The sequence below is a fragment of the Archocentrus centrarchus genome, chromosome 11, assembly GCF_007364275.1.
Source record: "Archocentrus centrarchus isolate MPI-CPG fArcCen1 chromosome 11, fArcCen1, whole genome shotgun sequence".
NCBI classification, from domain to species: Eukaryota; Metazoa; Chordata; class Actinopteri; order Cichliformes; family Cichlidae; genus Archocentrus; species Archocentrus centrarchus.
Genome location: NC_044356.1, coordinates 27,178,966 through 27,251,054, shown reverse-complemented (window position 1 = coordinate 27,251,054; position 72,089 = coordinate 27,178,966). Strand labels below are relative to the sequence as shown.

Genomic DNA, 72,089 nt, shown 5'->3' with positions numbered 1-72,089 from the left:
GTCCTTTGAATCCACACCAGGCCATTCCCTCTGGAGACACTAAAGGCTGTTTTTTGTTTTTTGTACCATATGAAGTAGTCCTAAGCCCACCAAACAGACTGTTTTTTTGAATTAGTGGAGCTCCCCTGTAATGAGTTACCAAAAAGGAGCTCTTCAAAGGCCTGTTTGAGGGTTAAGACTTGGTTTTAAAAGTTAGAATTAGATTTATGTTTGGGTTTGACACTGTTTAGGGGGTTGGAGGCTTGGGAAAGGATTAATGTCGATTACTGCCCTCACAAAGATAGCCGAACATTGACTGTGTGTGTGTAGCCCCTCCACCTGCACAGCATGGAGCAGCAGCAGCCATTCTAGGGCATCATCTACCTCTTGGCAATAAAGCCTTTTTTGAGTAATGGAGAAAAACTTTTAGCCACAAGTATGAAAGATATGTAGCTAAGCAATCCCAAACACTGCACTGCATTTACTCAGGGCCTGAGCAAAATACCCAATGAGTTAGACAAAGACCAGAAGGAAAGGTGAACAGAAAACTCTGGAAATACTAGTAAGATGCTGGATGTTGTGTGGCGGTCTGTGGTGGATTTTTATTAAAAAGAAAAGGCTAAAGTAAAAAAAAAAAACAACCTGACTGCCATGTAAGTCAAACATTTATGACATAACTGCTAGTTTCTATAAGAATTGTGAAGAGAAAGACTGCAGCTGAGAAATGAAATCCTGCTGTTTGTTCTACTTGTTATTTGGGCTGTGGGCAGCTCCAGCTGACCTGTGCTGACCTCTGACTGTATGTGCTGAACACACTGAGCTGATGCTCTTCTTTTCAGGCTGTGCTTTTGGCTTCCTCCTCCTCCAGAGCTTGCTAAGAGAGAGAGCACCTATGCCCCAGCATGCCCAAAGCGACAGATACATCCATGTTAAAATTCAGAGAGGATAACACATTATTACTGCTTAGTGTGTGTGTGTGTGTGTGTGTGTGTGTGTGTGTGTGTGTGTGTGTGTGTGTGTGTGTGTGTGTGTGTGTGTGTGTGTGTGTGTGTTTGAGAGAGAGAGAGAGAGAGAGAGAGAGAGAAAGATGTACAGTTTGACATTTAGTCAAGTGAATCACTTCGTTCTGAGTTGTCCAGACAGGTTGAAGACTTGATATGCTGCACGCTGTCTATTAAGTGCATGTATGTGGAAAATCTGCTCTCTGACAGAGAGATAATTAGAAATGTAAGCACCGAGCCGTGATTGCATTCAGTCTTCAGGAGGCATTTCCTTGCTCCCTACCTTTTTCTGATCTCCACTCCCTCTCTCTTTGCGTCCTATGGTGTCCTGCTTGACCTTGTATTATTCTAATTATTCTCATTACAGTGTGGCTTTTGAGACCTCCTGTAGCAGCTCCTGTGCTAACAGAAGAGTCTCGGCTGACCTTGGAAACAGCGGGAGGATGATGGCTCATTTAAACACGACGGTCCTCGATTGGTGTGTGTGGGAGGAGGAGGGGAGGGTGGATTGTGGGCTCACTCTGGGAGCTGGTTTGTCTTCTACACAGGTAATTAATACGCTTATTAACTCCTCTGCTCATATTATACTCAAAACCACAAGGAGAGAGTGGTGGGGGCGGAATATCTTAATGGAATTCATGCTGCTTTAACTTGCAGGGTTGAGCTCGATGGTGGAAAGGAAAAAAGTAGTTAAAGTTTAGAGGTGACTGAGTCAGTGAATCATTTCACTGAGTGCGCTGTGTTTATGGCAGAGGTATGCATAGCGCACAGTTGGGTATGCCGAAGTGTGCTTAACCTGTAAATGAGGACGGACTTGATCTTGTATTTACTGAAGAAGGAAGAGGGAGCTGAAATGGGCAGAAAATGACATAATCAGTGGGCTTGTTTGCCAGGCAGCAGAAGGTAAACAATATACAGTGCAGTGAAAAAGTATTTGCCCCCTTGATTTCTTAGTTCTGTGCATATTTGTCACACTTAAATGTTCCAGATCATCAAACAAATGTTAGTGTTAGACAAAGATAACCTGAATAAATACAAAATGCAGTTTTTAAATGATGACTTCATTTATTAAGGGGAAACAGCTATCCAAACCTTCCTGCCCCTATGTGAAAAAGTAATTGCCCCCCTCCCCTTCTAAAATCATGTCTTAACTGTGATTAACCACATTTTTTGAAAAGCTGAGGTCAATTTCACCAGCCACTCCCAGGCCTGATTACTGCCAGACTCGTTGAGTCAAGAAATCATTTAAATAGTCCATCTGACAAAGTGAAGCAGGCTTAAAGATCTCAAAAAGCAACACATCATGCCACGATCTTAGAAAAGAAACAGCTGAGAAACAAAGTCACTGACACCTATCAGTCTGGAAAGGGTTGCAAAGCCATTTCTAAGGTTTTGGGACTCCAGTGAACCACAGTGAGAGCCATTATCCACAAATGGAGAAAACTTGGAACAGTGGCGAACCTTCCCAGAAGCGGTTAGTCTTCCAAAATTACTCCAAGAGCACATCAGTGACTCATTCCAGGTTTTCACAAAAGAACCGAGAACAACATCTAAAGAACCGCAGGCCTCACTTGCCTCAGTTAATGTCAGAGTTCATGAATCAACAGAGTTGAATCAGAATTCATAATTCAACAACAATGCCAAAAATGGCATCCATCCATCCATGGCTCAAGGAGAAAACCACTGCTGACCAAAAAGAACACAAAGGCTCGTCTCAAATTTGCCAAAAAAACATCTTGATGATCCCCAAGAGACTTTTGGGAAAATATTCTGTTGACCGATGAGACAAAAGTATAACTTTCTGGAAGGTTTGTGTCCTGTTTCTTTTGACATAAATATAGCATATCATTTCATAACAAGAACATCACACCAACAACCAAACATGGTGGTGGTAGTGTGACGGTCAGGGACTGCTAGACTGCTTCAGTACCTGTAAGACTTGCTTTAATTGATGGAGCCATAAATTCGCGCCCTGAAGCTCAAGCTTGGGTTATGCATCAGGACAATGTTCGGAAACACACCAGCAAGTCCACCTGTGAATGACTCAAAAAAAAACCCAAAACAAAATGAAGGTTTTGGATTAGTTTGGCATGACCTTAAACAGGACGTTCATGCTTGCAAACTTTCCAGTGTGGCTGAATTAAAAAAATTCTTCAGAGAAGAGCTGGAAAAAATTCCTTCACAGTGATATGAAAGACTCATTGTCAGTTATTGCAAATGCCTGATTGCAGTTCTTGCTGCCAAGGGTGGCACAACCAGTTATTAGTTATTTTTCACTTAGGGTCTGGTAGGCTCAGATAGCTTTTTTCCCCTTAATAAATGAAATCATCATTTAAAAACTGCACTTTGTATTTACTCAGGTTGTCTAATATTGCAATTAGTTTGATGAACTGAAATATTTAAGCGTGACAAATATGCAAAAAACTAAGAAATCAGGAAGGAGGGAAATGCTTTTGTATTGCACCATATACAGGTTAAGCAGTTAAAGAGGTTGAAGGGTCAGTAAGAGCTGCAATACTAGAACTATGACACAGCTACCGTTTCTTGTCTCATGCCAGATTTGCAGCTGTATGAGGGACTAACTCAATTCCAACTGTCTGTGGGAATCACTGAGCTGCATTTTGAAATGTAAGCACTAAAGGCGGTTGCAATGCCAGTTGAGGGCAAAGAGCCATCCATGCTGGAAGTGAATCACTTGTTGTGCATCACTTTCGAAGATAATAGTTGGTCACTAGCATACATGCGAGGCTCCAGTTGCCTAGGTAACCTTCCAATGTATGTACCACCCTGTCATATATCAATCAGTGGCACTCTTTGCTCTCATTGGTAGTTGCTTCAATTGCTCACCTCAAAGTTGAGAAAAGGTTATCTTGGGACCCACCTGCTTCACACTGCCAGCCTGTCATTGCTTGAATATGACTTTCTAAGGTCTCTGGTCACCACGTCGCTGTAGATTGCTTCCTGTGCGGACGTCCCTTAAGAAATAAAAGCAATTGAAGTGTCATTTGAGGTACATGACATTTAATCACTTCAAGTTCCATTTGAAAGTCGTGTAGACATCTAAGTCAAAGTGGGGGATCCTAAACGATCTAAATTTGAAGCAATGGCGTATGAGGCCTGAAAGCAGGCTTAGCGGGTGAAGTCTAAGCAATAAAAGGCTCAGATGACGGAAAACAGACAATGAGGATGATATTGCAAAAGTCATCTTCCCATCTTCTCCTTGCCTTTCCCGTCTCTCTCTTCTGTGTACATTGATCAGAAATATCAACATTAAAAACCATCTACCTAATATTTTTTAAGGTGCCCTTGTGCCACCAAAATAGCCATGACCATTCAGGGCACTGACAGAGGACTTCTAGGGCTGTGCTGTGGGGTCTGGCATGGGATGCTAGTAGCTCATCCTTTGTGCCTCATGAGTTGTGGGGTAAATCCTCAATGGATTGGACTTTTTCTGACGAATTCCCCACATGCTCGACTGGGTTGGGATCCAAGGAGTTTGGAGACCAGGTCATTGTGGGTCTTGGGTGTTTTCTTCCAGATTTGTGCTTGTGAGCAGTTTTTGCTTTGCAGGGGGCAAACTACTCCAATTGGGAATCGAAACAAAAAAAAAGAAGAATTTAAGGTAAGGAACTTAAATGAAAGGGAAACCATGAATATTAGATGTGACAATAATGAATGCAGTTAAATGTTCTTGAAATCCCAGTAACTTCAGACAGAGTGAAATATCCTGCTTTGGTGGTTATATGCCATTAGTTGAGTGCTGAAAGCTGCTTTAATTTGGCATGTAAGCTCTCAGAAGAAGTATAGAAGTTCACTGTATTGACGTGCCTTTCGAAGACTAGGGGAAAATAAAAATAATGTGAAATGTCAGCTAATGTGCAGTTGAAGCACAGCAGTGGAGCAATTGTGAGCAGTGTGCTCTCTAATCTGATTACTTCATCATCTGTCTGTTCATTCGTGTAAGACGCTGTTAGTCGGTTATTGTTATTGTCCAGATTTTTCACCAAGGGAATTTATGGACCTCTGTTTTTTGTTGTTGTTTTTGTTGTTATTTGTTTAGCATAATTTGCATGTCTCCGAGCAGTCCATTCTCATGGTTTATTAATCAGTGCACACGGATTTTTACAATTTGCTCTCACCACATGACCTCTGTCAAAATCCATAGAAAATATAGTTCTGGTTGTTATTTGCAGACTTTGCCAGTAACATAGAGTTTACTGAGCTGCCATTCCTGAATGAGGAAAAGAAGCTGAGGGGATTTAATGCACAGAGGTCCACAAAACTCTGCAAAAACATTGCAGCAAAGAAAAAGCTTTCTTTAAATTCATCTAAAGTACAGCCTTGGCTGCTGAGGCTGGATGGTTTGCCTGACCTCACTACTGTAGGAAGCACTGCAAGTAGCTCTGAGAGTCCATTGAGAATACAGAGTTTGAGATGCCCAAGGCCACATCAGACCTCATCAGGCCAGCCGTCTGGATCCAGGTGTTGTTTGAGTTGAGAGGCTTCACCCTGCGCTTCGCCCACAGCTTAAGTTTGAGTGTATTTTTACTCAAGCATGTGTGCGCTTTGTTTGTGTGCGCCTTTACTAAAGGCCAAACTAGACAAATCTGACTCGACACCCAAGGAGGGCTTCGTAACCTCGGCGTGAGGAGGGTAGGGGGTTGGGGGAGATGGGGTTCAAGCCTGCCAAACAATCAGGTTAATCAAAATGACAGCACAGTGATGGAGAACTTGATATGCGAAAAGACAGAAAACCCCCCTGAGGGCTTTGATTGATGGTCTTTTTGTTGTTCATGTGAACTGGCACCAGCCCCTTTCAAAATCTTAGGGTGTATGATTTTGTTTATGCATGCCCAGTGAGCAAAGCACGGAGGTGAGAAACAAAGTGCTGTCTTAAATCTGCAGGTGTGACAGGATTTTCCACTGTGGGATTAATCGGCCAATGGGCTGAGTAAAAAACAGTGTGTATTAGATGTACAGTTAACATCCACAGCTTTAGTGTTACCACAACAGCAGTGGAAAGATTAACAGGAATTTACTAGAAGAAGGACCATTAAAAAAATGTTAAAAGGGAACCTTTTGTGCTCATTTATACCTCCATATTCTTGGACACTGCTAGAGTAGCAGTTCAAGTTCAAAATAATCCTTTTTTTTTTTTAACTCTCAGTTCAGGATTTAATCTACAGCCCGAGTTTGCTTGTGTTATCTGTCATGTCATACTGTGCTCCAGGTTTGTTTGTGCCTTGTGTGTTTCCCTGCAGTGTTCCCTTGTGTTTTTTGGATTTTTGTCATTTTATACTTCAGATCTACATCAGCCACAATAAAGGCTCGCCTTTTGTTTACTTCAGTCTGCCTACACGTCTGCATTTAGGTCCTTTCTGCCTGCATTTCATGACAGAGTGGCAACCCCTGTAGGCTAGGAGAATACTTGTACCCTGGTATAAATGGTGATGACTCAAACATGCTGAATACAGTTAAAAGGTTTATTATTCACAAAAGAATAATAATGCAATGGTGACTGTCTTGTAAACAGGATCAACAATGAGGGAGGGAGGAGAGAGGGAGCTAGCCAGGAGTCCAGAAGGTATTGTACTATGTCCGAGTGTGAGTGAAAAGGAGTGGGAGCAGTCTTACTTGGCAGCGAGGAAGGTGTGTGCGTGTGCGTGTGCGCGCGTGTGTGTGTGTGTATGTGGGTTGAGGTGTGGGGGTGAATGGAGAGTGGGCAGGCAGATGAGTTTTTCAGGTAAGTTTTCCCTCTTTGCAGGTTGCCAATTCCTTCTGAGCTTGGGGCCAGAGACAGCACAGGACTCCTTGAAGCAGCGAACAAGTGACTGAACAGGAATCCAAGCGCTCGAGTGTGCAAACTAGAAGGCAGAGAGACAAACAAGGTATCAGGAAACAGAAATGCAGGTTTCTAACTAGAAGAGCCCAATTACCACCACATGAGTGGAGATGATCTGCCAGGGAACTGCTTCTCACCCAGCCTTCAAATACCCACTTTTTTAAAAAATCCAAGCTCGACCCTTCTATCTTCAACAGTTACAGATCAATTTCATAATTACCATTTTTATCTAAGATCTTAGAAAAGGTGGTAGCTAAGCAGCTTACAGCCTTCCTGGACAAACACAGTATCCTTGATCAATATCAATCCAGTTTTTGTACAGTTCATTCCACAGAAGCAGCTCTTGTTAGAGTTTCCAGTGACATTTTGTTGCGAAGTGATGCAGGAGAATGTTCCGTTTTGCTGATGTTGGACCTTACTTCTGCTTTTGAATCTGTTGACCATCAAATTTTGCTTGATAGGCTGAGACACTGGGTGGGCGTATCTGGGTCTGCTTTAGATTGGTTCACTTCATACCTATCTGAACAACGCTTTTGTGTGGCTGCTTCTAGGTACAGGTCCTCTTTGGCCTCCCTTGCCTGTGGTGTGCCCCAAGGTTCTGTTTTAGGGCCCGTATTGTTTTTGTTAAATTTGCTCCCTTTACAGCATATTCTGAGCACTTTTGAGGGCATTTCTCATCACTGTTATGCCGATTACATTCAGTTATATATTTCCTTTAAGCCTGAACATGTCTCTAAGTTACAAATGCTGATTATATGCTTAGACTCTATCAAAGGTTGGATGGCTGATAACTTTCTCCAACTTAATGAAGAAAAAACTGAAGTCCTTGTTTGTGCCCCTGATAGATTTGGAAGCTCTTGGTCCCCTTGGCAAATTTGCTAAATCCTCCATGAGAAACCTTGGGGTAACCTTTGACTCTGCTTTCACTCTAGATACCCATGTCAAATCTCTGGTTCACTCTTGTTTTTACCATTTAAGGAATCGTGCTAAGTTAAGTTCCATTGTGTCACGTTCTGAACTTGAGATTGTTATCCATGCAACTCTCTCCCTTTGTGCTTGAGAGCTGTGGATTCGGTGGTGTCTTTTAGAAAACAACTAAAAACTCATCTTTTTAGACTTAGGTTTGGTTAGGGTTTTTTTTTTCTCTTTGTGATTTGTTTCTTGAGAGGTGCTATATAAATAAAATTTTACTTACTTTACTCTGGCAGGATCGTGCTCTTTCAAAGCAGGTACAAAAAAAGAAAGTACTCCACCCAGGCGCAGAGCCCACCCTTCCCCCTGAAACTCAAATTAATTGGAAAAAAAAAGCAAACAAAGAAAATAAAAGCAAAAGATGATTCAGCCTGCCCCGGTCATGACTTGATGGGGCTATGATGACATCACTGTTTGCAAGTGACGCGACCACTGACTGTCACCACATGCTTCATTATAGGGGTTAGTTGGTGGGATCGTACCTCTAATATTGTATAGTACTTACCTTATAATATATAACACCTTGAGATGACTGCTGTTGTGAACTGGTGCTATATTAATAGAACTAAATGAAAGAATGGATACTGTGTGCTGCACCTTGACTCACAGGTGCGTCTGTAGCTGGCCTGACTGAGTCACTGCTGCTCTGTTTTGGTCATGCAAACTGAGTACTGGATATATGTGAAATTTTTCCATGCTGGTGTAACACACAGAATTCCAGAATTAAAAATGAATGCCTCAGTAATGCTGGAGGGGTCGGGGGGGGCATTGTTACAGTAACAATGCAACAGTAACAGCAATGCCAAGGAAGTTGTTGCATTGTTACTGTAAATAATACTTGACAAAATAAGTATTTAAGATGAACTTTTAGAGGTTTTATTAGTTTTCGAAATGATTTAATTATTTCATTACAGATTGCAATGTCTTTTTGCCACAATTATATCAGTGAAAATCTCACATTGTAACAGCGTTCATCTGAAACACTTTAACCATTTTAGCTCCCAACCCCCTCCCTTCAAAACCACTTTCTTCTGACTGGCTGCTTCTACCAAACAGGTTTGAACAGCAGGCTGGAGGGACTTGCGTGGTCAGAGCTGTGCACCTTAGACTTCCATATTAGGCATATCCCCCCTTTGTGACATCATAAGCTTTTGGCTCACAGCGATTACTTTCACACACAATGACCTCATTATTTGAAACTCTGGTCACATTTAATGTGAGCATCCATCACTGCAACCATATATATATGAAAGAAACTAAGGAAAGGAATAATAGGTCCCCTTTAATAACTGAGGAGTGAACTGAATGTCAAGCGGATGTGCTTCTTTATTGTGGACGGCTGCAGAAAGCTGAGTCAGAACATGAATATTGTTCTTGGGGAGCGAGCAGGAAAACGTCTCCTCTCTGTAATTACAAGTTTCCATGAATAATTTTTAGCGATATGTGGAGCGGAGAGGTGATAAATTGCATTCCTCTGCATTTGCTGCGTGCATGAAACATTCAAAGCAAAGGGGTAATGATGCAGGGAAGGTGGTGGGGGCGGCGGCGGAGGTGGCACTTTCCTTTTTCTGATTTGTCTTCAAAGTTCCGTCTGAAGCATGTGTCATTAGCTGGGAAGAACCAAATCCTCTCATTTACACACACACACACACACACACACACACACACACACACACACACACACACACACACACACACACACACACACACACACACACACACACACACACAGTTCATATATATATATACACCATGTAGGGTAGTATCTGATCCCAAATCTTTAACTCTGGGGAACACGGTGTTTTTCTTTACTGTTTACACGAACACATGTACACACCCACACATATATACAAGCACACAGCCACACACGCTCACACCTCGATCAAAGGGATCCCTGAGAAGAAGCTCAAAGGCAGGGCTTCTCTTTACCCTTCTATTTCACCTTAAAAGAATAGCTGCTTTGAAGAAGCACCATGAAGAGGGGTATATCATTCACAAACATTAAAAAAAACACTGAATGTGGGATGAATTACGGCTGTGTTTGTGTAAATGCCCCGAAGGCAGAAGGCAGGTGAAGGGTAAGAAAAAAATTCTCAGTGGTCGTGACATTTCATTACACAGCTTTGATTGCTAAGAAAAGGCCTCTGATCTCCATCTGCAGCCAGCCTTTGAAGGCCGAAATGCATTTCTAATTATTAGCAGTGTGAAATCCTCTTTTGGTTTTGGAGATTATTTATAGTATTTGCGTATTCGAGATGCTATTCAGTGAGGAGAGACAGGAGAGACCATGGCTTGAGATATCAAATGGGCTGAGCGCCCCGTTTGATGTTGCTGTGTTATTGAGGCAGCAGGGTCTGACCGTGACAATCCACCTGCGGTGTGTCAGGAGAAGCTGAGAGGAAAACAAGAAGATAAGTCTAAATCGTAACCTGGACACCGATAAAAAGGAAATGAGTAGAAAGTTTTTAAGGAAATGAAGGTATTTTGAAGAAAAAAAGAGGTTCTAATGATAGCTTTGTTTCAGATCTGAGACATGCTAAATGGTGAATTGGAAGGTTTTTGGAAGATCATTCTGTACCTGTAAACTCAGTAAAAAACCTGCAATTATCTCTCTGTTGCGACTCAACATTATTGGGTACATACTGTAATTAAATGTCTTCTTGATGTCACAGGAAAAGGCAAGAAAATCAAAGCATAAAGGCATGATGAGCATGAGATGTGACAGAAGCTGTTTAAAAACAGGGCAGATAGGATGCCCTCGTGGTTAAATGCCTTTACACTCTGCCACAACTGCTTCGCAGATAGTTGGATGAGACGTTCAACTACTTCAATGAGAATTTCACCATTTCTATACCCACACGGCTGCTGTATCTCCTTTGGCGACAGCATTTAGTGCGGATCAGATCATTTGTTGCCAGGTTTACTTGGTAGACTGTATAAATGTCTTTATATACTACATGTTATGTTAGATATTTACCTTGTGACTGGCGGTTACCAGATTACCATCTGCTCTCTAGGCCTGTGTGACTGAGGCCTACAATCTTATACAGACACTTTGGGTAAAGCAAGAACAAAGAAAGAGAAAAAAAAACTTTGAAGTTGAGTTGAAAAAAATAAATATATATGCAATAAATATATTTAAGTCACATTAAAATGATTTGGATGGCTCGCTAGACCTTAGATACTGAAAAAACAAAGTGATCAAATTAGAGTCAATCCCCACAGGCCCCCATGTGAAGATGTCCATTTTTACAGCAAAAATAAAGATGTTTACAAGTAAACACACCAAATGAGTTGCATTTCTGTGAATAATTTGTTCTCAAAAAACAAACTGTGAAAAAAATCAAGTTGACATCAAGTGATGATGAGCTGATCCTGAAGTTTCTAAACAAGAGAAGCAAAAAAAAAAAAAGAGTTTCTGGGTTCATCTAATTCTGAAGAGAAGGCAGCAGCAGGGAGAATTTCATGGTTTGATCCAGGAGTTGAAGCTGTATCACGAGTGCTTTCGAACAGAGTTGGGATCACATCTGAGGAGGCAGAGAAATGATTTCAGTGGCTCGAATGACCCGGAGTAGCCTCTCGCTGCGTGTCTGAGGTAAATTAGTCTCATTTTACTATTTTTCACATCACTGTATGTTCAGTGTACTGGTATGGGTTTTGAGCTATGAACGCATTTGTTGCCAAATGCAGTGGTCTGATTGGTCAGATCTGTTTATTCGTATGCGAAAATTGGAAAAAAAAAATGAACCCGATTTGAAAAAGTAAATGCCTCTGAAATTATAGGGTCGGTGTGAACTGCTGCATTGAGAATAAACAAGTCTGAAAAATATTTTTAACAGACAAAACATTCCCACAGATTTTACACATCCGGTGTGTAAGGGCTACCTAAGCTGTTCAGTTTTATTCCTGTTTCTCAACAGCCAAATTTAGCATGCTGGTTAATATCACAGTGATTTAGGGCTGCAACTCACTAACCAAGCAAGCTAGGGCTAGCTTTAGCATAGATCTTCTCTGATCAAAAATATAATCAGGTCTGGTTTAAAAACAAGATGGCAAAGATCAAATTGCCAAACTAGAGGCTGAAAAACAGTGGCCCACAAGACAATGGGTGATGTTATGTGGCCATCTTTTATATACAGTCTATCATATTTCCTGCCCTGACAGTGTGAGTCTTAAGGCAGAACAATGAACTATGAATACAGAAGATGATGTCTCAGATAAACCAGACAATTAAGCAGAAAGTTGCTTCTAATTCCCAGACTACACTAACAATGCCGTATTTTAATCCAATGTTTATGTTAAACAGACACAGCAAAAGCCTTTACTGCGGGTCATCATTGAGTGTGCCTGTGTTTAATGTTTACCCTGTCAAAAATGAAGTTATTCACCTCATTATGTACTATAGCCTCCATGAATCAATTGGCTGAAAATTGACTCCATTAGTTGCCATTCAAAGATAATCTTGTTCTTCTGCGATGTTGACATAATATACTCATACTAATAAAAATCTGCACATAGGGCCTGTAAGCGCTGCAGTGACCCACTTCATTATTAATAGAAGGAAATTTATACAAGGAGATGGAGACTAGTAAATTCCATCACACTGACAGTTAAAGTGTGCCTACAACACGATCAAATCTTCACTTCGTCTGCGTTTGGCACCAGTGCCCTGCCCGAGAGCCAGAATATCTCCCCCAGCCACTTTACTGTTTGCTTACTGATGACATAGAACCAGTTACTTAAAGTCCTCCCAGAGGTAATACTGGATATAAAAACTTAACGAGCCACGGGGCATTATGATAAGATATATATGTCTATAAACACCTTGTTGGCTTTTCATTTGGGTCCGATGGAGGTGGCCAGGTACCATAAATCAATACTGCATGCATATCTTTAGCAAGAGAGGGAAGAGGACTTGCATCAAAGTGCGAAGGAGAGAGGGAAAGCCCGTGAGTGTAAAGCGTGTTCTACATATATCACACACAAGTGCCCACCTTTGTGTGTACACACACTGACAAATAGCAGCGCTCACAGAGAAATCAGAACCTTGATGAAAACAACAAATGAAAACCTTGAGTGTGAGTAAACAGACTCCCCTGCCTCCTGGGCTAAGAAGTGGCCTACTTATTTTCAACAACAGTGAGACAGCCATATCAGATAATATTACTCCTTAAAGCTTTAATCCAGCTGTTTGGGATGTTGGCAAGGTAGTAGGCTTATGATATTTTCAGAGTCTGAGGCAAGAATTTTGTCCCTGGCGGATCAGTGTAGCTGTGTCTAAAGTCACATACTTCCATGATTAAACTTGCTGTTTTTAGGGTGCAGGTGTGCTCGTAATGGTCAATAAGTTCATCAAGGAACGCTGTCTACTTCGCAGCCTTAGCTATGTACCTGGTGCCAAGTAACTAAACTTTTTTGCCATTAGGGGTGGGAGAGAACCAGCTGACACATCCAGTGCATATGGAGTAACATGATGGTCTCACTAGAGTTGGGTTTCTGGCCCCTGAATGTTAGATAGAAAGCGCAGAGCTGCAGAAAGTGCTTGTATGTATGATTGAGACATGTTGTGTAAAGTGCTTTGAGGAGAAAGGTGCTATATAAGAACCAGTCCATTTACCTTTTGGGACTTTGCAGGTTTGCTGTTTAAAGTGTGCCCACTGCTACTGAAAGCCACTCATCAGATCCTCCACAATGATATCTTAACATTATGTGATCATTAGTCACTGCCATTTAAATCGTTTAGGAAAAGGCGCTATTCATATGAAACCATGTTTTTCTAGAACATAGAAAACATCTCACATTCAAACTGAGATATTTTACTATTTCATGAAAAACAGCTCATTTTCAATTTGATGGCAGTAACACATCTCACAAATGTAGAGACAGGGCCATGTTTGGCACTGTGTCACATCCTTCTTTTAGCAGCAGTCTGTAAACACCTGGGAACTGCAGAGAGCAGCTGCCGGACGTTTGGGAGAGGAATGTTGTCCCATTCTTGTCTGATACAGGATTCTATATTAGGATCTATGACGGGATCCAAATTACTTTGACATAAAGTACTTCTTTATTTACACCAAAAATGAGCCATTGCACTTTTTAATAGGAGAAAAATCCCCACAGTTCTCAGCTATATCTGTAATAACACAGCCTGAGTGCCACATTACTTATTTACTGCAGCAAAAGATGTTGCGCTTTCACCTCCCATACTCTGTTTTGTTAATAGGGAAAATTAAAGTTTTTGACTGCTGAGTCTATGCAATTTATTTTTTTTCCATTTTTGCACTACCAGCAGAATATGTAAGTTCCCTCACTAATGGCTTTTCCTAGGACGACTGTCTCCAAGAAGTAGAGCTCCAATTCTAATAAAAGGCCCGGAGAAATAGGATAATGATCCACAAAGAGGCATTTTTACAAAACAAGGGATTTGCATTAAAAAAAAAAAAAGAAAAATCAAAACAACCTGTGAAAAAACGTACAAATTTTAAGGCTTTACTGTTACTTCGGCACTTGTTTGGTTTCAGATGCCTCTTCTGTGAGCCATCAGCAGAATAATCACTGTGTGGAAAGGACGGGGACAGAGAGAAAGTCTTGCGGAGGGGTGAAAGGGAGAGCTTGTTTTCCGTGGCGGCTGAGTGGTGGAGGGAGGGATGGGGAGTGTGGAAGGGTTGGGAAGAGGTGGGGATGGAGGAAGAGGAAGGAGAGCGGGGTGGTGTTACAGACCTAAGCAGGTGTGACAGTTCTGAAAGCTTTCATGGGGAAAAAAAGGTTTCTCTGGCCTTGTAGCGATGCTAAACTGAGCGTGACCCTCAGACTGAACCCAGCCATCTTTCTCGCTCACTCTCACTTGCTTTCTTGCCTAAACCTCCCAAGAACAGGAAAACCCTCGGCTGACAGTGTGAAGACTGTAGGATTTAAGCGTACAAATTCCTATTCTCCCTCTATTTGTCCCGCCACTGATTTCATTCGATCTCTATTTTCTCTTTACTATCGTTGACTGAGGAAATACACTGTAGAGATAAAAGCCTTCCGTTTACAACTGGACAACATCCATTTAGTGTCTCCTCTGATATGATGGTTTCCACCATGATTACATTTAGTCAATAAGCATTGAATTATATTGTTTTTATGCCAGAAGCACAGCCAGAAAATATTATTTGAGCATGATAAGGGAGGCTTTTAGCAAGCAGCTTTTTTTTTAGGGATTGCTTTGGCAATCAGCCTGTCCAGTGGTCCGTATGGAAACACATTTCAACAACAACGTGACTCATTTATTCTCATGAAATTCATGATCTGAGAGGATGAATCTTTTGGCACTGGCATTTCTCTGACTTCACTGCCAACACCAAGTCACAGGTTTCACTCGAATCTCAATAACTGGATGGTTCCCAGATGATGCAGCTCAGTTACTTTGGTAACCCCGTAACTGTTTCTCTAGTGCTGCCCGGAGGTTGGCATTTTGTTCTTTTGAGTAAAAATCTCAAGATTTTGTACAGATGTTCATGGTCAGCAGAGGATGAATCAATTTGATATTCCCAGAACTGTTTCTCTGCCAGGGAACTTAAATTTTGTTTTGTTTTCAAAAACAAAAATTTCCTATTGATTATACTGATTTTACTGTCAGGACTCTCATTTGTGAGATGGGCTGACATGTTTATGATTTCCTGATGTTTTATCCCAGTCATTTTGGTGAGCCCATTTCTCTAGTGCCCTCACAAGACAGATATTTGTGTTTTTTGAGGAAAATAATATTAAAAATAATAAAGAACTCTTGGAGAGATCGGGATATCGTGTTGTGCAAATGTTTCTGGTCAGCAGATGATAAGGTTTGTATTCCCCGACTTTTCTTGGAGCGTCAATCATCATCATTTTTCTGCATTGAGAAATTAGCATGCTGTTGATTGGAACTTAAACGGTTGATCGAGGTAAGCATTACACCTGCTAAACACCAACGTGCGAGCGTTCGGTCACGGTCATGCTAACATTTAGCTCAAAGCACAGCTGTGCCAGAGAACAGCTTCACAGAGGCTGTAGACTCTAAGTCCTATTATACTGCAGTTTGTAAAAATGGCAGTGAAACCTGCCATAAGGAGCTGCTAGGAATTTCATTAGTTTGACTTTTAGTGGAGTTTCAGACTCCCATGATGCTCCAAATGCTGTTTCACATGCTCTTCTGCCCTAACAAGGATGAAACTCCAGGGGAGCACTGAATCCTTGCCATTTTTACGAATCTGTGGGGCATGAAAAATGGTCAGATGCAAAGATCTGGAATGGTGATGGCTTATATAAGCCTAACCCCAGTGTTTACCTCCTTCCATCTGCCCCTGTTTATCCCAGACTGTGGCCCTGTATGTTAGGGGACATGGGAAGTCCACACGAGCAGAAGGCAGGAGCACAAGCTATCCGATTGGAACTCCTCCACCTGCCAAGAGAAGTAACTCTTCCTTTTATGAGCCAATTGAAATTCAGCTCACTGGCTATCCATTCTGTCAATGACAGAGGAGTCAGGGCAACCTTGCAACCCCCAACACTAATAACACTGTAATGGTCAGAGATAGATCAAGCTGAGTGCGATAGTTAGAGCAGGTCTTCGGCCTCCCATAAGTGTTGACTGCAGACAATTTTTGCCTTCATTTGTTTTGAGCAGATGCACGCCCAGGTACACCTGCGGTCGATCGTAATAGTTTTCAGGCCGGCAGGCCGACTGACAAATGACCTGCAGTTTCTGCTGTTTGTTCAAAGAGTATCTGCCTGCGCATAATGCATGCCACTGTAAATACTCAAATAACCAATTTACAGGAAATCGCCTTCTCTTACTTTGCACGGACCAGTCAGCTCTACCCTCTGACACCATGTGCTCCACAAAATGGCATGGCAAGGTTCATTACCGCTTTCAGAATCAATCCTTGAGCTGTCTCTTCCAGACATTCTACTCACGGCGCTTTTCACTCACACATAAGTGTTTCTGAATCAATAGACAGCTGAGAGGAAAACGTGTAATTCGACTGGAAAAGGCCTTTTGCTGATAGACCCACTTTAAGCTGCATGGAGCCCGCACTTTCTCGTGGTCAGCACTGCCACCAAGGGGCAGTAGAGAGCCTCAAATCTTTAGGGCACACCATCTGAACAGAAATTCTGTTTACTAATTAAACACTGTGGGTGTCATCATCTATTATAATCCTGCCCACACCACTTAATATACAACTGATGTTAAAAGGTGTTGCACAACAGCGCATAAGAGATACGCATAACTGTATTCTCGCTTCCTCTGTCTTCATGTGAGAAAGCTGGAATATCCACGTGACGGTTCCTAAGTAATTAACATGTATTTTAAGCCTTACTTCTGCAGTAATCACAGTAAAGATACAAGAACATCTGATACAGTGTGGTCCTATGTGAGTTTCCCCTCATTTATAGTGAACACAGTCCAGGGGGTGGGTGAGGGTGGACTTGAACACCTTGTGGGGCAGTCTAGACATTTTTATTCTGACACCAAGTCTCTCCACAGCGGGCACACCCATATCAGTACAGAAAATCTGACAGTGGGATTGTCGCTCCTGGAGGCGGCGCATCCGAGCAGCACCCAGTAGGCGGCGTCTCCGGAGAAGCACGTCCCTCTGAGCTCACTTCCGTCGGTTTGAGTTGGATCAGTGTTCTTCCAGCACCTCACGGCTTTTGTTCTCCCATTTCCAACCAGCCTGCGCTGCCGTAAGGAGGGAACTAGCCGGTTGGGAAGCGGCAGAGAGTAGCGGACCCGTCCGTCGCAGAAAACGCCACATGCAAAGCAACGTCTGCAAAGAGGATACGCGGTTCTCCGTAGTTACATAACTGGATTACTTTTTTTTTTTTTTTTTTTTTTTAACCCCCACTAATATTGTTGGCTTTTTTTTTTTTTTTTTTTGTCCACGCTTTATTTTTGCACCGAAACTGACTGCCCCCCCCTCCTCCTCCCCTCTAAACTCAACAAAATGGAGAACGACGACAAATATCTGCCTGAGCTCCTGGCGGAGAAGGACAGCCTGGACTCGTCGTTCACGCACGCCATGAAACTTTTAAACGCGGGTAAAGTACTGTTATACTGCGTCTGTTTAGGTTTTTCACTGTACAGTTTATCCTCCGGAGTTCAGAGAGCGGCGCCATGTGTTTGCGGACGGGACGTGAACTGCCCCGTTAACCGCTACAGGAATACGAGGTCCTGTCACGGCTCAAAACAAAGAAAATATGCGTGGTCAGGACGTGTGGGAGTTAATTAGTTGCTAGTAAGCGAATAGAGTCTGAACTAGTAAAATAGCTTTAGGCTATCCGTACACCACAAAGGAGCTACACTTTTCAGTTATTCTGAATAATTTCCGCTTCCTGTCGTGTAGCTTTGTCGCACCTGCTGTTTTCTGAACTGTCGGCGAGTTTAAACTTGGAGACTCGGACTGTTTCAGACAAACCATCGCTTGCTTTCGAGTCCCTGTTGATATGATTGCGCACCAGCCTGTAACTGTGCGCCAGGAGTCACCTCGTTACTTTAAAGCCGAGAGGCGGCCTAGCAGAGGCGACAAAGAGGCTTAAACCCCGGAGAGTGTCGGCTGCTGCTTAGGTGTCCTTGGGCAACAAACTGCAGCCATGGCCGCCCCGGGGCTGCTGCCTTGCAGCTGTGCTGGAGGAGGAGGGGGGGGGACAAAAAACAACCCCAGTAATTATTTCACTCTGAGCTGGGCAGCTGTACCCCCCCCCCCCCCCCCCAAAAAAAAAAAAACAAAAAAAAACAAAAAACAAAACAAAAACAAACGAAAGGAATAGGAACTCTACACATGAGTAGTTTATATGAACAAAAGTGATTTAGCTATCTCAGTGATTGTGATTTTTTTAATTTTTTTTATGCAAGCTGGTTCTTATTTTTGTATTTATTTATTTTTTACTTCACTACCTGATCTCGGGTAGACCTGGTGATAATGAAGTTGACCATTTGGCTAACATGATTTGGCAACTTTAGGCTGAAACTGAAAGCATGAAGGAAACGGGAAGACAAAAGTATGCCAGGGTGTGCGGTGGATGTGTTCCCTGGATGAAATATCTACTGAGGCTTCCCCTGATCTGCAGCTGGTAGACTGTGGTGTAAGCTGACATGTTTGCACATTCAAGGCTCAGGAGTTGTCAGGGCCAGGAGGGAGGAGGTGGTTTGAGATGGAGTGCTGCATTGGGTGCTGGGGAACCAGGTGCTCTGCTACAAGGAAGCGGTCAAAGAGGATGCAGGGAAGAGTGAAATGACCTACTCATAAATATATTTTATACTCATAAATATATTTTATGAGTATTTCTGTGTGTTCTGCAGGGTTTGTGCACCTAGAGTTAGGCTGTTTTGATTTTTGGCAAAGAATGTCCAAATTCCAAGATGATTTGGCTGATGTGGATTTGTTTGTGAATCAAAGATTTAAGGCGGTTTGTGTTACAATCACAGAAACCGGCTATAAAGTGAGTCATTTTTCCCCAGAGGGCTAGAATTTCATAGAAGTATTACTGTATTTTATACAGTTAGGACCCAGTTTGTTTCAATGCAACTTAAACCGCTGATAAGTGTAAGCAAAAGCAATTTTTAGCTCAAATTTTAACCGTATCCTGGTGGTTGTAAATCCCCAAAATGAATGCTTTCTGATTCATGTAAGTGCACACTGGTGCTTCTCATAATTGTGTTGTATATTGCCAGTGCCTGAAACAATCCCTCTGCCCTTCTAGAAATTGACAGAATCCAGAAAGGTGAGACTAAAAAGGAAACGGAGACATACTTGGACCTTTTCACAACAAAGAACATCAAACTCAAGGAACGAGTGCTCATACCTGTCAAACAATACCCGAAGGTGAGCTTTCTCTGTCTCCCCTCTTTTCCTCTGTCCTCTCCCTCTTCCCAGTGAACCCCTCTTGATTTAATTTATCCCGCAGCTGTGTTTCAATTACACAAAGCCACGGGGTTACTTGGGAGTCTCAAATTACTCCTCTCAACCCTGATCTTTAAGCTCCAGAGTATAATTACAGCAGATCCTGGCATGTTTTTAAAATCGCACTAAAAGGATCAAAATGTTAAAATGACTATAGCTGGGATGGCTCTATATTTCAGTGTAATTCATACTGTGTTCACATCTTTTCTTGTGTTTCCATTCAGAGCCTTACTTAGCTTTATCATTTAACCTCAGGTGCATTCAGCCATATCGGTTCAATCCATATCTGGCTCAGACATAAGGCTGCATTGATTTTAGGATGAGTGTTCGTGATAAAGGTGGTAATCTGTCCTGTAAAACTCAAAGAACACAGCACCAGCTGCACAATGCATCATTTACATGGCCCTTAAAAAGAAATTGCACAAGTTTTAAGTCACCAGAGTTCACGCGGTGTCTCTTTTAACTTTTGGTGTTCAGTTTTCTTTTTGACTTTTAGAAAAAATGAATAGAGCAAACTGCTCTAAAAAGAATGAGAGCTATAGGTGCTGCTTCATTTTGAGCCTTGGATCAATGAGATGTAGGAGCATCTCCTGTTCTGTGAGGGGGGTGATGACTGTCTGATCTCTCAGATAGGGATGGACCAAATTGGATGGGCTCTTGGAACAGACAAGAGGCAGGTGAAGTGAGATAATATTATTCAATGCATTATGTTCCTGTAAGTGCCGTAAAGGCTTCCAAACTTTTAAACCACGCGGGAATGAGCGAGCTAGAGACAGAAGCTGACGCAGAGAGCGTAGTTTTTCAGTCGAGTCGAGTCACTGTGCCACAGCTTGTGATTAAGGCGAAAATAATTGTTGCAAACATGCATTTCACACCTTGGCATTGCAGGTGTTTATTGCATTCAAACTGTTGGCCCCTTCTCCTTCTAGGAAACATCATGGTGCTTCTAATGCTGGTGGCGTAACCACAGCACAACAAAGAGCTGAAGTGGATAGGGCTGCTGTTCTAGCTTTTTGAGACCAGAATGGAGCGATGTTATCCAACTATGGGATCGGTGCATCCCTACTCCCAGCCTTTGGTTTTAGTGGCTAATATCATACTGGTGTGTCGGGCATGACGGAGCTAACGAGCAATTCAGATTATAGGAGCCACTTTTACAACTTTAGGTTGAAATGAAGTTCCTTTGGGGCAGCTTTTTGCTAAATGTTTCTGGCAATGACAGCTAATTGTGGGACGCATCATATACACGGTAATTACTTTGTTCAGAGATTGAGGAGGTAAAGTTCTGGCTCAGTGCATGGATGATTGCAGTGAATAGTAAACGGCGGTATTACACCCCTCGGGGGCTCATATCGACTTTGTCTGCTAAATCTACTACTTAAGGCTGCAGTATGTGCAACAAGAGCCCTGATAGACAGACAGTGATTGCTTCTCCTTCACTCTCCTGGTATTAAACTCGCCTTGGCCGTGATTGTCAGGCTAATTTTGTTCTGCTTTGTTTTGCTGTTAGTTCAATTTCGTGGGGAAGATTTTGGGACCTCAGGGCAATACAATCAAACGTCTGCAGGAGGAGACTGGAGCCAAGATCTCTGTGCTGGGCAAAGGATCTATGCGAGACAAAGCCAAGGTAACACAAACACACACACACATCTGGTGTTATGCACCTGTGGGAAGGTTACCTGAAGCCATAACACATCTGGCCTTTGCTTTAGAGGGATGACAGGCAGTGAGCCCAGATGGAGTGAAGTTGCTGGATGTCTCAGCTGAACATTAACACTCAGCCAAGGGCATTCAGACACTGCACATCTGTTCTGGAGTCTTCAGGATAGCCCGCTAAACCTCTTATCTACCAGTTTGATGTAATTATTAAGCTATATAAAGGAAGGGAATACCACATGCGTTCCCGTTGCCCTCTGAGGCAGAAGAAATGCGATTTTCTCCTTGCATAATTCATTAAATGTTTGGATTGGCTTTCTCTCACTCGCTGCGATGTTTATCTTTCAGGAGGAGGGGCTGAGGAAAGGCGGCGAGCCCAAGTATGCCCACCTGTCCATGGAGCTGCACGTGTTCATCGAGGTGTTCGCTCCTGTGCCCGAGGCTTACCTGCGCATGGCTCACGCCATGGAGGAGGTCAAGAAGTTCCTGTTTCCGGTGAGTTTGGCTGTGTTTTTTTTTTTTTTTTTTTGGCCTGCCGTTAACTTTTCTTTGTGCCGTTTTCTTGCGCTTTTTGTGGCATTAATTAACTGGAAAATTCTTTATTCAGATGATAATTTAGCCTGTATGAGGTCAGCAATGTGGGCAACAATCAGCAGCATAACAGAGGAAAGTGATGTCTGCAGATTTCTCAAGTTTAAGTTATTTAACCCCCTCCAAATGACAGTAAGGAGCGCGTGTTAATTGTAGTTTAAAAGATTTTTTTTTTTAAATTGTTCATATACATTACAAAGATCGTGTCATACAAAACTGTTTAGATTCCAGAAATGCAGAAAGTGCTTCTGCTGTACTGTTTTTAAAAGTGTATTTTGTGCTCATGTAGTTGGAAACAGCAGTTCCCTTTCTTAGCGATATCTGAGACCTTGTACAGACTGAGCTCTGGCTGCAGTAAATTATTTTCCTCCTTGATCCTTTTATTAAGCGTTGAGTCTAATAAATACCTATTGAAGATGGTGAAAATGCTTATTCGCTGTCACAAAGCCCAAATATATCTTTAAAAAAGGGTTTTGTCTGATTAACAGTCTCATTTCCAACCATGACTGTCTTCACCACCACACAATAAACTGAAACATAAATAGTCAACCCTGTGAAGCTGGAATTGGGGAATTAATTAGTATTACTTCTTGAACAACAGGGGATTAATTGAATCACAAAGTAGTTGCCTCTTAATTTTCATCTGAGTAATTGACTAATAGTCTCAGCTCTGATTTGAGCCGTGGAACAGAAACGGTGCGCGCACAGCGAGTTTTTCGTCACGTCCATTTGCACGCAGATGTAGGAGGTGTCAGTCTCATATGGCTTTATTTTCTGATTAGTTTTGATTCAAGATTGGTTTTTAAGCCTGTTATTGATTGAACTTTTGGCAGATCCTCACAAATGCTTTTAAATCTGAAGATGACACCCGCCCATACCCAGTTTAATGCAACTTCAAGATTTCTCTAATTGCAATGGTTAGAAGAGGTTTTGGATCTTAATGCAGTCCCCCCCGCCGGCTGGAAAAAGTTTGAAACGGCACTGAAAGGGTTCTTGGGTAATTGAGTGAAATTGCATTTCTTGGTTAGACAAAGCTTCAGGAGGAGGGCCTGCTAGGACAGCTGGAGGAGATTGAGTGGGTATTTACCTGGAGCAAACACACTCTGTGGCACAGTCCAGGCACGTAAAGCAATCAGCTTAAGAGGAGGAATTGGGTCGCTTTCACTGTGTCAGCAGGGCTGCCCCCTTCATGTGGCTTGCCTGCTTTTCTGCTTTCACCCGAGTCTTATTCTTCAGAGAGGAGGATCGGCCTGGAGGTGTAGAGCTCCTAGACAGATATGTGGCCGCGTTCATGCTGCACAGCCCGTGCATGCTTTGGTGATTTTTATGCTGAGAGATTCTTGAGTGCCGGCCAGCCTGGTGTGCTGTCGGGCCCTGCTGAAGCCCATAGTCCTCTAACAATGGCTCTCGCCAAAGCAAGCCAATAGGCCCAGGGGTTTGTGAGCTGCCTTACATTTTTTTTAATTAGTTTGCAGGGCACTATAGAAAGAATAATTTGGCTCAGGGGGAAGATGAATGGGCTGATGAACCAGTTGCGCTGTTGGTATTGCTGTGTTATGTAAAAATCCGCTGCTTACAGAAGTTGTCATTACAGTTTAAGACCGTAATCTGTCAGGTGTGACGGCCTTCCTTTAGAACAGGGCCATATTTTATAAATGACTGGGATGGCGAATGGGTGGATGTAATTTGTTGCTGAAACTTTTATGTATTGCTTCTACTTCTGCTTAGGTATTCCATAGGGATGCTCCTGGTTTAATTTATGAAACAGGATGGGGAAAAAAAACAAAAATCCGGTTGATGGGCTGAAGTCAAGATTGTTTAAATGTCTGTGCAGATATTGGGTGTTTATGTACAAGCCGTTTGAAATCACATTCTTCAATAATCAGATCTTTTAAATTGGCGCTGTGCACACATGTAGGCGAATTAGATGGCCGAGTGTGTCAATCATAAGCAGTTCAAGCACCAGCAGCCTTCTTTCCTTGCAGGTTAAAGGCCACACGCCTGTGAAGAATGTGGTTAACACATTGCTCCGGTCGAGTGGCTGTATGCCACTTTACTCTGAAACACAACCGTTCGTTTTGGCATCATTCTGGTCCGTGGGACTGTCATCTGTCTTAGTTTTCACCTTGTGTGTTTCTGATTTCCTGTCAGACCGAGACAGGATGTTGCTGCTGCAGCCCTGACTAGTGGCGGGTGGCTGAATATCAGTCATCTTAGAACCAACAGTTATTTTAATAGAATATAAAAAAATTTGTTTATTCGGCTAAGGCAGCGAGTCTCTCACAGCCCTACGATTCCAGCAGGGTTTGCCTCTCCTTTGTTCTTCCTCATGCTTTTTATTTGTGTATAACTGCACATCAACCAGTGTAAATGCAGTTCTTTCTTATATCGAGCGTAATGTCTACAGATCCTTGATTAAACTGAACACCTTGTTGGGTAAAGATGTGGCATCTCCCTTGCTTTTTTTCCTTTTTTTTTTTTTTAATGCAGCATCAGCTGCACTGCTCCTTCCTTCAGATGAATTTGTAATCAGTCAAATGCTCTGCCTGCTTTTGCTGCAGATAAATTCAAAGCTGACGTCTGCATCTCATATTCCAGTAGATGCTTTTTTTTTTTTTTTTTTTTCTCTCCATCATTAGAGCTCTGTCACTATTCCAGTCTGGGGAGTGATATGAAAAAGAATTGATTGGGTCACAGTGCAGCTCTTGTGATTGCTCCCAGAAGAAAGGTGGAGGATTGGGTTGCAGGATTTGTGCTGCTCAGACAGGCAGCTTGGCTAATCCACCCCAAGTTATTGTTTTTGCAGATAAAATAAGGTAACCGCTCATGCAGTCACACCAGACTTGTCAAGGAGTGCGCAGAGAAGTGATTTACATTTTGTGCATGATAGAGAGACACAGGAAGGCAGGGAGTGTGGATGGATGCTTTCCAACCTCCCACCCCCTTAATACACTGAGTCACTGGCACTGAGACTTTTTCTTCCAGTCGCTCTTTTAGCCGTTGGGAGGGGTGGTGTGTTCTGAGCAGCTCAGAAATTATTTCACTCTTTTATTCATCACTCCTTTCTCCACACTGCCTCCTTTCTGTTTTTCATGTTTGCACCGTCACTTTTCCCATGTCATGCTCTCATTTCTCACCCCCTCTTTTGTCTTAGTATTATCGTCCTCACTGTGTGTGTGTGTGTGTGTGTGTGTGTGTGTGTGTGTGTGTGTGTGTGTGTGTGTGTGTGTGTGTGTGTGTGTGTGTGTGTGTGTGTAGGATATGATGGATGATATCTGCCAGGAGCAGTTCATGGAGATGAGCTACCTGAACGGAGGCCAGGATCACGGAGCCCGAGGCCGAGGGGGCCTACCGGTTAGGGGCCGCGGTGTCCCACCTGCAGGAGCGCACAGGTGAAGAAATGTACACACACATAGTTTCTCATAACAGCTGTTGGGTCTCTGAAATAATACAAAATCCCTGTCGTTCATTTACTGCACTGAAGGGATTTGAGTGGATTTTGTATAGAAAGAAAATCCAACGTTAAGTTGACACATCAAGGAGTCCAAACCTGTGGCCATTCACATAAAAGCTTTTATTTCACAGTTTAAAATCCCACTCGATTCATTTTGCATTACTCACCTGCTACAAAGCTAACATCTAATTGTGCCTTCACACAGGCAGAAGAGTGGAGCTGTGTGTGGCTCTGCACACAGGAGGGAAGAAGGAAGCTAAGTTACACTAGGGAGTTTAGTTCCCAGGAGAAAGTAACATTATATAAATTTATATAACTTTAATTGGGGGAAATGAACAAATGTGAACTGAACTGGGTTTTTTTTTTTTTTGCCCAAGCTGGTGTTTTGTTGTGTGTTTATTATAAGTGAAAAACAGTTAAAGGAACGATAGCCTGATAAAGTACATGGGTTAACTTAATGGTTAAAGTTTTTGTCTTTAAAACAATAAGGGAGCATATTAACAGCTAGCCTGACTCTGCCAGTACTTTAAAGCTCACAAATGAGTCAAAACTGTAAACAAACTCGGGACTAATTGCTGAGTGTTTAAAGTGTTAGTAGGTGGATGATTTTGCTACTTTAGGTAGAGCCCAACCGATACATCAGCCTGTTTGCCAGCATATCGTATCAGAATTTATAACGGCTGTTAAATGAAAATTAAAGGGGCAAAGAAGAAATTGGAGAAGCAACTTTCAACCATGTTATGACTCTTGATGATGCGTAATTTTTTTTATTTATTTTTTTTCTATCGGAGGGCACTCTGCAAATTCCCGTTCAATACGTGTTTGAAAAGCCACAAACACAAACAGCTGATTCCAGCAGAGTTGGGCGTAAATGCGTAAACTGCGATTAAGATTATTTTTAAACTGTGTTGTCATATTATCTTAGTCAGTGCTCATAAAACCATACCCATAACAAATGTTAGGGTAATCTGTTCATGTTTTGTGCATCTGGCGGGAAAAAAAATGGCCGATACACCAGAATTTTAAATTGCCGAGTATCAGTCGTAAAAGTCCTGTATCAGAGCTGGGTTGCCTTTTGCCCCTGCTGTAGTCTGTATGCAAAGCTAACGGTCACAGACCTGATCCAGAAGAAACTGTTCTAATTTATTTTCATTTCAACACCTTTCAACAGACTAGCATGCTTTGGTATGGATGCATAAGTGTTATCAGTCTAATTCCTGTAGACCATCATGACAGTAACTCAAGAGTTCTTCTTTCCAGGGGTAGGGGAATGCCTCCTCGTGGTGCTACCGCCAGGGGAGGTGTGACTCGAGGCGGCCCAGCCAGAGGTGGCGCAGTGAGGGGTGCCCCAGCAGGCAGAGGAGGACCTCCTGCAGCACCCACCAGGGGAGCTGTGGCACCCCGCGCCAGACTCCCAGCTGGAGGACCTCCCCAGAGGATGCCACCACCACCTCCCCACCAGCATAACCCTGGTGCAGCTGCTGAGGGCTATGACGAATATGTAAGTACAACCTCCAGTGGAAATTAATTTATGTTGTAGGTTATTATTATTATTAATATACAAAACATCTCTTCAAGTGTTCTGTTTGATAAGGTAGATATAAGAAATATGAGACGCGACTCAGTTTTCTGTAGACGTTATGCTTTCAGGTTTGACGTTGCTAAATCTGACCCCTCCACCACTCGCCTCATCTGAACAAGATTTTTCTTGGCATTCTGTTAGCTTTGAATTGTTCGCCCGTCATAAGAATAAGTGATTTCAGATGCTCAAGACATAAGGGGAGCGTGTCTGCTTTAGTACAAGTGGAGTTCTTTGGGGACATCTTGACATTCATGATTCATGAACAAGACTCTCCTTAAATCTCACCCGTGTGTGTGTGTGTGTGTGTGTGTGTGTGTGTGTGTTTTCCCTCCTTCCCCTCTCTGTTTCCTTCCCTCTCCAGGGCTACGATGAGAGCTACACAGACACGACCTACGAGTCTTACGACAGCTATTACAGTCAGCCGCAGGCGTGAGTGAATCAGACGTCTCTTTGGTTTTCACCTGCTTCTCACAGAGTGCACGCACATCGCCTAGTTGCTAGTTTCACTTGAAATGGGATTTGAGAGCAGCAGTAATACTTTTTAGCCACTCTGCACAAATTCAGCATTAATAGTACTTTGTGTTTGATGGTGTGGATGCCAATGTTATTTAGAAGGACCAGCCGGGACTCAGATGTTCCATAGTAGAGAGCCAAGCTTTGATCTTATTCATAGAAGCCAATTAGCGTCCCCCCAGACATTAGAGTCAGCCTCTACTTGATGTTTCTTCAAAGATTAAAAGTGATTTTTCTTTTTCTTCTCTCCCTGTTTATGACCAACAGAGAACCAGAATATTATGACTATGGACATGGAGAGACCACAGAGTCCTACGAGTCATATGGTAAAGAAGAACTGATTTATTATTTCTTTTTAAACAATAAAGATAACCTAAATAAATCTTGTTGAATTGATCCTCAGTATAAACGTGTTATTAGGTGTTTGGGTCTGATGAGATGCATATCGACCTGTAGTGGCTCTGTTGGTTGTCTTTAAAAACAGTTCCATCATATTTTTATTTGAAGGAGGGGAAAAAAATATGCATCGTGTCTGCTGATATTGGCCTTTGTGATTAATATCACAGTCAGCAAAAAGTGACGCTGATACTGATATCCATCAGCGCCAGTACTGTCATGTCACATTATTTCTAAAATGATAAACTTCAAAAAAAAAAAAAAAGCTATAAGACGGGCATTAGCATTGGCCAGATCATTCTGAAGCTACCCAAAATTTCACAGTTGCTGCATTTTTAGTGTAGAAATATTGATCATCCATTGTCTGTCCTTTTTGATGTGGCAGTTCTTCACCCTTGATCCAAACTGACTGCCTTTTTTCACAGTTGAAGCCGCTATCTGTAACTTTAGTCACACGTGTAGAGTTTTTGACCACTTGTCGTGCTGTAAAGCCACACGTTGTTTCTAAAACAAAAAAGGAACATATTAACAGCTAGCCTTACTCTGCCAGTGCACTGTTGGTGTTGGATGATGCAGTGCACGGTCAGAAATGATTTAATGCTTGTCCAATTGATAAATTAAACTGTGTTTTAGTGAGACTATAAACAGAACAGAAATGTCCACAGGGCAGCTCTAATGTGCGCTTACTCATAGAAATGTTGAAGTGGGCTGTTGAATTATTGATGTGTTTATTTTTTTTTTCCTGCTTCCTCTCCAGGTCAGGATGACTGGAATGGCACCCAGCGGACAGCTCCAGGAAAGGTCCCTCCCCCCTCTCGAGGTGGCAAGACAGCTTACCGAGAGCACCCATATCGAGGATACTGAAGCGGACTCGCCACCCTTAGTGTCGCCCTGTCAAGCGCCTGTCTACCACGGCAGCTCTCGCTTTAAGAAGCCCGACAAAAGTAATTGTCTGTTTTGTCTTTGGTTTGGTCTTTTCCTACGCCGGACTTTATACAAGAGAGCAAATTGGGAACTGAAAATCGGAACTGTTTTTTGAGATTTGACCGCAAACTCCCTCCCCCACCCCTACTTTGTCGCACCAACCAACCAACCAACCCACCCGCCCAACCAACCATCCAACCAACCAACCAACCAACCAAAGCGGCTTTTAGATGGGTCAGAGATGAGAAGTTGGCATTCTATATATATATATAATTTTTTATTTTGTTTTTTCATTTGAGTTTTTTTGTTTTGCTGTATTTTTTTTTCCTCTGACCCTTTTTACCCTCCTCTGGCTTTTTTTGCATTGTTGATCGTTAATTTTTTTTTTTTTTTTTTTTTAACTGTTTGGGAATAGTCGTTTCTAGTGGAATTAGTGGCTCATTACCCACTTGTCTAAGGAATCCATTTTAATTGTTTTTATATATATATATAAAGAATCTGTTGAGGGTCAGTTGCAGATTCCCATTTAGGCTACATTTCAAAATTCTGTTAATATAGCCAAATAAAAGACCTTTTAAACTTTCAGTTATGTAATATAGAAACAAACAAAAACCCAAATCCTTAAATTAAGTGAAGGCTAAATCAGTGTTAATGGAATCAGTACAATTCATTCTTGATTATGGTTTGTTGTTTAAATAGTTCTAAAACGTTGTCCATTCAGACTTAGGCAGCAATATTTGTCATTGTACTTAGAGTTTTGAAATATAGCCCTAATAGACACTGTTGAGATGGACTGTCCTCATATCCTCAATTTGTTTGTCATGTTAAAAAAAATAATAATTTTAAGACTGAAGACAAAATGTTTGTTTAATGGGAACACGGCCGAGACATGGTCTCACCTGTTACGTTAAAAGAAAAAAGAAAAAAAAAAAAAACAGTTCAGGTCTTCATTTTGTGATCTGATTCTATATAAACTGCATGCACAAAGTACACAAAGAAGGATTGGGACAAAAATCTCCACATGGGTCTTCTCTTTCTATAGAGAAGGGATCCTGCAGCTCAATCCGAACTCTTGTACATATTTTAAAACATCCTAACTGTACTTATTCTGCCACTAGTATCTGTACCCTCTCCATAAAATGCATTATGCTACATGTGTAAGCTTGCCTAAATAGGTTACTAAATCTGTCCAAAAGATGTTTTGCAGCAGTTTGTCAATAAAGCTTAGTTTGTTTTTTATGAAACTTAACTTGCTTTATTTGTTTCCTGTCCTAGTAAAATTCTGAAATGGCCTTTTTTAAACCAGCAGTCAGATGTAGGTGTTTTCCTTTGTTTCTCATTCAAAAGCGCATTTTAAATCTAAATGAATGTATTGACGTCTGAAGACTTTAACCCTACTAAATGATGTCTTGATTGATTATCAAAAGAGCACAACTTATTCTCTCTCTCTCTTTCTATACTTTTTAAAAAGGACCCAGAGGTAAGACCTCTAAAATAACCTGGATAGCTTCCTAATGTGTATAGAGTTCTAAAGCATTGAATGCCTGGGTATGTATAAGACTTTTTCAATCCTCTTACCTGTGGTCGTAATCCTTAATGAGAATTGCTTTTATAGCATCTGAAAATTAACTGAATTCAAACCACCATTCAGGTCTAGGCTTCATTGTCATGAATGACAGCTGGCGCGATGGCTACTTTAGTACAGAGTAATGGCAGTGCAATGGAGAGGATGGTTATAACCTAGAGAACTCCACTGTAAAGGTAACCTAACCCTAAATGTTTAATTTCGTAGTGTGTTTATCCTTTGACATAAACTTTCTGGTAAATGCGTACAATTTCTTAAAATATCATTACAGTCATGGCATCAAAAAAGAATCGACTCAAAAGTAAGAAAAACGTAACTTCCAATATCATACAGTAGTGGATTTCATGTACCAAAATAACTGTTCTGTGTACTAACAAAATATATTAGGATAGTGTTAATGCAACTCTTGCTAAAATGAACAAAGCCAAATCTGTCATCATCTTCTGTACAGTTGAGCTGCTGTTACTTTTTTATTTGCTGTGTAAAAGTTGCTTACTGTAATATTTAAAAAGGTTCTGCCTGTACAGAGTTATCCAAAAAAGAAAGCTTGAGTTGCATGAGCATATCTTCTCCTGTAGATGTTGCATGATCTGTCTCAAGTTTCTCCCAGTGATTTTAGACAAGGTATTGATTTGGGGTTTGTCCTTCCTTCAGGCACAGCTATCGGTCACTGAGTGCCCGGAGACTGACAGTCTGCTGGAGTGAGACCATACAAACCTCAGGTTGGTTCACTGCTTCATTTCCTTTTTTTGTCAAAGGGCTGCACTGCTGAGTTTTGCATGTTTTAGGCAACTAACCACATGCTTTTTTTTTTTTTTTTCTTTACGCATTTTATCCCTCAGACAGCTACTGATGTTTTAACTCACCGCAAAAATGTGCGTCTTTGCAAATATATTTAGAGCCCGACCGATTTGTTGGCAGGCCGATATTGCCTATTTGTGGATCGATCAGTATCTGCATTTACAGTGGCCACTTATAAAAAGATGGCCACCCTTCAACCATTGTATGTGAGGTGAAAGCCAGCTCTTACATAAATCTTACATAACAAATATTAAGGAAATCTGCTTGTTTCGTGTGTCTAAAAGAAAAAAATATATTTGCCGATATATTGGAATATTGGTTTTTAAATGAACAAATATCGGTATTGGTCTTCATAGTTTGGGCTCTAATTATATTCTCTAACAGTATAACAACTAGGGATGTTCCTGGTGAAAAATGTCTTGGTCAAATAAACAGACTGACTAGTCTAACACTGAGAAACACTCAGATATCAGGTTAAATTTGAGGACTGTTTAATGGACATCATCAAAAACTGTCTAAGCAAAGGAATTTGAAACCATTAATCACATTCTTCAATAATGAATCGTATTTTAAATGCTGCTTAACTCTGTGGGACCGCATATCGTACACTATGAACATTGCACGTTATACTCCAGACAGACAACAAAGGGGAAAAAACCCCACTTAAAATACACTGATGTTAAATATGATAACGCATTACTACAAAAGAAGTTCACATATTAAAATATGACAACCAAAAAACATGAGTAAATTGCAACTGAAAACGTCGTTCTACAATTCATGACACCCATCTCTGTAAAAGTTAAAGCTCCATCTGGTGGTGGATGACTGTATAACATTTAGGACAATTTGCCGGCACTGGGTATCAATTAAAATCTTAACAATTAGATTATGTGCAAACACTAAAGCTACTTTTGGCTTCCAAAAATACTGAATTAAAGAATTAAATTCAGTATTTTAAATTCAGTATTTTTTAAAATATTTACTAATTTTTTTTTAATAATTAGTTTGAAAATTAAACCTACAACATTATGCGGGGGGTTATTGTAAAATTGTAATGCCCATAAAATGAAAACAATTGAAACAAAACACTGTTGTGCATTTTCAGATGTTATTTGTACGGCTGTTATGAAGTTGAGACTGATGCTTCTAGGTTTAAAAAGCCTAGAAGTTTGTCCAGTTTTTATTCACTATTTTTAACTTTCTAAGTTTAGGCACTAAAACTACCTGATAAGCAAAAGTTTAATGTTTTAAACAGTGCGCTGATCTGTTTGCTTATTTTCTTTGTTGAAATTTATCTTGTGCTTTTGGCACAAGATAACTGTTTGCCAACAAAAAAAAAAATAGTTTTACAGCAAAAGCGTATCAGCTTACTGTCAGTATTGACTGATATTAGTCTGATACTTTTTACGTTTTATATTCAGTTCATTCCTACTCTTTGGTTAGGTTTATGTGTCATTTATACATCTGCTGAGTCTGTGACATAACTTGCGCAATTGGCCGATGCTGTTGCCAGAAGTTAGACTCGTATGTGGTGTGCTCGTTTGCAATTTCACCACCAAAACACTAGTTGGCAGAGTTTCTCTCTTCAAACCAATCCATTCTCTTCCAGTTGATTTGTAAAGTGGTAGCAGAAGTATAGTCTAAACATAAGCTCAGCAAAGTGAAAAGTTGCTGGTTCAATTCCAGCTGGAGACACAAGTCCTCTTTGGGGCTGCGTCAAAAAAGGTCATCTGGCGTAAAACTCTGCCGACCCCTTGTGGCAAGGGACCGGCCGAAAGTAGCTTTTAATGAAACTCAAAAATACAAGTGCATGGAGGTAGTAAGAGAGTCATACAAGAAGAATAAATACACAAGTGTGTGTGTATTACTGACCCAGTAACACATGTCAGTTATCATCAGTACAGTCATGACAGATGTAACTAAACTCCAAATTGAAATGTTTTTCTGAAATGATAATCTTTCATACCAGACAAGTGTAAGACCTGGGTAATGCTCTTAAACATTCAAAACCACTGGTACGGTCCTTTAACTTCTCCCGCTCCCCCTCCTCCCTGTTGTGCCCCACAAAAAAAAAAAAAAAAAAAAAAAAAAGGCTGCTGCAGACGCCTCTGGCTCCTTTCAGCCGGTGTAACATTATGCAGCAGCAACACGTTCATGATATTCACAGCATTTCAAAGGTTGGTTGATTCTGATGATTGCCTGGGCTCCCCTAAGTCGCCTCTGCTTCTGACAATGCCTGTGAATTGGTGTGTGGCCGCAGCTAGCCTTCAGCAAGTCTGAGCGAGCGAGGAGAGCTCGATGCCGGTGTCAGTGTGGTCTCGGGAAAAGTGACTAATGAGGATCCGTAGCCTCAGTCACTGACAGAAGGAAAAGAGCAGCATGAGCACTCTGGCCATTCCTGGAATGGAACTAGCAGGAGGGGAGAGGGGTTTCTTATGATGTCCTGTCCGTACCTTGAAGGCAGGAAAAGTTAAATGATGGCTGGAAAAGTATTGCCTGGTGTGACTGAAGCTGGCAGAGTAGAACAGAGAAAGTGGATAACAAAGCATTTAAGGGCATTTTGAAGGAGGTGTATGGACAGAAAGGTCACCCACTTGTTAGATGAATGTGCGCAACATGACTATTTTTAGGAAGAAAATCCTTTTTTATTGTATCTCAATCCCTTCATTGTAGCTGCTTCAACTCCAGACTTCACAGAAATGTTGAATTCTGCTTTGTGCTTCTTTCAAATAGCTGTAAAACACTCAGAATTGGAGCACATTAGCTGGTGATTGAAATAGTAATGCACTAATCCAGAATCACCAGTCTTGCCAATAATTATGTTTCACTTAAAATGTTGCTTAGTTACTGCAGAAGAGCTGTGCTGCTTGGCAGGAAAATGACCTTTTAATTATTGCAGCCAGTGCTTAAAAAATTGAATTAGAAAAGTGGCCTCATATACCACCACCCCCCCCACCCCCCCTTTCTTTTTTAAATTCTAAATGGCTGCTGAGCAGGAAACAAGGGAGGACTTAGGAATGCTAACAATCAGTATTGTGTATTTACATGTCCTCTCATGCAAACATCTTCTTTTTTTTTTCTTTCTTTTGTTTGTGTGTCTCCTCTGCAGTTGAAGCCGTGCGTGGGAGCAGCTCAGCATGAAGGCGGTGGTCAGTCCGAGCTGAAAAGGAGTACCCCCCCCCCCCCCCCCAAAAAAAAAAAAAAAAAAAGCCTAGTGCTGTTCCTGGCAGGGCATGTGGGAGGTGGGGGGTTGGGCAAGTGGGTGGGGAGAGGTGGCAGGCTGCCATGTCATCCAAAGGAACCAGCTGATTTAGAGCGGGGGTGGGATGGGGGATAAAGAGGGAGGGGAGCTGGTTGCAAACAGGAACTGAGACCATAGCCGGTCAGCGAGCCGGGGACTGACTGGGAATCCAGAGACTAATGAACAACTACCATTTCATGTGGACTGCTTCCTCCTATTTATACGCTTCTTGGCAGTGTCGAATTAGAGCACATTATCCTCGTGCAGTTGTTTTCTAGCCTGGAAGACGCCCACTTGAAGCCTGTGCTGATTGCGTGCTTCTGTACGCAGCTTCCGCAGACCACCCCTCCGTCCGACAAATGTAATTGTCACAGCCTAATTTACCATAAAATGAGCACTCCTGTTTTAGCAGGCTGTGAAATCATTTTTAATTTCTATTAACCCTTGAATTGGATGTGAAAGGAGACTCTTTACTCTCACCAAGGCGAAGTGTGTTCGAGAAGACTTGTCGGCATTTCAACAGTTTGATTCCTTAAACATTTCAGCAGCGTGCCGTTTAGTTTCCGTGCCTTATTGCAGCGCGAAATTAGAGTCCAGGCTTCAGAGTTGAAGACGCTCGGAGAGAGCAGATCAGTATCTCGCTGCGGCCGAGTTCCCGGCGCGCACACACACTCTCGCCACATCTCGCACGGGCCCCGCGTGGCGCTGCGGATAACGAATGCTAATGCGGCAGTTCCTATTTGCATGTGCTCGCATGTACCCTCGCTGCATATGTGAAGTGCTTTCATAAGCAGCGCTGGCCTGTTCTCCGCAGCTCCGTATCCAAGTATGATAATTCGATGAGATGGAGTCGTATGTGAGAAAGGGACAGAGGGTGAAGGCAGACATTACTAACATCCCTCCCATCCATCCATCTATCCATCACGCTTCTGTTGATTTGATTCCCCTCTCTGCCATTTTCTGCCATTATCACTGATGATATTACAGCTGCCCGTGGTGCCGAGTTACATTTAGAGGTCAAAACTGTACTTTCCTGTATTAAAAACAAATTTGTGTCCCGATCCGCTGGTCAGAGGCAGCATTTCGTTTATTGAAAAAGCCAGCAGCTTGGAGGATAGAGCATTAGATATTAAGATAGAACCCATCATTTGAGATGAAATGTCAACGGGCCATAGCCAAAACAGACCATTTTTCAGTCTTTATGTGCTATTATGTCTAAAATAATGATTTCTGCGTCTCCTGTAATCTAATGAAAGATGAGTGATGGTGTGGAAGCAGCCTCCTTTGTTTGGATCGATGGAACTGTCAAAAGTGTAAGTTTTGGAAGAAAATGCTACTGTGCAATGATCAATAAAAGTTGACTTGAATATGAGAGAGCTGTGTATCAGTCATCTGCATAGGAGTAGATTTTGGGTGAGGGGGACGTGGAGCACGCCCCTCCTGTAGTTAGAAAATATGATTTTGAATCTTATGATAAAAAGATGAAAGCAGCAGCATTTTTTTTTACTTATATTAGTCAGAAAGGGATGTCTTGATGGGAGCAAGTCTTTTTCTTTCTTTTTTTTTTCCTTCTGCTAACTTGTTTACTTCCAAAACATGAATATAAATTATCCAAACTTCAGACAACTGATGAATCTAGGGGTCGTCACAAGATCAGGTGACCAGAAGAGTTCACGGTAAAGACATCAGGAAAATGTTTTCGGTCAAAATCATCCATGTTGTGGAGTTTCAGGGATTAAGATGTTTGCTTTGGGGTCAGCAAACCGCTCGAGTGCAGTGCAGTTACAACAAACTGTATACAAAAGATGGAAGTAGCTACAGTGGCATCACACATTGTTTATTTTTAAGTCCACATTCTGAAGCATCAACTTTGGTGTTCTTGGAATCAGAAGGAATCAGATTTGGATGTGAGGTAGAGCGCAAGTTTTCACAAGCAAGCAAGCTGCATCTATAAATGACATAGTTGCTACACATATATGCATTCTAATTTCTGAATGTTGTAGATCAATAAAATACTATTTCAATCACTAAAACAGCCTCCTTTTTTTTTTTTTTTTTTAAATAAAAGAATGCCACTAAGATGCTCCAAAAAGGCCAACAGTTACTTAAATCACTTGGTGAGACCTCGAGAACAATCAGCTACAGCTACCTGTGTTGGGACACCCGTCAAAGAGGCTGCTTCATTAACTCCACCATTTAGATGGAATAATAACAAAACAAAACAAAACCCACCCACAGTTGTGAATGTGGCAACTATAGAAATCAAAACCAATTTTTGTACCAATAAACATGATTTTCTTTTTTTTCCCCTGCTCTAAAGTTGGCCGTTTTAACATAGGAGTCTGTGCAGACTGACTTGGAGCCAGCCTTAGGTGGCCATTAGAAGATTTCCGGTTCTGTGTTGGCCTGTTTTTTTATGTCTCCAGAGGTTGCTGCTTGGGTACAATGAGCAGCTAGCACACAATGGTAACATTGTTTTTGACAATCTCCCTGAGCTACAGCTTGTGCTCTTTGTTTTTGGACAGACTGACAAAGTTGGCCTTGGATATATTTGGGGGAATTGGATGTCTGATTACAGTATGTTGCCTCATTCATTTCAGTGAAAGCTTCTCTGTATCTTAAGCTTTTCTTCAAGACAACACTTGTACAATTTGGACCCAAAAGGCAGGTATGTCAATGTCCTCAGTCATACCCGGTGATGTTGGGGCAATATGATCCCACTGGGTGCAGGGGGGATAGTTACATAAGACAAAACCTTCAAAGTGTATGAATGACAAAATAAGTAATATAAAAAAAACATACTTGGTTAAACCAGCATAAACAAATGCTACTGGTATGCAGGACTTTGTTAATACAGCTAAAACAGAGTGCTGGCAAATTGCACTGATTGTCATGTCTGCCTCGAGGGGGTAACAACGCCTTTGAGTTAAGGGGCAGCTGGTTAGCCCAGAGACAGAGAATCCACGGAGCAGCAGAGTGTAAGAACTAGGCGGGCAACCAAGTTTGACAGAAGGCGGCATTTGGCTCACCTCTGTTGTTTCATAAACGAAAGAAACTATGAAAGAGAGGTGTGTATTTTTACTGTACAGTGTACAGTTACACTTGGGTGGTACATCCAAAAACAGGTTGCAAGATGCACCATAGGAAACAAGGAAATTTACATTTCTTGGACAGCACTTCAAGAGACAAGCCTACATAATTAGACCTAAACTTTGGCCCAGCTTAACAGGCTATACAACAAATTAAAGAAAAAGCAAAATCTAAACTACCAGGGTTCTAGCCAGTGGTGATCACCTGGTGCTGTAGGGGCTGAGAATTCCACCGGTTTGCTATGGGAACTGATCGCTATCACCACAACTACCAAGTGGTCATCCAATACCCAGGGAGGACCCCGCCAGGCTGTGAATTTCTTCTGGCTAGAACGCTGACTGTATCATAAATTGGTTTGTATTATTATAACCATACACATGTAGGAAGTAGCCTAGTGTACAAAGCACAAGTGAATTCATTAAGTTATACTAAACCGAAATCTTAATTTAATTACATAAAATTAAGATTTCAGTGCTCTTCAGATTGGCTGTCATCTGCGCTTCACTCAAAAATGACAAGTAAAAATGACATCATGTATCCAATGTTATTAGTTTGCTAGCTAATCTTGGTTTACTTGCTAGCAAAACAAGATGCAAAATATTGTTTTTGTTCTTTTGTCCATGTGTGAAATTTTTGTTGTCTCTGTTTTGCTAGGAGCTGGTCTGTTGTTGACAGAGGTGGGAAGTAACGAAGTACAAATACTTCGTTACTGTACTTAAGTAGATTTTTCAGGTATCTGTACTTTACTTAAGTATCTATTTTTCTGACTACTTTTTACTTTTACTCCCTACATTTTTACACAAGTATCTGTACTTTCTACTTCTTACATTTTCAAACAGACTCGTTACTTTTTAACACGTCAGAGAGAAGTTTGCATTTCCGGTCAGTGCGCCGTCAGTCATCAAACGATCTGAGCCTAAACGGAGGAATAATAACAGATAAGAGACAATCGTACTGCGTATCCTCCATCATCGGGGCTTATCTCGTACAAAGGGATTAAATACGCAAACCCATATAATTAATGTATCATTTATAGCGCTATAATCAGGGGTTACAGCGGGCCGGACCGAGTCCGTAAGTTGCGCTGCGGCACATAAACAGCTTAGCTAGTGCTTCTTCAGTGTTGCTCCAGAAGAGCAACACTGAAGAGGAGCGAGCATGAAGGGAGTAACGTGTGGCAGGTAAATGCAACGTTTCTAAATGCTCAACAAATATCAGCAAACACACAAAGTGTGTGCACTTTGTCACACAGTGTGTCTGCGAGCTAAAAGAAGAGCTGCTGTATTTCAGGGAGAGCAAAGAGAGAGAAGTTCACTCAGAGATGGAGAAAGAGGACAGGAGAGGAAGAAGAGAGGTTAGATTTAAAGGTAAGGACTGGAAAATAAACTGAAGTATGCTGACTTTGTGTAATTCAAAGATTGTATGAAAATACTGCAGTTTAGTGTGTAATAAATAGGTTAGCTTGTTGTACTGTATTTACAGTAAAGCTCTGTGTTGGACTGGAGCACAGTGTTTGTGTTCATGGTCAGAGTTACAGGTTACATCAGTGCAGCAGAGATAAGTTTGAATCAAAGCTGCTGATGCTGAGAATCATTCACTGAATCCAACATTTCTACAGCCTGTATGCTGTCAGTGTAGGGGATGGAGATCAGCTCAGAGAGCTGTGAAATACTGGGTTACATCTTTGTGAGTTCACTTCATCCACACAGAGCAGTAAACCTCAGAGCAGCAGCAGCAGGTCAGCTGATCACAGCCTGCACACCAACATCATTTACTGCAGCTACAATAGAAAGTTGTGATTCTTCTCCCCATGCAGAGCCACTACAGCTGATCTTAGGGTTCCTCCACCTTCTGAATCCCACTGTAACCCCTGAGTATCCTCATGTTGGTGTTTAGGTGGAGGCACAGTCACCCTCTACTATGGAGGACACAGAGAACAGAGCTGTGTTTAAATTCACTTTCACAGTTTGAGTCCTATAACAGATTCAAGCTGAGTGCATTCATTAGGATTAAAATTTAGATTGGAATAACGTTTGTATTCTCATGTAATATTATTTTATGTTATTACAATAATATATAATGAGGTTCGGTTTGTTTTACACAAAAATAGCAGGTAGAAACATCCTCCAAAGAACTACTTTTACTTTCTTACTTTGAGTACATTTCAGAGCCTGTACTTTTTTACTTTTACTTAAGTAGAGAAGTTGAACCAGTACTTCGACTTTTACTAAAGTATTTTTTAACATAAGTACTTGTACTTCTACTTAAGTACAGAATGTCAGTACTTTTGCCACCTCTGGTTGTTGACATCAGTGATAAGAGAACTCCATTGTTACAGCAATTTGTCTGAGAGTGCAGTCAGTTTGAGTCGGACCGCAATTGTTTGGAGACAAGTTGCCTCCCACCCAGCGACCCATCTGCTTCTTCTTGCAACCAGTCTCCTACAGCAAAAGAATTCTGTGCAATCACTGGGCAACCACTGATTTTCTTTTTCCTGGTTACAAGGAGGTTGCTGTCCTATTTTAACCCTCGTGCCACTGAGCCATTACTGCTGAAGCAGCAAGACAAAAACTCAACCCAAGTCCCTCACATGGAAATCATTCCACAGGCTGGCGGAGGTAACTGGGAGGGGAAGCTACATTCATACATACATCCATTCAGGCAATGACAATAAAAAGCCTGCAATACATGAAGTGCACTTATAATGTGAGCAGGTAGCACGTGTACATTAAGCTACCAAAGCAAAATACAGTTAATCAACTTGTTGTTCTGACTCCAACATCAAGAACCAGGCATACACAAAAGAAGAAAGAAAAGTAAACCACATCTGTGTATGTGATGATTCAGAAAGGATGCTAATAAATGACAAAAGCTGAAAAAATATATTCATTTGAAAGTGACAAACTATATTCCAGTTGGCTGTTTAGATGAAATGTAACAAGTGAATTGTAACCTGTTGCCTCTTTGTTGTTTCATACATAAGCAGACATTTCCACTATAAAGTGAGTGTAGAAAAGGCACAAGCTGGCTCATAAAAAAACTGCCAAAATGGAAAAGAAGTGTATATTCCTGAAAAATGTGCACATGGGTGACTATGATCTCCTTGTGGCTGCCTGTGTCACACATACTTCTCTGATACTGGCCACCTTTATAGTCAACTGATGTTCTGTGATTACATGTGGGAGAATAAGATGGATGGAATAAGCAAGAGACAGGAGGCAAGGCCATCCTGTTTTTCCAGGGTGGGAGGTGGGTGGGTGGGTGGATGTGTTAAAATGCTCTGAGTGTGTGTTGGAGGTGGAGATGCTGTGGGTAGATACGTTGGACAGCTGGATTGAATCTTCTGGTCCTGACGGATTCACACCATCAGAGGAACATCGCATGCTGATGCCTGTGAAGACGGTGACAATCAGCCTCCTCCAGATACACATCAGCTGCTGTTTCCTCAGCAAAGGCAATAATCTAGGTGACTTATGGTGCTCAGAGCAAGATGAGATGAACCCCAGGGGCTCCTTGATGTTTCAGGGGAATTGAAGAGGAGGCTTTGAAGATGTATACGGGTGGCTTCTATAAGTCTGTGCCCTGATGTTCAAATAGCACTGGTAGGAAAAGGCTCAGAAGATGGGCCTCAGAGGTGTACGATGGAGGTTAGTAGCCTCAGTGATGAAAAAGTAAATTAGAAAGTTTAGTGTCAAAGAATAAAGCTGGTGATATTTTTTTTACCCTTTTTGTTACCTTAGAAAGGTACACAGTTACCTTGAGGTCCAATAATTAGCTTCAGTGGATACATTTGTAACAACTGTACCTGTAAGGATGGAACAAGGTTCCATCCATAGTATTAAGCAGTACTAGATACCAATGAATACTCGAAGATGGTAACTACTCATAGAAACACTTTTAACAGAAAAAAAAAAAAAAAAAAAAAAAAAATACATATATATATATATATATGACACTTATTTTGAAATTCTGAAAATATGGCAAAAACAAAACCGAGACCATGAATCACAAGTGATGATGTCAGGTAGTTTAAACATTCATAGTAGTAGCCATACTGTGCACACAGCAGCACTGCTTCCCTTGACCTTGTGTGCACCTTGTCTGTTGATCAGTCAGCCAGCAACACTGAACGTGCAAACATTTGCATTCAGATTGGATCAAATTGTGGCAGAATTGAGATAACAGGCGTGCATTCTTATAGTAGATGTAAATGCAAACACCTACGAATTGGACATTATTATCCCAACAACATATCCAAACATGGGCTGAATGTTAAAACCAGATGTAAGCGGAACCTTTGTGACCCGCTTCAAGGACTCTTCTCAGTTGGAAACAGGGATACCTTTCTTGTGCTACAAAATGTGCGTCAATAAACTGAAATAACACTGCAAAAAAATTACACCCACTGTCAGTCACTTTTGCTTATTTAGGACATTCCACCAAGTAAAAACATGATATCTATCTGTAGCATATAAGGTATATCAGCCGCTATGAGTTCTCTGATTGGGTAATGAAATCCAGTTGTGAAACCTCGAGCTGAGCTGAGCTGCCGTCTTACTGTTTTGAAACTGGACATGATGAGCAAGGAACTGATTGACAAACTAGGAGCAGTTACTGGAGCTTTCATACTGTAGCAACTTATCAATCACAAGGTAAATCTGTCAGCTTCCTCATCCTTCTGGACAATAAACTTCCTGTTTTGTCTCATTACCTCATAATGCTTTCTTTGTTTTTGAAGAACTGAAATCATTTTATGCATATTCTTCACTTATCATGTGCCATCTTAGGTGCATCTGCAGCTTTGTGACATACTGTGATCTTGAAACAGTCTCACTTATATTTAGGTCTCTTGAAGGCTTTATTAAGTAGAACGCAAAACTTTCAAGACTAAATGTTGGTGTTTGCGTAGGGATTTTGTCCCCCTTCTCTCCCGCTCCGCGTAGTCTGCACAGGGGCCCAGTCGTCATCGTGGATGGCAGCGCTCAGCAGGGGCTAGAGGAGACAAACTAGGCCAGCTATATAAAGTGGATGAATCTTACTTTTGAAATGGTTGCCATGGAATACTTACAAGATGATGCAGTGAAAGATGGGATACTCAAGAGCAAGCTTGTATGTCTGTTTGTGTGAGTGTCTGTGTGCGAAAAAAAGAGACTGGAAGAACATCTTGAGTTGTTTACTAATGAAAGCCAAAGAGAACAGCCTCAGTGTGTATGCATATATATATATATTTATTTTTGAAAGACAGCGAGAGAATGAGATGTGCCTCGCCTTCTGTGCAGGGGAAGATATTGCTGGAAAATGCCATACCTGTCGTGTTTACTAAAGAACATTTATCAAATCGCGACATTACATCTAAAGAGCAGCACGGCCGTCTTTTAGTGTAGTTTACAATCTGAAGGCTTGCGACAGCCAGACCTTTCACTAATCCCATTGATATTCAAACCCGCATGTCTTTGTGCGAGCTCGTGCAGCAGTGTGTTCACATGTTGAATTCTTACATTCCCCGAGTGGCAGGCAGAGATCAATAAGACTCGAGCTTTACTGAAGTCAGCTTTCTCTTTAATGTACAGACAGCTCAGGTACAGAGTGGGGGAAACAACGAATGCTCAAACCATTACAGCTTGTCATGTCCTCATGCTGCTTTGTCACGTCTGATTTCAATCAAAAATAATGAAGTTGCTTCCCCCTGTCTCAGCCCGGTAGCAGAGCTGATTGCGCAGATGCATTCATGCCTAAAGCCCAGAGTGAAGTAAGTTTAAGTAAAGTTAAAAGTGGGTGTTTAGAACTCAATGTCAATGTTTATTACGAGAACAGTTTGGACAGTAACCTGAGATTTCCCCCCGTTTTGATCTGTCAGAAGTGCAGCAGTAATGCTTCAGCCTCCATTAGCCATTCCAGTCACTTCCTTGACCAGAAAAATGAAAACAAATCTTATTTGGGTATGGCAAGGAGCCAGGAGCTTTGATGAACGAAGCCAGGCTCCGTGGCTATCTTGTAATTAATGCTAAATGAGCTCAGCAATTAACAGAAATTACATGTTGTTACCCAAATTAAAATGGAGTCAAGTGTAGGTCGAGGGATCCCATAAATTTTGGAAATTTTCCATCACGTTTGCTGCACCTTTTTACACATTCATGAACCCAGCCTGTAGCTTCAGCCTGTAGCTTCCGATGGCTCACGGGCGTACGGTGTCTCATTTTACAGTCGAGTTTTTTCGATGAGGTTGATTACTGCATTCTGTGGCCACGCATGTTTGAAGAGCCGGGCCTGTGCGGGTTGCAGTTGGACTTAGGCACAGTATCCCCAAGTAGTGTGATCACCAACTGCATCCCAGCGCAGAACTTCAACACTTCCTCCATGGAAAATTACGTGTTAAGTAATTAACAAATCTGTAAGGCACGTGAGAAGAGTTACTTTTTCTAAAAGAGGCTCCAAGTAAACCAGAAAATGATGAACCTCAGTGTGTGAGAGCTTTTAAAATATACCCGTATTGTTCAGGATCTGGGGAGGGCATGATACCACCTAGTTAGGACCAGTTCCTCCTAAAACATTGTGAAACTCTTGTGCCTGGCAGTCCCATATGCTGGAGTGTGTGCTTCCGTTTTCTGCAGAAGTGCCTTTGTGCATTTCTTGAAGATAATTTTGTGCCCAAGGATTCAGCTTTCTTTCTCTCGTGCTTTATGTTGTGCTTAACCCTTTGATCCCTGCACATGGGGGAGATGCAGTTATTCGGGACCTCCCCAACAGAGGGTCCTGGTTTCTGTCCTTGTGCCTCTGTCTCCGACACCGATGAGCCTTGTTTGCCTGATCTGCTACATATATCTTGTTAAACTGTGTTTGACCTGTGTAGGATAACTGGATGGGGCTGGACAATGCAACATGATAAGTAAGGTCTTTCTTCTTTGTTTCTTTGAATTCCTCACTGCACTGCTGCATACTCTGTAAAAGACAGTTCCAGCAGTAGAATTTCTTTATTAAATGCACTATAATTTCCAGAACAGTGTCTTCTGACTTGTTGCAGGGAGACATTTTCATGCATCGCTCTTTGCTTGTTTTTAAGTGGCAGTCATTCAAGGATAATCTTCACCAGTGGGAAGTAGGCATGGAAGAAGGCAAGAACTGCACTGAGTACAGCTCATGTAGACATACTGCATGTCTTAGATTAATGGAAAGCCAAAACTCATAGCTGAGTCATTGGAACAACCCTTATATTAATTCAGCTGAGATCAAACTAGGTTTGTGTAGGGCTGCTTATTCTCAAATCACGAGACAGGTAAAAGCATGGCTGTTTATATTTAATACTGCATTCATCACATGCTTATGTATCATGAGTATTTAAAAGTATTTAAAGTACTTAGATATTAAAAAATAACCTCTACTACCAGTCAGATGCTAGAGTGAGATGGAACAACTGTAGCATCTGAAATATTAATCCTAAAGAGAGCAACAAGACAAGACAAGCCTTGATGAATAATAATAACTGGAGAAGAACATAAAACAGCACTTTATGCAGATGATGTAACGGTGTTTCTAGCAGAAATGAAAAAAAAAAGTCGTTAATTGTTAATAAAAGAAATAGGACAACACGACACAGTTTCACTACACAAATTTAAATCTCATTAAACAAAAGCAACAAAACTTGAGAAGAAACTTTGGCTGTCAAAGAGAAGTCAAAACATTAAAGTTCTCACAGATTATGAAAAGAAACGAGAGGAACCATCAGAAATGAACTATTAAACAAAAGAAGGACACAGATACTAACAAAAAGCTTTTATAAACATTAAACCTTATAAAATGACAAAACTGGTTGTCAAAGTAAAAAAAATTACCTGTTTTAATTTTCAAAAATTTTTAAAACTCTAAGCAGATGATGGGAAAAATACCATTTAATAAAATGGAAAAGCACAATATCAGAAACACAATTTATGTAATTTAAATAATGACAGATATAATGAGAGTATATATAATAAGGAATACGGAATTTAAATTTCAGTTGATATAAATTTTTATTTTGTCGTAACACAGTCATACCATTGATATTATTATTATTGACATATGTATATAAATGTGTCAATTATCCAAACTCTGACATCTCCAAATATTTTTTTCTTGTTGATTTTTTATTTTTCAGTCTTCTGTTTTTTTTATTTTGTAAACAAAGTTTTATTATTAAACGTAATATTGGAGGAAGCATAAACTGCATAGGAAAAAGTAACATATAAAAAATGTGAACAGATAGTTCTTTTGCCCGACTGGAATATATCGGTAACCTACAGAGTGTAGCTCTACACCCACACATGGGCTCGCATACAAACACTCACACTTCTCTCACTCATTTATTTATTTATTTATTTCACGGCGTGCAGTTGGCTGCAGGGAGCTCGAGCTGGAAATTATAAAATTCTGAGTCCCTCATTTCTCTCCAATTTTACTTCAATTTCTTCCCCATTCTGCGCTCCCTCCTCTCTAATTTCTGCCTCTCCTCTCCCGTCTCATTGTGCTCTCTGCTTTCCTTGTTAGCTCTGCTCGGGTCTCTCACCTCTCATTAGCTTCTCCTCTGCTGACTGGAGGCACCTGTCCTCAGGTCCCACTGCGGATATCTCAGCCTCTGTTTAAATCAATTTGCATGTTAAATAGCTGCTGGAGGGGCCCGTTGGGAGGAGGCGGGCTGGGCGCCGTGGCCGGGGATAGGCGGGGGTGGGGGTGGCAGTGGTGGTGGAAGAGGTTGAGACATTACAATGAACTACAACTCTTTCACACCGCTGACCCTCCAGGCTGATCCACAGCTCCTGTCGTGTTCTCTCTCCCTGTCTGTCTCCCCCACTCCTCTCCTGGTTTGGCCTTTTATCACTCCGTGTTCTCCCCTTTGGCTTTTCTCTTTTATTTCCTACCCCGTCCTTCTCTCTTTTTTTCCCCCCGTCCTTCTTTTTCAGTCTTTGACTTCCATTCTTCCAGCACAGCCCAGGGCATGTTCTCATTTCAGATGAGAGCGAAAAAGAGTTGTGACAAGGTGGTGTGCATGCATTTGTTTGTGTTTGCGTGTGTGTGTGCATTAGGTCCCTCAGTTCTACAAATGGTGGGGTGGGTGGGTGAGATTGCTTCATATATTAATCTCATCCTCACAAAAGCTGGTTTTGCCTAAAACTATGGCAGGTACAGGCCAGCCCTCTTTTTAAACAAGCATGGAAATCATGTTGATGTTGCTGTACATGTTTCAACCATTACTCTGTTACCATAAAGGCACGAGGGCACAAAAATCTCTTGCATTATCTTTAATGTTGCTGTGTCCTTGTCTCTATCCGAGCTATGCTGCCTCACAAGTTCAGTGCTCTATTTTAAAAGCGCTATTTGAGCAGTGGACGTGCAGCCCATTAAGCAATCACATGAATTAACTTCAGATCAGAGGGAGGTCAGTCTTTGAAGCTATTTTTTTTGGTTCTTTAAAGGGTCAATTCACCTAATTAACAGCACAACAAGCTCTTTATAGCTCATTGACTTGGATGCTGGTGAGGTGTAGAGTTAGGGGTGTGGCTGCTTTGATTGAAGGGTGTGCTAACACAAGCAACAGCGAGCCGCTGTCTGCACTTATTTTATATCTCTATCCATTTACACTCTATTTATTTACACTTGAGGCCTTTTTAGTTCCCCACAGATTTTAGTTCCTTTCTTAAATGTTAAATGATATACAATCATAAAGACTTTGGCAAAAGCAAACATACATGCTGCAGAAATTTCACAGGGATAGCGGGATTAGCAGATTACTGCAGGGATAACAGTTCCTGTGGTGGATTTAACTGTACTACACGTCTAATGTCCTCTATGTGCCATCGTGCTCTGTGATTACGTGAGTGAGGCAGCCTGAAACTACAAGCTAAGAGCTGCATGGTTGTGAATTTGTGTGTGTGTAGAGGATACTGACAGCTACTCGGGCTTTCTCATGTAATGAATAGTCCAACAAGCATTCTGTGCTATTGTCACTAAGTGTAATTATGGTCTTGTCCCAGATTAGTGCACACACAATGCAAATTAGACGTTAATCGCCCAACTCTGTGTGTGTGTGTGTGTGTGTGTGTGTGTGCATGCATATTGGTTTGGTTTATGGCTGCATCTTGATGTTAGTTTCCAGTGTGCACATCCTGCTGAGCACCCTATCTGATGAGATTAAAGATTAATTACTCCCCTTAATCCCCATGTAAAGGAAATGAGCCCGGTTGTAGATAAGCCCATCACCTAAAGATTCATAAAATGGCAAATAAACTAGTATTAGACTAACAAAACACACAAACACTCATGCATACACAGATACACTTCACACAAATGCACACACACACACACACACACACACGTGGTGGCAATAATGACAGGGATTCTGGATTTTCAGCGTCTCCCCATTGGAGCGTGTTTATTCGCCTTTTGCCTCATGGGAAAAAATTCATTCTAAATAAGCGTGGCTCAAAAACGACGTTCCTGTACAGGTGAGGTAAAAATCAAAGATGATCTGATACAAGCGGAAACTGCCAGAGCTGCTTAAGTTGTACTGTTGCGGGTTTATTTGTTTGATGGTTTTCCATGGTGAAAGGTAGTCTGAAAGTATTTGCATAGTTGGGAACCTTCTGCATTACCAGCAGCTATTTCAAGGTCAAAGAATGTCTCATCCCTCACTCTGCACATCCTGCCTGAGCGGAGAAGTAAAGACCAAATTAGCCTTCACCTGCAGCAGGGTTCCAACTGCAGGCTCTTGTTGACCACAGCCATGTTGAGTTTGGTCTTAACATGGCTGTGATTGACAGCTCCCCCGTGGCTTTCTTCATCTGTTGGGGTTCCAAATCCATCCTCTGTGGGAAATAGCATGCTCAGTAACCACGGCAGCATGCTCACCATACTCTGACAAGTAAACTGTTCTCAGTTATGGAACAGGTTTTAATCAGAGTATAGCATCAAGTCTGTTAAACCTCTGGGCTATTGATTTGGTCAGTTCAGTAGCAGACGGGGTTGTTAATCAGTTTCAGCTGCTTTGGTGTTAATGAAATAAACAACAGGTGCACCAGAGGGGCAACAATGAGACAACTCCCAAAACAGGAATGCTTTAAGAGGTGGAGGCCACTGACAGTTTCCCTCCTCATCTATTCTCACTGTTTTTTCACTAGTTTTGCATTTTGCTAGGCTCAGTGTCACTACTGGTAGCATGAGGGTACACTTGGACCCTACAGAAGTTGCACAGGTACTCCAACTCCTCCAGGATGGCACATCAATACGTGCCATTGCCAGAAGGTTTGCTGTGTCTCCCAGCACAGTCTCAAGAGCACAAAGGAGATTCCAGGAAACAGACAGTTACTCTAGGAGAGTTGGACAGGGTGGTAGAAGGTGGTGGGTCATATCCATCCATTGTCTCATTAGGAGCATGCCCTGATGTTGTCAGGCATGCATACAAACACGTGGGGGCCATACAAACTACTGAGCACCATTTTGAGTTGCTGCAGTGAAATTTTTGCAAAATGGACTAGCCTGCCATATAATTTTTTTCACTTTAAGCTCGCTGTAAGTTGATAATTTTAATTTCCATCAAACAATGTATCATCCTTTCATTCTGAACACATTACCTAGGTCCATATCAGTGTAAATATAAGGATGATTTTTTTCCCCATTGAGCTCCGATGCAGTTTCAAAGTGTTCCTTTGATTTTATTGAGCAGTGCATGTAAGTCAGGGCCACTGTACTTAAAGGAAGACTGATAATTAAATATGTGCAGAGAAGGCACAAAGGGCAGGGATAAGGAGAGCGGCAGCAAAAACCCAGGACAAAACAAGGCAGCTGCTGATGGAAACACATTTGATACGGAGGAACCAAGGTGGAGGTTGGTTGCAAAGCGTCTGGGAGATGTGCAGCAACTGTGGGCTGGCACTGAAATCAGCAGATTTGCTGGGATTGTGGCTGAGCTTCATTTCAGAGCCTGCCTTCACTATTCTCCTGGACTACTTTTGTTTGTGACCTTTTAAAAGTACATTTTGGAATCAATATTTTCTTGCCTTTTGTGTTCTCTCCTAAATTAGATGCACGGGCCTCATCAGTTAGGCAGTCTAGAAAATAGAGGGGAAGCTTGTAACATGGTTAACACTGCGAAAGGGTGAAAACAAACCAAGTACCTGGACCTGACAAAAGTAGAAGGATACTATATATGAAAATTTAAAAGATAATGGTTCCAGGAGTCAGACCCTAGTCTCCTGGATGAAAGCATTATGCTTCATCCACATAAAAAGTTATTTACTCTTGGTCATAGTGGTCAGGCTCTGGTTTTGTAGGCAACCCTGTTGTATATTTTCCAAGTCATATGCCAGTCAATAATATCCATCTCTCTCATCTGTAGTTGCTTCAATTGCTCATCTTAACCCTCTGAGTTCAAAGTCATCAGCAAAACCCTGAACTCTAACTCTAACTGTAACCCGGTGCTATCAGAAAATGTTGTTTTTATTTATTTTTTTTTTGCAATTAAATTGTAAGTTTTGGAAATCAGGGACCAAAAAAAAATAACCGTTCCACCCGACAGGCCTCTCAAACTATTCACATTTTTTTTCGTAAAATCTTTTGGCCATCTCCAAAATGGAGAGTTAAGATAGGGTTAGGATTATGACCTATGATGAGTTAGACCACAGAAGGTTAAGGCTGAGAGTAGTTTATCTTGGTGGAAGCCAAACGTTATTTCACCCGCCATGCTGAATCCAGCTTGAATTAACCCAGATGTTTTTGCACCTAAACCTTAAAAAAATCCAAAAATGAAGAGTAGACTGTGGCTCAGGTGGTAAACCAGGTTGTGAACAATTTGGTGGATCAATCCCCATCGATCCAGTCTGGATGTCGAAATGTCCTTGGGTAAGATACTGGAGCCTGAGTTGCCCCCAGTGCATCCTCCTGAGTGTCTGTGTGTGAATGTTAAAGTGCTTCGGCATAGATAAAAGAGCTGTATGAATGTGATTGGGTGAAAAAGACTTGTTATACCAAGTGCAAAATGGACAACTTGAACAGAAAGGCACCACATAAGCACCAGCCCATTTAGCATACTCCACGGTCTCAGACATCACATTGCTGCTTGTTTCCTCCTGTGTGTATGCTCCTTACACAGATCTTTTCCATCGTAAAGTATTTTACTGGAGAGAAAATAATTGAGTTTCCCTCGAAATGCAATTGAGAATGCAGTTTTGTTGTATGAGAGCATTATTTTTAGAAGAGTGATTTGCAAATAAACTCCTGCCTTACACAGCAGCTTCCACAGAGTACTGGATGTGGTTCATGCTTGGTGTGGTGCCGCTTAATGTTCCCAAGCTGAGAAGGAATTAACAGCCCGATCTTTAATTTAAACTGATATGTTTTTATCACGGGTTGAGGTGTGTGAGTCGCATGTATCACCATTGCAGAGTGAGATTGTGATTGGATTGCGGTGTTGTGTTGCTGTAGATGAGGGGAGGAAGAAGACAAAGGATCATGGTGATTTTGAAGAAAGCTGCGACATCGCCCTCACAACATTCAGCCACTAAAAATGGTCAGAATGTGCATCATTATCACAACACCGGTGTTACATATCGCCTTAAAATGAAGCTTAAATCTTTCAGTTGTTCAAATTCACATAACTTCTGATCATTAAGGAGCTTTAATTGTGTGTCTCATTGTTGCAGATGTCAGCTTAAGACATAACTGGGCGTGGTGGCAAAAATGCTTTCTGAAAGCCTAGTCCCACATTTCCGCCAGCCAAGCTGCGGCAAAGGGGATAATGAAGCAGCTTACAGTTTTTCCTACAGTGTCAGGATGGCGAGGGCGCACCATCAGAAAGGAAAGGAGAAAGCAGTGAAGGAAAGGAAGAGGCATTTCTAGGGTAATGGCATGCAGCCTGCTCGGTGCGTTCTGCTAAGAAAGAAGATGACTGTGGCTACGCGAAGCAAAAAATAAATCTGTTGTATGTTTCCGTGCAGTAAAAGGTGGAGACAGACTCTTGTTTCGCCACTCTACCCACCCCCAACCCCCGCCTTGCAGTCTGCTGGCTCTTGTTTTCTTCTCCCAGACCTGTCAGGCAGAATAGAGTCACATCTGCTCCCCATATCTCCTTCAAGTCAGGGGGACACAGTTGGCAAAGCTGCAGCTGCTGGACAGAAATGTACAAGCGTGTGCAGCGTGTACACTGCAGCACACATGCATCTGTGTGCCTGCGAGTGTTGATGGCGAGTAGTTAACCAGCACTTGTCACAGGGGACATCATTAGGCTTCGCTCGGCAGAAAGAGGGATAAAGATGGAAGCAGGAGGGGAGAAGGAAATTAGAACGGCATCCACTGCTGTCTAATTCCAGAAAGAATCTTCTACTGTCTACTTGTTTGGGTGCTTATGTGTGAGCAAGTGTATCTAGTTTGGTCTTCCTCCCTTGCTCTGTTCTGCTTTCACACCCACGCAACTTACTTTTACTTTAGCAACAGATTGCAAGCTTCTAACTATGTTATACTGCTGGCATCCCTTACTTTTCCCCAGCCACACAGGAAGTGATCAAGAGACATTAATGGCTGGGCTTAAGGTTGAAGTAAAAATTGAATATTCCTCCTTTTTGTGTTAGGAAATGCAATTTAGTACGCTTTATAGAAACTTTATACTGATCTGTGAGCTGCAACTTCCATAAACTAGCATTCCCAGAGGATAGGTAACATTTAAAAAATAGCAGTTATAATAATAATTTCACTGGAATGTGCAAGATAGAAAGCTATCTGCACTCTGTGAGGTCTGCTCAGTATTCTGATACCTCCTGAATGCCTCTTTTTGCTTGTGTGTTTCCATGTCATGGTTCAGTCAGTGGACATTCAGTGGTTCTTGTCCCATATTAAAAAAATATATAAATATATTTATAGCAAATGGCTACATTGTTTCTGTAGCTCTACACAGTCTCTCACAGTCAGTGATGTGAGTGTGTGGATGCTGCATGCCAAACTCAGCTCTGCAGCATTTTACTCTTAGAAAGAAAAACATTTAATATCATACTTTTACAGATTTTTAGAGTTCATAATCACTGTGCATTACACAGTGGGCTAGATTATCATATAAATCCAATTATTATCATGCATATGGGAACACTGGTCAAAACAATAGCTAGTGCAAAATGACAAACTATTTTCAGTGCTTCTTCTTTCCTCAGTGATATTTCTTCAAATTGTATCATCATAACCAAAAATGGGGGACATAATGTAGGATGCACTGTTTATGCAGAAAAATAAGGACGACAGTTATGGACGTTGCCATGCTGATGTCACCCAATGATTTGTGGACTACCACTTTAAATCCTCCAGCTCGGTTCTTGATCAGGTAACGTGCTAGATAAGAAAGGCCTCAGTCACACAGGGCTAGAGACCAATTAGTAACCCCCTGGCAGCCTCCGGTCATTAGGGAAAAAAGTGTATTCCCCGACTGGTTGGTGAGTAATTATTGGCTGTTGCCAGATAGCAGAAACCCCCTTGTGATTGCTTTGGTAGCTAGCAGATTGCCCAGGTCACCTGTAGTCCTGCACAGAGGACACTGACTTGTCTGTAAACACTCACGTTTTACTCTCTCTAGAACTCTGACCTTCAAAAGTAAAAGTTGTGTTCTACTGCTGCAACACATTTCAAAAGATTTCACTATTTTCACTAGTGTTTGCAGACAAGTTGCCGTTTTCCATGCAAACTACTGGAAACCTCCCTGCAACCACCTCTAGCAACCACTTGCCAACAATTTGTAGAATAAACAAATATTCCTTAGTGACCAGTTGCTAGACCGGTCTCTAGGCCTGTGCGACTGGGGCCTAACTTTAATAACAAGATACAGTGTATCACAAAAGTGAGTACACTCCTCACGTCTGCATATATTTAAGCATATCTTTTCATGGGACAACACTGACAAAATGACACTTTGACACAATGAAAAATAGTCTGTGTGCAGCTTATATAACAGTCTTCATGTAGAGCAACAATTCATCTTTTAAGATCCTCAGAGAGTTCTTTGCCATGAGGTGCAATGTTGGAACTTTCAGTGACCAGTATGAGAGAGTGTGAGAGCTGTACTACAAAACTGAACACACCTGCTCCCTATGCACACCTGAGACCTAGTAACACTAACGAATCACATGACATTTTGGAGGGGAAATGACAAGCAGTGCTCAATTTGGACATTTACGGGTGTAGTCTCTTAGGGGTGTACTCACTTTTATTGCTGCTGGTTTAGACATTAATGGCTGTATATTGAGTTATTTTGAGGGAAGAATAAATTTACACTGTTATATAAGCTGCACACAGACTACTTTTCATTGTGTCAAAGTGTCATTTTGTCAGTGTTGTCCCATGAAAAGATATACTTAAATATCTGCAGAAATGTGAAACACTGTAAATCCTCATGCCTTGTGATACTAATTGGGATGTTAGTTTTGGCTTGCAGAAAAACTGGCTAAAGAAATAACTTACTGAAACTTACTCTTACTCACTGTCTTTTGGTAGCCTACAACTGAGGTTTAATAAGTGAGGGGTATATATGGCTAAGAACCCAAGAACACTGCATGCCCTGAAAGTAGCTCTAAATCCAACATTTGAAAAATGTTCTGTACTGCCAAAGTTTACCAAAGTAATAAATCAAGTAAGATATTATTTTCTTTTCTTTTCTTTCTTTTAATTTTGGCTTCAGTTGGTGGAGTTGCCCTCTGCTGGACAGAGAAAGAATGCAGGTTTAAAGCACTTCCATTTTAGCTTCACTTTTGACATCTGAAGGCTATGTCCAGCATTTATATACAGTCTGTAGTATAAGTACACTAGTTCAAAAAACACATAGTGTATTATTAAAGTATGCTATAGCGTTGTATTGTAGAGAGTGCTATAGATCTATAATATAAAGAAAAAAGAGAGGAAAAAGTTGGTTACTTTCACATCCTTTTTCAAAATCAGCGACAGCATGAAGATAGACCAGGAGATTCAAAAGTAATGTGATGATTCATTAAACCTACTTTGGGACAGATTTAAAATACCGGACACATTTCATGGGAAATGTTGCTCTCTGCTTCGCTGCACTGCAACTTCTATGGCAGCAACCTGCCCTACAGTTCTGGACTAAAGGGGGGAAAAAGGCGTATACATGAGCAAAAAGAAAAAGGTGGACAAAAATAGAACCAAATTGCCACAGAAATAAGCAAAGGAGAAACAAAAGAGGCTAGAGTGAGTTTGCTCTCTTTGTAGTTCATAACAAAGCATCCTGAGCTCTACAAAGCTCCTCAACCCCCCCCTCCCCGCACTACTTCGACTTTGAGTTGTGAGCATTCAGACTCAGGCACCGTAACAGGCTCCACTGCTCGTGTTTCATCCCTCGCATATGAGAAGGAATGAGGCTTTGTATTATAGCGGCACAGCTCAGATGAATATTACTTAAGCCCACGCACACAGACAATGCATGGCCATAAATAAATAATACCCATCTCGCCATGCTCCGTAGCATTAAGAAGTGCAGGAGAAAGACACTGAGAAGCTGGGGGAGAGGAGATCCAAGAGTAATAAAAAGGAAGAGGGTATAGAGCAGAGAGGAAGAGAGAGAGAGAGGAGAGGGAGGGGGAAAGTTGGCAGCTTCTGGCGAAGGCTGAGAGACATAGCATCACATTAAAGGCCAAGGCCAAAGACTCCTCAGACCGTTAATGAGATTCTGTCTCTTTTTCCATTCTGTCCTTCTAGCTCACTTTTTCTCTTCTCCCACTGACTCTTCCTCCCGCATCTGACTTTATTTTTTTTGCCTTTCTTTTGCAGCATATTTGACCAAACTCTCCTGAGCCTCAGCTTATTGTCCTCAGCCAAAACAAAACAAATACTTCATTATGTTGGTCCTAATAATAGGGAAATGTTTTGGATGTTGGTACTAATTAAGTGTTTAATAATGCATCAGCTTTTAATTTCAGAGCTCTGCTCAGCTTTGTGTTCGTGGGGGTCACAGTGTGCTAGAAACCGGCCCGCTCTAAATCCAGCCTGCATTTCACCTGCGAAAGCACGTCAAGGTAATGCCAAGTTAATCTCCTGGAAATAAAATACTTGATGGCATGTGTAAATTATTAGAGTTGGCCAAAATTTCCACTAATGTTTTTCTCATTTTTCTATATGACAAGGCTACTGGCCTTGCTAGTTATATGGCAGCTTAGTGTAAAACATAGACATACATATACAAGGACACATGTATGACATATAATATAATAACATTTAACCTTTGAATATCCAGCATGCCATGGGCGGCCCATCCAGGGTTAGGGTTTGGTTGAAGTCTACCCCTTTTAAAAATCTTTTGTGTGCTTGGATCACTCATACGGAAAAACCTTTAGCAGGAATCCTGTAATTCCACAGTGAGACTTCATTTGAACTGTAACATTAGTTAGCACTGAGCCAGTCTCAACCCTAGTGATTGGTCACTGGCAGCCTGGTGGATGTCAGTGAGTTAAAATTCAGACTTCTAGAGTCTGGTGTTTCCTTTGCTGTTGAGGTTTCTGGTGTAGTTTCATAATGCAAAAAATATAAATGACTATTTGAGGCCTTCAGAAAAAAAAAAAAAAAGGTTTGTGGATGCCTCTGAGTCTGGCAAGGTATTTAAAAGGCTCTCCAAATGATAAGAAATAAATTATTCCACTGTGAGGAAAATCATTTACAAGTGGCACTCATTTCAAACAGCCTGTCCAAGACTGGCTGCCCTAGAAAACTCAGGCCAAGAGCAGACTAGTTAATGGGAAAAAATCTATCTGCAGGTAGGATCTGCAGGTAATGCTTGGAGCTGTTCAAAGTGCATATGTCTAGAGTCAGAAAGAGAATTTTACATGCATGGGGCACTGCCAGGATAAACCTTCAAAATGAGCACTTGGGGCAAGGTTACAGTTTCCCATTAAAGGCAAAGATCAGGTTTGGAATAAACAAATCAAAAATGGAGTTGTTTGGCCACATTAACAGAAGATTGGTGCAGACAGCTGTTCAGGTGAAGAACCTGTGTGACACATGACTGTTACGGCAGCAACTTATTCCACTTTGTGCATCATATCAAAGAGTGCTTGGAGGCCGTCTCTCCCAAGGTTCCAATAAAAACAGACCTTTCAAGTTAAGGATCCCAAACACACAAGGAAATCCACCAGTGAATGGCTTAAAAATGAACCCCACAGGCGTTAAATGGACAAAAAAAAAAAAAGTTTATTTTTGGTCAAAATACCATCCATATATTTTCTCTCCTGTTTTGATTGGTGACACTGGGTAAGGTAAACAGCGGGGTGAAGTAACAGAAGAGGTTTAAGACCCTAGTATTGGAAAAAAATGGCTGCTGTAACAGTGAATTTCATGCACTGCCAACAAGACATGCAGCTAAATCAATATGCTGTGTAGGTTAGACTTACAGCACTTAAATCCTCTATTGATCAACAAACCTTTTGGCCTCCATAATTCACAATGACCCTGGCCCATTTTCTGGCACGCCCTGAGCTCTCTGCAGTGAGGAGGGTTTAGATAACAAGTTTGGAACTTGGTAACTAAGAAAACAGTGTATAAATCAAGTTTTTTTTTCATTTCCTTTAATTAAGTAATGAAGTTCATATAATGTGTCTTTTCTGATGTGAACTGTAAGGAGCACAGTGGGCTGAATGGACTGAATATACTTCACACTGAATGAGCGGCGATTGTGAAGGACTTTGTGGTGCACAGTGAATGATTATCAGACACCAGCTCTCTGATATCTTCCCGTGTTGCTCTGCAGCTTTATATGTGCATGTGTAAGTGCGCCGTGGTGCTGTCTATAAACTGGGCAGCTCTCTTTGTGCTGTGCTTGCAGGCTGCGTCCGCTGTGGGGTTTATTTTGTTTATGCACCTCTGCGTTGTCTGGCTCGGTTATGCTTTATTTTGCTCTTAATTTTAGTCCCTTGCATTACATTGGCAATTTGCACCTGCTGTGGTGTCTCGTTTTATTTATCAGTTTTATTTGTGTGTTTCACTCCTTTTCTGTGGAAAGTGCTTGTAACGCCATACTGATGAAGGCGGCTGCATTGGTAATGTCTAATCAGATCCTTGCAGGGGCTGGAAGAATGTGTTGGGAGAAAAGGAGTTGAAGGAATTGATTGTCGGTTTTGACTTAAATGGTGTGATTCTCACCTGGGAATATGGTAATATTGTTAGCTGATATACACGAGCAATATCATATAACAGCACCTTCACACGGCTATGTGATATTGTAACATTTTAGAAGACATTTTAACAGACTCTTCACTTTTATTTAGTACAAATGTGTAATTTCACCCTTGCTTTAGCTGTATTTTATCTACCTGGGGGACAGATGTGCAGTGGTGTAAGATGAGGACTGATGCCCATGCTTAAAGTATATGATCGTATACACAAATCTCTTGTTATAGTGTAGCACTGTATATGGATGTATCAAGATTTTTAGTGCTGCAATGTGAAACAGTCTGTAGTCGAAACAATGAAATCCCTCCTGTGCTGATCCTGTGCTAAATCTACTTTGATCCATGGATAGTTTTTCAGTATGACACCAGTGTCATGATACCGAGTTCTTGTGGATTTCTATTTTGGTCCCTGTTTTTATTTTCATTATTATTCTTTCTAGCGTGTATATTTTGTTGTGTGATTGATGTTTCCTTGTCTTGTCTTCCTTGGTTCCACTTCCTGTTTTATTTTGGTAAATGCGTTTCCTTGTGTCTCATCAGTGCCTTCCTGTCTTTGTCTTCTCTCCTTATTCTCTGGATGTTTCCCCTTATGTCTTGTCTTCACCTGTGTCCAACCTCCTTCCTGTGTCTAAACTTCCCCATCTCAAATTGTCCTTTTGTGGATGCTTGTTTTTGTTTTCATTCATTTAGTCCAATCAAGGCTTCTCTTTTATTGTTTATTTGGTCTACCTCAGCATTTTCAGTTTGGGTCTTCTGTCCCCCTCCACCGCAACTGTAGTCTATTTCAGTGTGAAAAGTATCACTAACTAAAGAAAAGAAAAAATAGGTCAGAGCAGCAGGCCATCAGATTTTAGAGGATCCTCACAAATAAATCCTAGAAATATTACTGACTGTCAAACATACGACTGATCATCTGCATCGGAATTCCCTACAAAGGTGAGATCTGCAGCTTCTTATTTCAACTTGGTGGAGCGCAGTGATGCGCTGACGCTGCCTGTGACATCCTGCTAGAAAACCTTGCTGTGAAGGGCATCTCTGAAAAATGTTACATTCACGTCTTGCTGGTGTTGCATCTGATGGCACAGGTGCTGTGATGGTGATGCCAATACACAGAAGCAGCCACACTCCTATGTGAAAAGATCAGCATCACCATCATTTACTGCACGAATCAGCAGTTAGACCTATGGTCCATGATGCTGCAGAGCAGGGCCTGTTTGAAGAAGAAGGCAGAAGTCCATCTACAAAGCTATTTAATTTATAAAATGAGTTGTAAAACGGGGCAGCACTGTGGCGGGGTAGTCTGTTGCCACAGAGGGAAGGCCCAGGGTTTGAATCCACCATCTGGCTGGGACCCATCTGTGTGGAGTTAGTTGACAAGAGTGGCACTTGGTGTGATCTTTTTCTGCTATGGCCGATTTGCTTTGTTGTGCATTCAGATGGGCTCACTGGCCCGTCTGGAACTGACAGTCACAACACGTTCAAAGTCACTTAAATCACCTTTCTTCCCCGTTCTGATGTTTGGTTTGACCTTCAGCGGGTCGTCTTGAACATGTTGACATGCCTAAATGCAGTTGGTTGATGCCATGTGATAGGCTGATTAGATATTCTTGTTAACAAGCAACTGAACAGATGTACCTAATGAGGTGGCCGGTGAGTGTATATTAGAGATCAATTTACGGCTGCATTAACTCTGTAATATGTGAAACTACTTTGGTGAATGATGACTCGCCCATCACTGGGGGTGATTTCACTGAGGTGGTTAAACAACTCCTTGGTGGCAGGGCCCCTGGGGTGGACGAGATTCACCCTGAGTTCCTGAAGGCTCTGGAAGCTGTAGGGCTGTCTTGGTTGACACACGTCTGCAACATTGCGTGGAGATCTGGGGCGGTGCCACTGGATTTGCAGACCGGGGGTGGTGGTCCCCATCTTTAAGAAGGGAGACTGGAAGGTGTGCTCTAACTTTTGGGGGATCATACTCCTCTGCCTCCCCAGTAAAGTCTATGCTGGGGTGCTGGAAAGGAGGGTCCATCTGTTAGTCGAAGCTGGGATTCAAGAGGAACAATATGGTTTTCGTCCTGGTCATGGAATGCTGGACCAGCTCTTTATCCTCTCAAGGATATTCGAGTGTGTGTGGGAGTTTACCCAGCCAGTCTACTTGGAGAAGGCATTCGACCGCATCCCTCAGGGTATCCTGTGGGAGGTCTTGTGGGAGTATGGGGTGCCCCGTTGTTGCGGGCCATTCAGTCCCCGTACAACCGCAGCGAGAGCTTGGTCCGCAATAAGTCTGACTCATTTCCTGTGGGTGTTGGACTATGCCAGGGCTGCCCTTTGTCACTGATTATGTTCATAATTTTTATGGACAGAATTTCTGGGTGTAGCCATGTGGCGGAAGGCTTGCACCTTGGTGGCCTCAAAATCTCGTCTCTGCTCTTTGCGGATGATGCGGTCCTGTTGACTTCATTAGGTGGTGGCATCAGGTGGGCCTCGTCTGCAGTGATGCGGCCGCTGCACCGGTCTGTAGTGATGAAGAGGGAGCTGAGCGTAAAAGCGAAGCTATCAATTTACTGGTCGATCTACATCCCTACCCTCACCTATGGTCACAAGCTTTGGGTAGTAACTGAAAGAATGAGATCGTGAATACAAGCAGCAGAAATGAGCTTCCTTCAAAGGGTGGCTGGCCTCTCCCTTAGAGATAGGGTGAGGAATGCAGCCATTTGGGAGGGGCTCAAAGTAGAGCCGCTGCTCCTCCACATCGAAAGGAGCCAGTTGAGGTGGCTCGGGCATCTGACTAAGGTGCCTCCTGGGCGTCTCTTGGATGAGGCGTTTGGGCGTTTCCTACCGGGATTAGGCCCCGGGGCAGACGCAGGACACGCTGGAGAGATTATATCTCTCGGCTGGCCTGGGAACACCTTGGGGTCCCTCTGGAAGAGCTGGTGGAGGTGGCTGAGGAGAGCAAAGTCTGGGCTTCTCTGCTTAGGCTGCTGCTCCCGTGACCCGGCCCCGAATAAGTGGAAGAAAATGGATGGATGGATGGATTTCGGTGAAAGCTGTAATTTTTCAGGTAATGTGTGAACTTGAAATAGATGAAACTAATACCTCATGTCTACAAGACAGTTGTTTTCACTATATTAATGTAGTGCCCCAAATGTGTGTGTGTATTTAACTTTTAATAAATATTGGACAAGCTCGTTTTCTATTTCTCAAATGCCTTACTCCCACGCTTAATCTCCAGTTTGCAGCAGTGATTTGTCTATCTTTTACACAACATACAAATCTTTAAATGCCAGCAAGGCAGAGATCATATCAACTTTTCTAGCAAGGCTGACATTTTAAAAAGGAAGACATTTGGGCACATAGGTAAAAAACATCAGGATTGCTGACATTGTGTAGCCACAGGTGGACTTCCATGTGGGTGGACATTTTCTGCTATTTATGTTCCTGCCACTCAGTGTCAATACTACTTTCCAGGAAGTTCTGGGCACATGTATTGCAAGCAATCAGTTAACAACAAGACAAATTAGAACATTTGAAACAACCAGTACATTCAGGAAATCTTTAATATTTGATTTATGGTTGATGTCTCACCAGACCGGGTATTTTGGTGGACATGAACATTAAAATGCAATATGTATCAACAGAATCTGGTCATTTTCCAAATATATGTAAAAACAAAACAAAACAAACAAACAAACAAACAAAAAACTGTTAAATAAGTGAGAAAAATGTTCATTCCGCACAAAATTTCAAATTTTTCACAAAGTTAGAACAACATTTTGGAGATATTTGGAATCACTTTTATCAATATTATCTAACAATTATCACACCATCACTGTTTCTGAGCTGGTAATGCGTGGTCTTATTACCTGGACCTGGAAATTTGTATGCTCTACAGTGGCAGTTAACATGCGTCACCAGTCACGCTGAGCACACACCAGTCAGTAACCAGAACAAAGGTTTGATCGGACTTGTAGTGATAGGACTGTATAAGAGGAGTTGTGTGTTTTTGTTTGATAGCCCAGTATGTGACCAGCGCTGCCTGACAGGGGCTGTTTAATTCAACTCCTACTACGATCACGGTCAACAGCACCAGGACGCCGTCTTTCAGCACCATTACACACACTAATGGAACTGCATGTAATATATCCTCCCTACGCAAACCTTTCTCCCTCCTCCACACGCCGTCTCTGACACAGAATTATCACTCTGCTTTCTCTCCCTCCCTCGCTTTCACCTGCCTCACTAAGTCTGCCACCCTCCCTCCACTCGTCCCCTGGTCAATCTCTATCTCTTTGTTGGAGAAAAACGCCCACCTACTGTAGTTCCTCTTGAGTGCTGAGTGGGAGAGAAATACAGACTCCGAACCAACTTGTTTTCATTCTTCCTGAAGTCTTTACCCGGCGCGTATGATTTCCAAGTTCAGCATCAGACAGTAGAGGGCTGGCAAAGTGCCTGCGGGTAAAACCATGAGCCCATGTTTGGAAGTTTATCTTAAATGCACTTTAGCTCCTTTTTGACTTGTCAGCCTATAAGCACTGCTCTGAGATATAAAAAATTGAATGTATCGATTGTATTTAACCTTCTGAGGAATCACTGATGATAACCCTACCTGAACCCTATAAGTAGGTTATTTTTTGGTTTTTTGTTTGTTTTTTAGAAAAAACAAAATAGTTTTTTTTTTTTAATGTTTCTCAGAATGATTTCTTTGTTCTCCGATTGCCAAGGTTTGGACAAACAATTGAATAAAAGCAAAAATGATATATTCTAATTGTCTAGGGTTAGAATTAGGTTTAGGGTTTGTGTGAAGAGTTAGACCTCTGAGGGTTTGTGAAATTTTAATTAATAAGAACATGTGCATTTAATTAAAAGATTATTAGCTATTCTTTCAAAGAAGAAATCTAAGAATATAGTCAGTAAATGCAATTGTTACAAGTTTTTTTAAATCATTATGTTGATTAAGTCTCTTGAATTCAATAACACAATCAGATTTCTGTGCTAATGTTCTCCTGTCATGGCTTGATTTTTACTTATTTCAGTGACACAAAATGTGCTGATTTGTGACCAATTAATTAGGGTCAAGTAATTTTCTTAGCTTGTAATTTTAGTCCATCAATCCTACTTTATTATTTTCATGGGTTTTCTGTGACCGCATGATTGCAGTGTGAAATTATACACCCAATAAGGTTTTACTAAATGTCACCAAGTTATGTACATAGAGCCTGGCCGATTTATCGGTGGGCCGATATTATTGGCTGAGAGATGAACATTAAAAAAGCTAGAAAGACCCTGCTAGCATGTTATGAGTGTTGCATGATGTTGCATGGTTTGACAACACGCCTGTTTGGAACACCACAAACACAGCAACCAGCTGATCTGAATTCAGGCAGAGTGTAAATGACAAATCAATACACAATTGCACATAACGAATCAGCATGAATCATCATCACTGTAAAGCATTAGGTAAGACCAAACTTTAATTCTCATCCACTATACAGTTGGCACGAATGCTAATTAGCCCATTATTAACTTTTAGTTGAGGATGCGCCAGTGGTCGAGGTTCTTATAACACGTTCTTCTTATAACATTATTCTTTCTTAGACCAATGTTAATGTGTTTGCCTTATTTTAAAGTAAAAATATCAATATAAATTACAGTTTGTAGCTCATGAAAACAGAGATTATTAAAATGGGTGTTCAGGGTGCTAACCCCAGCTCACACATATTGTGTGTTGCCCCCATGTGAAACATGTTCCCACAGATATGGCCCCAGTGGGATGCTCCTGGTTGTCTCTGTCAATTGAACCGTGCCATTGTTGTCCTAAAGGAAAAAATTAATGTATTCTCAAAGCATCATAGAGCTGATGATCACCAAAGTAATTGGTAAGGTTCTGGAACAAAGACACACTGATAAAAATAGTTCCACCGGGTCATCTACTGGAGATTTGTCAGACCATCATAGAGGTAATAAACAGCTCTGCTAGACTTCAATAAGACACAAATGAAAATGAGCACATATGGTGCCACAATGGTGAAAAACAAGTGGTCAAAGAGCAAATTGAACTTGGGTATTAAGTATTCTGTTTTACATTCTCATATATCTTGTTTTCTAATCCAAATAAATGAAGCCACTTTATTCACAAACTACTCTTTGTTTTATTCACCGTATTTCAAGATTCTAGCAATTCCTTGTCGGCCACTCAAGCACCAATAGAGTCCAATAAACCGCGCTGTCACCTCTCACAAATCCCACACTGGATACTGTTCTTGAACTGTATTGCTTAAATTGCACTTTTTGAGCAGTTCAGGTCAGGAGCAACCTACTATAGAAGACAAAGCCTGGATTTATCTGTCACAGACCAGTTGGTGAGATCAAAGTTAATCACCTAAAAGCTGCAGTGGTGCAGAGTGTTGGTCCTACTGACTGCATGTCAGGCAGGTTAACAAGACTCAAGTCTGACACAATCTTTAACCATCACAGGCACACTAGTCTTTTTAAGCATGTTTGATTTCAGTTCGCAGCTGTCACATAGAACAGACTCCTATTGTTAAGAATACCCGCAATTGGTGCTCTTGGAAATGCATAATAAGTATTGGTATTACATGAACTCTGCTACTTTTAACATCCATCAGGTCACTGGCAACCTGTCTAGTGTTATTGATAGTATTCGGTTTTGTTTTGGCCATATACTATAGGCAACTTTTCAAATGATGTCTCAAACATTTTGCCATTACAGTTTTTCTGTTGAAAGCCTATCCATTTGAGTGTTCCAACATGTTAAAAAATTCTACAAAAAGGGGAGCACATGAACCAAAATCCTACCCCTACCCCACTGACAACCCTACATCGTCTGTCAGTGGGGTAGAAAACTTTCCTTTTTTGATCACGCTTATAGTTAGGGCTGCATCAGGTGACCTTGAACCCTCCCTTAGTTATGCTGCAATAGGCCTAGGCTGCACCTCTTTTCAGTGTTTATACACCCCTCTGCATTTAATCGTTAGTTATTATTAATCTCTGGCTGTCTGCCACAGCACGTCTTGATTGTTGGGTTTTGTCTGTATTATTGTTGGGTCTTTACCGTACAATAAAAAGCACCTTGAAGTGACTGTTGTGAGTTGCTGCTTTATAAATACAGTTGAATTGAAGTGAATTAAATTGAACTAGTGGATATTAGAAGGTTAAACAGGAATGCACAAATTTCTGTTTGTTCATTTTATGTTGCATCTTGGCTTCTGATATTAATGAATACACCGATCAAGCATAACATTATGACCATCTGCCTAATATTGTGTTGGTCCCCCTTTTCTTGCCAAAATAGCCATGACCCATCAATGCGTGGACTCCACTAGATCCCTGAAGGTGTGCTGTGGTATTTGACACCAAGATGTTAGCAACAGATCCTTTAAGTCCTGTGAGTTGTGAGGTGGAGCCATCATGGATTGGACTTGTTTGTTCAGCACAGATGTTTGATTGGATTGAGATCTGGGGAATTTGGAGGCCAAGTCAACACCTCAAAATCATTATTGTACTCCTCAAACCGTTCCAGAACTGGTCTCGACAGGTCCCAATTTGTAGTCAGCACCCTTCAGGATCCAGCCAATGCTGAGCTGCCACCTGGTTCTTACATAATTAAAACAGAAGAAAAATGAACAGCACCACCTCTAGGTATGGAAGAACAAATGCAATGTGCAAAATTATGACCTGGGTCATAACAGCATAGACATTACAAGAGATAAAGTTTGTGAAGTTCTGTTATGAAGCCTTGAGATGAGCATTCTCGCCATTGCGTTCTTGATGTTCTTAAACTGGATGCGTTGAGCCAAGAGTGGATCTATGAAACCACTTGACTTGACATGACTGATAAGTCATTGGCCAGTGAACATACCCTGAATAATCCTCTTATCTGACATTTAGAATCACCCAAATTTGCTAAATGGGATAAATATTTTATTAAGTAGAGCCCAAAATGAGTAACAGTGCCCATAGACTTGTCAGAAAAACATTCAGAGGTCAGGTCAGAGGGCCAACTTTACATATACTATTATCGGGACCTGTAAGGGACTGGAAATCTATTTGCAACCAATGGTATCACCCCTTGGTGGCCATTAGAAAGAATGCAGGTTTAAGACTCGTCTGCATTGACTTCAACCAGGAACTTTTTTTATACGGTCTTTGGTTTTAGTCTGAGCTGCAATACAGGCAGTGAGGCCAGTAACCTTGTCATATAAAAAAATGAGAAAACTCTGTTTGGGGGAGTTTTGTACATGTCATCATGTATTTTATTAACACACACACAAGCTTTTTCCTCTGCAGAAAACATAGTCCATATTTCTTGTGCCTCCCAAGTCTAACAATACTGGGTGTATTATTATTTCAGAAACATTACAGGCAGCAGTTATGGTGAACTGCTCCATCTGGCCCAGTGGAGTCGCATGAAATGCTATCACCGCTCACATTTGTTTCCCCGAAACAGCAGAATCCCTTATGACGCAAATCTAAAAAAAAAAACAAAAAAACATTGTACAGTGTCTCAGCCACAGGGGCACATTGGGTAATATAACAAAACCCTTTTAGCAAAGTTGTTGTGCACCACAGCTGATTTAATAAAAACAGGAAAACAGTGATTGTCATACCATACGGTACAGCAGCGAATAGAGCAATTTTTAATGACTTGATGCATTGTATCTGTGTGTATATGTGTACATGCACACTGCACATGTGTGGGAGTCAGAGTTTATCTGCACCCCGGGGACAAGGGCCTGTAATGGAGTATTGATGTCGCAGAGGGGTGGGTGAGAAGAAGGTGATAATTAGATTTTGTTCTCACTCTCCCTGCACCGCTCAGACACAGCGTTTCTAATGAGAGAGCGGCTCTCGCCAATAATTACCTCTGTATTTTTTTTTTTAAAAGCATTCTCAGCTCAGCAAACAGTGGACACCTGACCTCAAATAACCCCAACATTAGGTAGTCACATAATTAGGTGTCATTAGGTGATCAAATGTGCCATAGTGTGCAGACTGTAAGCGACTGCTTAATAAATAATACAGTTACCAGTCTAATAGAAGAGCCGACAGCTAGGCAGGCTTTGAGATTTTTTTTTTCCTGGAAGTCTCTTCAGACTTTGAGTGTTAGGTCAGGTACTGTTCCTTCCTTCCTGCTTCTCTTACTAGGTGCTAATGAAATACTCCCTATTGGGTGGGAAGTCAAGAGGCCAGACAGTATGGCAGGCACATGAGCTGTGGAAGAAAACACACATACACCCTCATCATACTGGTACACACATGTTACACAAGCTAAAGGAGATGTGCACATTCACACAGCACCTTCTCACCAAGCTCCTTGCTCATGCTCTCGTAGCCCATTCCAGCCTTGTGCGTGTCTACAATCTTGTCCCTGATGTCCTTTGAGAGCTCTTTGGTCGTGCCCATAGTGGTGGAGAGGTAGAAATGGAAGAAAGGAGTCAGAATTCTGGCTGGGTTGTCGGGACATGCTTTGAAATTTTGGCTTGTCCTTTGGTGTGTGCTGGGCAAAACAAGTTTGAAAACTACTTTTCTACATTACCGATGTGCAAATTCTACAGGTGCTTACTCACACAGTTGCTAAATGTCGGTCAGTTTTACAGTGCAACTGGAGGTCCTAATCAGCTGCTTGCAAAAACAACCTACTAGGTTATGTACTGCGGTAGTACAGTCTCTTGCATGCACACACACACACACAGACACACGCGATCTACCACAAACCACCAAGTTGGCCTATTTCTCCATTACCCTCCTTGGAGACCCCGTTCACACAAGTTTCAGATGATTTTGATCTCGACAAGAATGCAGTGAACCAGCAAAACCACTCTTTCACATTTCAGCCCCATGGCACGTACACACATGCGCACATGCGCGTAAACACATAGAAACACACACACAACCTCATCCTATTCCTTCTGCATGAGATGACTTTTGGAGATCAGCACCATTTTCTCTCTTTCCACACCTGGTCAGCTTTCAGTATTGGTTCAACCAGAGGTCACACTGTAGCATATTAATGGTGGTTTATAGACATGGAGTATATCTTGGGAAAATAAGTCTCTGCACATATGGCCTCGGGTTGTATATTGTCAGACTGGCTGATAGTGGGACCTGAGGAGCATGCAAGGGCCATTTCCTTCAGCAGAAAATATATACGGAGATATTCCCAGATAAAAACGAGAAAATATAAGTACTGGGTGATATGTGAAATTTTCAAAATTGATTTATCAATTTTCTTCATTATGCTGGCTTCCTGCCATTAGACAGGAGGAAAGAAAACAAGAGTTGAAACATTAAGAGTGTCATTTCTGCTTCCCATCTTGGTGGACTGACGGCGGTGGGAGAGTAATAAAGCACCTTTACACTTCATTGCCTCATAAATCCTAATACATTTCATAAATGAACTGCCGCACCCGCCGCTCTCTTACTTAGCTCCCCGTGTTCATTTGGCTGCGTGACTGCAGACAGATTCATTTACCAATGCCCCCGGGCCAGTACCGCACTGCCACTGGGACCCATTTCAAATGCGCTGGAGTCACCGTTACAGGATTACAAGCTCGCGCTCCTGCATTTCCATCACCTCAAATCAAATGTTGCTTTAGCTGCCTTGCAGAGGTTCAGAGGCAGCGTATGTATGTGTGCCTATGTTTGTATATGAGAGCGTGCATGTGTGCTAGTTTGTTACGAGTGGGTGGAAGATGGCACGCCTCAGGGACCGGTTTTGCCACCCTGTTTGATCACTGCAAACATGACTTCCGCCTCTTTTTGTACCGTGAACTCAAGTGATCATTGATTTTGCGCTAGCTGGATGTGAATTCTCATTACCTCGGGGGGATACGAGGGAGTGTTGAACGAGATTCTAGTTTACAAGAAAGTTTGTGAGCGCCACATGTCACGTTGTATTTCTGTGTGGTTTGACACTTGAGTCTCTTTTTTGCATTAGGAAGACACAAAGGGAGGATAAGGAGTAATTAGGAACAATTAATTTCCCACAATCTGTAAAATGAACCATGAGGACACTTCTTATCTCTTCTGATAGAGATACTCAGGCTTGCTCATGAACATGGTTTCAGAGTGGGGAGGCAACAGTGGCCAATGAGTGTGAGTCTGTTTCTTTTCTTCTTGTCTAAAGACATGTTTCTCTCTTTCTACCAGGGGGCGGTGGGGAGGGTTCGATGGCAGAGAGACATTTGTGTTTCAGCCTTGCTTTGTGAGTCATCACAATGAATGATGAGGACTTGGCAACACTGGCACAGGCATAACACGCTAGATTTGCCGTGGAAATGTGCCGTGGCAAACCCTCAAAGAAGCATCAAGGTCTTTTGCTTCGACGTGGAGGCAGAGAGATGGAAGTAGTGGGGGTGGTTTTGGGGAAGGAGGGTGTGTGTTACAGCAACAGTTGTGGTAGTGCTTTGTGTAATGCTTGATCATGTGATGGTCTGTATGTATTATATGATTTGTTTTCTCAATTCTATATCATCAGTTGTACCGCTTTTGATAGGATATAACTTTTTTTGGATATGTTTTGGGAAAACAGGGTCTCAGCTTATAGACTCTTTGATGCATTAATACCTTGAGAATGTCATAGCCTTGAATTGTCTATGAACACTGATAAAAGACACATGTTCTCTTCTCTTTTTGTTTTGAATAAACTCACACAGTGTTGTGTTTATTTGCAACATTCCCTGCAACAGCTGGGCTGCCGCAATATCAGATTTTCACTACCTGATTATCATGACCAAAAGAAGCCATAATAGCAACTGATTTTATGTGTAGAAAATCTGAAAGAAATGTTATCTTTCAGATCCATCTTTACCTCCCATGCTGGTGAGTGTACAGGTAAAGAGCCCTCTTGTCTGTCATCTTTGATGAGATGATTTTGCATGTCTGTGGTAATAGCTACGTGGCAAGTCACTACATTTTCTTCTTCTTAAAGAGGCGACCTAGATGGGCAAAGCCAACATAGAAGTTCAGGAGTCTCCTTTAGAGGCTGGCTCCATAAGCAAGTCAGTCCCCATTAAGACCCATGTTAAAATGCTCAGGTTAACATTTTTCCATTAGGCCTCACCTCTTTATGCTTCAGTTTGGTGAGTTAAATTCTAGGATTTTATTAGGTGTTACTTAGCACTATTTAGCGAGTATGTAACTTATGCAAGCATCTTACTAACCAGCTTGTAAGTAAATGGATTGGTTATTAAATAGTGCTTTTCTACTCTACACTAAGCACTCAAAGCGCTTTATACAACACGTCTTCATTAACACAGACATTCATACAAGCATGTCTACATCTAAGTGCTCACTTTCCAATATTTACAAACACATTCACACTCGGGGTTCAGTATCTTGCCCAAGGCAAGCAGGGATCTAACCACCAACCTTCCTATCAGTAGATGACCTGCTCTACTTCCTGAGCTACAGCCACCCCATGTTAGCTGATAACTTAGTGCTCCACTTTCTCATCCAAATTTGGCCACTTCTAGAACCCAAAATACCAGAACAGTTCAAAATGTGAGTCCAGAAACCTATGGGTAACATCACACTGGCTACAGCCATCTTTTAGGTCTCAGCCACATAGACTTAGAGGCAAGTTGGTGACCCTCATTGGCATCCTGTGATCACTATGGAAAAAGGTGTGTTCCTTGATTGGTTGGCAAGTGGTTCCTTGACATTGCTGGCTGTTGCCAGGTGAAATCAGTTGCAATCTTTAACAATTCTTTAACTTCTGGCTGTGTCCCATCATATTTTAAACAGGCTGTTATTCACCCTCTTTTAAAAAAGCCCAACGCTGACCCATTTCTCCTTCAGAATTTTAGGCCAATTTCAAACCTGCCTTTTATCTCAGAAATTTTAGAAAAAGTAGTGGCCAACCAGTTAGCAGAAGTTTTAGCTGTTCATAATATTTTACATAAATTTCAGTCTGGTTTTTGCCAAATGCACTCTACTGAGACTGCTCTCCTTAAAGTCTCAAATGATATATTAATGCGTAGAGATGCAGGTGAATACTCAGTCCTTGTTCTTTTGGATCTCTCTGCTGCTTTTGATACCATTGATCATGATATCTTAATTCAGAGACTTAGAACTTGTGTGGAAGAAGAAGAAGAAGAAGAAACAGCCTTTATTGTCCCACAGAGGGGAAATTTGGGTGTAACAGCAGCCGCAGTTATTATAAATATAAATAAAGATATAATAATTCACACTATTAAGAAAAGAATATATATAAAATCAACAAACAATATTAACCTTAATACTACTAATAATAATAACACTATATACAATGTGCATGATGTGCCGGACTATTTACAGTATATTATTATTATTATTATTATATATTATCCTACATTGTGTAGGCTATTGTGGTTTTTGTTGGGAGCAGTGATGGTTATAAAGTCTTACAGCTGCTGGGAGGAAGGATCTGCGGTAACGCTCCTTTGTGCATTTAGGATGCAGCAGTCTGTCACTGAAGGAGCTCTCCAGCTCAGCAACAGCTTCATGCATGGGATGGGAGACCTTGTCCATCAGTGATGTTATTTTGGTCAGAGTCCTTCTGTCTCCCACCACCTGCACTGAGTCGAGAGGACATCCTAGGACAGAGCTGGCTTTCCTGATGAGCTTGTCTATCCTCTTCCTCTCAGTTGTAGACAAGCTGCTGCTCCAACATACTGCTGCATAGAAGATGGCTGATGCCACCACAGAGTCATAGAAGGTCTTCAGGAGTGTCCCCTGCACTCCAAAAGACCTCAGCCTTCTCAGCAGGTAGAGTCTGCTCTGACCCTTCCTGTAGAGCGCATCAGTGTTATGAGTCCAGTCCAGTTTATTGTTTAGGTGAACACCCAGGTACTTATAAGAGTCCACTATCTCAATGTCCACTCCCTGGATGTTCACCGGTCTCCGTGTGGTGGGTCTGCGCCTGCGGAAATCCACCACCAGCTCCTTGGTTTTAGCGGCGTTGATCAGGAGGTGGTTCCGCTGGCACCAGTCCACAAAGTCCTGAGTCCACTGTCTGTACTCTGAGTCATCCTCACCTGTGATGAGGCCAACTATGGCAGAGTCGTCAGAGAACTTCTGCAGATGGCAGCGGGGGGAGTTGATGGAGAAGTCTGCAGTGTAGAGGGTGAAGAGGAACGGTGCCAGCACAGTTCCCTGTGGGGCCCCCGTACTGCAGACCAGCCTGTCAGAGACACAGCCCTGTGTCCTCACGTACTGTGGGCGGTCAGTGAGGTAGTCCAGTATCCACTCGGAGATGTGGTGGTCCACTCCTGACAGTTCCAGCTTGTCTCTCAGAAGTCCTGGCTGGATGGTGTTAAAAGCACTGGAGAAATCAAAGAACATGATCCTCACAGTGCTTCCAGGCTT

The 72,089-nt window shown here is 41.7% G+C and overlaps 1 protein-coding gene across 2 annotated transcripts; it reads left to right on the top strand.

Moving 5' to 3' along the window:
• Positions 1-17,682: 17,682 nt before the first annotated feature.
• Positions 17,683-34,415, top strand: khdrbs1b (KH domain containing, RNA binding, signal transduction associated 1b). Of its 2 annotated transcripts, XR_004020570.1 has the most exons (11): positions 17,683-17,853; positions 19,516-19,637; positions 21,226-21,342; positions 21,720-21,866; positions 25,221-25,354; positions 26,677-26,917; positions 27,360-27,427; positions 27,779-27,837; positions 28,665-28,851; positions 31,071-31,138; positions 34,330-34,415. XR_004020570.1 is itself a non-coding variant. In XM_030741072.1 (9 exons), the coding sequence occupies exons 1-9, from the start codon at positions 17,760-17,762 to the stop codon at positions 28,769-28,771; spliced, it is 1,089 nt and encodes a 362-aa protein (XP_030596932.1). In that variant the 5' UTR covers positions 17,683-17,759; the 3' UTR covers positions 28,772-30,075. The 2 variants fall into 2 exon arrangements, 1 of the variants encoding a protein (XP_030596932.1); XM_030741072.1 differs by lacking the exons at positions 31,071-31,138; positions 34,330-34,415 and having other exon boundaries at positions 28,665-30,075.
• Positions 34,416-72,089: the final 37,674 nt, after the last annotated feature.

Excerpts from the sequence above, each read along its gene's own strand:
- khdrbs1b (XM_030741072.1), top strand. The coding sequence starts at position 17,760 with ATGGAGAACGACGACAAATATCTGCCTGAGCTCCTGGCGGAGAAGGAC. Across the intron at positions 19,638-21,225 it reads CTGTCAAACAATACCCGAAG|TTCAATTTCGTGGGGAAGAT; the intron begins GTGAGCTTTCTC and ends TTTTGCTGTTAG. Across the intron at positions 21,343-21,719 it reads CTATGCGAGACAAAGCCAAG|GAGGAGGGGCTGAGGAAAGG; the intron begins GTAACACAAACA and ends TTTATCTTTCAG.